At 44.5% G+C, this 72,089-nt stretch overlaps 2 long non-coding RNA genes across 3 annotated transcripts in view; both read right to left on the reverse strand.

The window, feature by feature from the left end:
- Positions 1–25,006: 25,006 nt before the first annotated feature.
- On the reverse strand, positions 25,007–51,562 carry LOC115086142. Of its 2 annotated transcripts, none has more exons than XR_003855105.1 (4): positions 51,425–51,562; positions 42,518–42,621; positions 25,313–25,403; positions 25,007–25,214 (listed from the first exon to the last, which is right to left on the reverse strand). It is a non-coding gene; the product is annotated as an uncharacterized LOC115086142 (long non-coding RNA). The 2 variants fall into 2 exon arrangements; XR_003855104.1 differs by lacking the exon at positions 51,425–51,562 and adding an exon at positions 48,322–48,381.
- A 1,681-nt stretch (positions 51,563–53,243) lies between these two features.
- Positions 53,244–72,089, reverse strand: part of LOC115086143 — a 22,507-nt gene continuing 3,661 nt past the window's right edge. The window contains exons 2-3 of the long non-coding RNA XR_003855106.1: positions 63,188–63,247; positions 53,244–53,293 (exon numbers count right to left, since the gene is read on the reverse strand). This is a non-coding gene — a long non-coding RNA (uncharacterized LOC115086143). The remainder of the gene's footprint in view (positions 53,294–63,187; positions 63,248–72,089) is intronic.

The raw sequence follows: 72,089 nt of genomic DNA on the forward strand, positions 1-72,089 counted from the left end.
CATTAATGGTATTTCTTTGGTGGTGCTGAGCCCCTGTGTCTATGTCCTGTTTTTTGGAAAAATAAAAAGTTTAAAAAAAATTCAAATGCTTAAATCAATTATAGAAGTAACACCTTTCTTTAGCCAAGTTCAAATCAGTGTCTGAGAAAAGAATCAGTGTGTGATTGGCTTTACTAGCTGGTTGAGTAGGGATGGATTATTGGAAGCCTATTTGATTCAGTTATCCTAGTGATGATCATGCAAGATTTGCGTTAAAGTCCTGCTGATTGATTTCCTGGGTTACATCCCAATACCTAAAAATATGCATATCTGCAAAATTAGAAGGCCCATAGTGGCCCGTAACCCTGGGTCTGGTCGGCTCTGCACTATATTTCAAAATGGCACCAACCAGAAAGTGGGGTATGGGGTGGGGTGGGTTTGGATAACTAAGGAGCTAGGTGGCCTGGGGTGGGAATCATTGAACAGCAATTTTATCATTTATTTTGGGGGGATTTTGGTGGGACTGCCTCGATTGGTGGCCCTGGAGTTACTGGGGGTTGGGGGTGTCTAACAAGACAGCTGGTGAACGTTTCCTTAATTCTAGGGGATGCCATATTGGACTGTAGGGCCCTTTAAGACTATGGAAGTCCTGGGCATTGGGGGCTGCCATCACGCTTTGTAGAAGCCTCTGCTGCATTTTTTTTGCTCACAGCCTTTTTCTGCAAGACAAAAGAATGTGGTGATACAGCCAAGATGTTTTGCCGAAGGGAGGGGGGGGGGATATCATGGTACTCCACCCCCCACCCCCCGATATTGGACCCCTCCTGTGATAAAATATCACTGTTTAATGAATCTAGGCTTATAAAAGAAATGGATATCTCTTGTTTTATCTGCAGAAAAAAAACTCGAGAAAGTATGATATGGCCATACAACTAAATAAAAATATATTTTTCAAAGTGGAAAAAGCATAATAGATTCTGCTGGCAGATACATTGTTAGGAAAATTATTTGGTAAAGATACAATTTTATCATCAGCTCAATCACTTCTTTTTCACATTAGTGATATCTCACATTACATCTTTAGGTTCAGTTCCAGTTAGGTGACTTTAATTGTACTGTGGATTCCCAAATAGATATACAGTCCCTGCATTCAGCGAAAGTGATGGGGATGGGTATTAATTTTATCTGTGAAAATTTAAAGCTTATAGATACCTGGAAAACATTAAACCTGATGTTCAGGGATCTTACTCTCTATGCAAAGGCTCGTGACACATAAACTAGAAGAGATTTTCTGTTAATCTTGGAGCATTTATTAGCTAAACTGCATAAAATCACAACAGAAGTAGAGGTAATTTCTATACCATGCGTCAGTCTCCTTTTGTGTTGATTGCAGCAAAGACAGGAAACACTTTTAATAATTGGAAACTGCCTATCTGGCTGTATCAAGACACAAATTTTAAAGAGCTTTTAGAAAACCAGTGGAAGATATACAAATCAAGCAACGATCAGCAAAAAACGAATCCAATCCTTTTTTGGGGAAACTGCTGAAACAGTTCTAAGAGAAGACATCAATGCGTGGGCTTGCACCTCATGCACAGAGCCCTGCTACTAACCTGGTGCCTGGCAGGATCTCACCGGGCCCCCCTCCCCACAGATGCTGTCCCGCAATGTCTCCGGCCTCCCCACCACCCTTTTCTCCTCCTGGTGCGTCAAGGAATTGCTGGCATGCCAGTGACATCAGTGGGAGTGCCAACTGCCCCTGTTGACGTAGGCGGTGGGGGACACCATGTGCAGGCTGTTGACGACACAGACCCTTTAAATTCGGGGTCTGGCACACCATCTTTTAGAGATGTGAATCGTGTCCTCGATCGTCTTAACGATCGATTTCGGCTGGGAGGGGGAGGGAATCGTATTGTTGCCGTTTGGGTGTGTAAACTATCGTGAAAAATCATTAAAATCGTGAGCCGGCACACTAAACCCCCCTAAAACCCACCCCGACCCTTTAAATTAAATCCCCCACCCTCCCGAATCCCCCCCCAAATGCTTTAAATTACCTGGGGATCCGGCGGTGGTCCAGAACGGCGGCGGTCCGGAACGGCCCCCTCAATAGAATCGTGTTGTCTTCAGCCGGCGCCATTTTTCAAAATGGCCGCCGCCATTTTGCGGCGGCCATTTTGAAAAATGGCGCCAGCTGAAGACAACACGATTCTATTGAGGGGGCCGTTCCGGACCGCCGCCGTTCTGGACCACCGCCGGATCCCCAGGTAATTTAAAGCATTGGGGGGGGGGGGGGTTCGGGAGGGTGGGGGATTTAATTTAAAGGGTCGGGGGTGGGTTTTAGGGGGTTTTAGTGTGCCGGTTTTCCTGCCCTCCCCCTTCCCCCGATTTACGATTTTTTAACGATAAATCAGGGGAATTGGTATTGTATCGTGGCCCTAACGATTTTTTGACGATTTAAAATATATCGGACGATATTTTAAATCATCAAAAAACGATTCACATCCCTACCATCTTTCCTCTTGTCTGTCTCTTCATTTCAGCTCACATCAACTGGTCCTGTGGTAGACTTTTTCATTCATGATCAGCACACTGGTGGCATAGTTGGCTGAAACACTGGTAGAGCCATGGGCTCAAATCCTCCTCTTTTAATGGGATTTCAGACGTGAGCCCATCGGCGCCTTTTTATCAGTGTAAGTCCCATTGTCTCATTCCGTACATGCGCTCACCTCCATCCACTCCCCTCCCCCCCCCCACCCCTTCACCAAGAAAGCAGGCCTCCATCCTCATGTTGCAAACAACTCGGGCCCATTCGGCAAGCCCCAAGCATGTGGATACAGTGATGATCAGCCTGATAGCGTGAGGGAGCACGTGGCAGCTCACACAGTTTGTCTCAATTTCAACCTGCACAGCATGGAGGAGGGTGCACAAGCCAGAGCTCCAATCTTACGATCTGGGACCAGGTATCAGTCATTCCAATCAGGAAGCACTGAAGGTGGGCAGAGACGGAGGCAGAGGCAGTTGGGGGAGGAAAGAAGTACCGGGTCAGCTGTGGCAGCCCTATCTCATGGGAGATAGAGGTGCCAACGCGGTAGCCATGAAAGGTAACAGTCTACCACAACTGACAAACCAACCCAAGTCCCACTCGATGGATCACTCCTTCCCCTTCAGGGCTCAGAGACACAGTATATTGCCAATATTAGAACCTCCCCGGGGGGGGGGGGGGGGGGGGGGGGGGCGGCACTGGCAACCTCAATTTCACAGCAGAGCCTCCCCAGCAATGCACAGCCTACAGCATTGGCACTCCATTACAATGCCCGAGTCAGCCTGGATTTTTCATAGACGGCAGGCTAGCCTCAGAGACACCAGACCTTCCTCCCACTCACAACATGTTTTAGATGAGTGGCCACATTAGGGACACTGCATGGGCCGGACAAAATAGTTCATCATTCCTCAATGCCCACAGAGCTCTGAGACATTGGTCGGGTTATCTAGCCAGTGGATCTTCAAAACCAGTGACACAGCAACAGGAAGGTGGATGGGCACAAGGCTACCCACACCCCAATCCAGTTGGGGACCCAGCCCTCAGTGGGGCTTTCTGCTTCACCCCAGTTTCTTAAGAGTCCTGTTTCCCCATACCTAAGGGGTACTGGCCCATGCAACATCAGGGACCACAACTCCGACCGGATGTAATATCCACACACACCGATAGCCGCATTGGCGAGAACCTGACCCATTGCACCACCATAGCACTACCTCAATTGCACAACACCATCGGGGAGACAGTGAGGGTGTCAGCTCTTCACCCTTACCTTCTTCAGCACATGCAGGATAGGAGGCTGCTGTGTCTTGGGAAATACAAATCGAGTGACAGCTGAATTCACCTGTCAGGTTCGCTACTAGCATTCAAGGGACAAGCACAACCATGACAAGCACCCTCACAGCAGCAGGTGAGTTAATGGTGGGAACAGGTGGTGATGCACCCTGCAGGGGAAATAGTGTCTGTATCATCAATCAAATAGAAAGGAAAGGCAAAGCACAAGTACAGGGCCAGTCACACACAAAACACCACCAATACGTCAGATTCAGATAATTCTGCAGCAGAGAGTGAGCAGGCATCTAGGGGAGCCCCTGGCACTCACTACCTTATCACAGCTCTAGGAGAGTATGTCACAATATCTTCGTAAGAAGATATGAAAACATACCTACAATGATATTTTCTGGGTTTTGGAAGAAGGAGGAAGGCCACATGGAAGAAGGAAAAGGACATAGATGTTGCATCTGCCATGGACAAGAATGTCCCAAGAAACATAATTGACTGGACATGGGCATTCCTAAGGATTATGAGCATTATAGGTAAGATGACCCATCTCAGTATGGGCCCAGGCTGAGCTACGTGGACTCCATCCTCGAAGCTTACAAGGAGTATGATGCTTGGGCGTGGCTAAACTATGACGAGCGATTTTGCAACAAGATGGAAGAGAACTGATTCATGTCCTGGGGGACCCAAGACGTCAGCTTGTGGCTGAAACAAATGACTAATAAAGCAAGTGAAGCAGGTGCTCATGCTCGGTCCTTTTGGAAATCATTCGCAGTGCCAGCTCTGTTCCCCACACTTCCTCAATTGCCAAGTAATCAGGCCAATACAGTAAAGTGCGCTCTGGCGGAGCGCACTGTTAGCCCGTGTTTGGCCGCATGTTTTCAACGTGCTATTTTTACCCCTTATATAGTAAGGGGTAATAGTGCGTCGAAAACGTGCGGCCAACCCCCCTGAAACTAATTGCGCCTGCAACATGCAAATGCATGTTGATGGGCCTATTAGTTATTCCCGCGCGATACAGAAAGTAAAATGTGCAGCCAAGCCGCACATTTTACTTTTGGAAATTAACGCCTGCCAAAGGCTGGCGTTAATGTTGGCCTGCACTAGGAAAGTGTACAGAAAAGCAGAAAAAACTGCTTTTCTGTACACCCTCCGACTTAATATCATAACGATATTAAGTCAGAGGCCCCAAAATTAAAAAAAAAAAAAAATTAAAAATCTGCCCATGGCCCACGGGTTGGAAGACATGCTCAATGTAGCTGGCATCCATTTTCCGACCCCGTGGCTGTCAGCAAGTTCAAGAACCGACGCCGATAAAATTGAGCGTCGGCTGTCAAACCCGCTGACAGCCGCCGTTTCTGTCAAAAAGGAGGTGCTAGGGACGTGCTAGTGTCCTTAGTGCCTCCTTTTACCGCGGGCCCTAATTTACATACCTGGGCTTTCTGAATTGCGCACCCAGAAGAGTGACCTGTGCGGCTCTCCCGCGCATTTTTCTGTATTGGCCTGAATGTGTGTTGGCAGTACAACAAATCCTCATGCAACTTTCAGGATTGCAGATTGGGAAATTTGGCTCATTCAGAACCTATCATATCCCAGGAAGCATCTGTAAATGATTATTTACCCCCAGAAGAATGCATGGTACAATATGCATCTTTTGACAGTGCCATAGCCTTGCTGAACAGGTGCGGACAAGGTGCCTTACTGGTTAAGGCAGACAACGAGTCCGCATTCAGATTGCTGCCAGTTCACCCAGATCATTGGGTTTTCAGTTCTGGGATCAATTTTATTTTGACAAATGTATGCTAATGGGGTGTTAGGGTTTTACACCTACTTCAAACTCTTCAGTACTTTCCTGCACTGGGCAACTGCACAACAATCCAGTCTGGACAACATCGTACATTACTTGGACGACTTTTTATTCATTGGGCCAAGGGAGTCCAATTCCTGTTCATGCCTTCATGATTTCCAGTCTATGGCCACCAACTTTGACATCTTCTTTGGCACACGAAAAGACCAAGGGTCCCTCCACCAGCATTCATTTTTTGGGCATCAAGCTTGACCCAGAAAAGATGATATCCAGACTGCCAGAGGATAAAGTGTCTTAAGTTGCGAGATATGTTGAACCAAGCCAGGAGCGCTAAGAAGCTTACACTCCACATATTACAATCCATTGTGGGCAGCTTGAATTTCACCCATAGAGTGATTCTAATGGGGAGGATCTTCCTGAGGAAACTTATGCAGCAACTCTGGATGATTACAGGCCTCATCACTTATTAGAATATTGAGGCCTATATGTGATGGGTATCCTTCCTGGCCGACTTCAATGGTGTATCAGTATGGCAGGAACATCCACTTTCCAGTCGGGACCTGGACATACACTCTGACGCCTCGGGAGGATGGGGTTTCAGAGCTTTTTGCCAGGGTGAATGGTCTGCCACACCTTGGCCAGACACATGGGTGGAGGTAGGATTATATTTATATTTATGTTTATTATTACTTGATTAATCACAATTAATTACAAATATAAAACAAAGTGATGTACAAATAAAATTAGCAAAACTTACAATTTAAAACTAGCAAAAATATAGCATAGAACATAAAAAAAATTAAAAAGGCAAAACATAATATAACAGAATGATAAAATAAAAACAAGTCAGGTCAATATACATAAATAAGATAAAAAATAAAATGAGTAAAATAATACAAAAGAATAAAATGTAACCAGAAAAGCAGGAAATCAGGCCAGGTGTAAACAAAATGTGGGAAGGCATGTACAAGCAAGTTCAGGTATTACTCAGATGTGGAAAAGCTTGTACAAACAAATAAGATTTAAGTGTTTTTCTAAATTTTAAGAACTCTTTCTCCAGATGAATGTTGTGAGGTAAGGAATTCCAAAGATGAGGGGATAAATAAGAAAAGCAAATAGCTCTACAACTTTCAAAATGAATGTTTCGAATGGAAGGCAGCACTAGATGTTCTTGTTGTGAAGACCATACCAGATGAGAAGGAAGATTGGGAGAAATCACAGAGGCAAGATAAGATGGAGTGTTCCAATGCAGAGCCTTAAAAGTAAGGCATCCAATTTTGAATTGTATATGAAGGGACACTGGAAACCAGTGTAAATCAATCAAAAGGGAAGTAACATGATCATATTTAGATTTACAAAAAATGACCTTTGCAGCAGTGTTCTGTGCCAGTTTAGGTTGTCTAAGTTGGGTTGTTGATAGACCATGTAATAAAGCATTACAATGGTCCAGTCTAGACAAAACAAGGGAATGAGTGAAAATTTTAAGATCAGAACTGTCCAAAAAAGGCCGACGGCAATGTGTCGATCTGAGGAAAAAATAAAGTCTTAAGAATGTTGGAAACTGAGCTGGCTATCAAAAGCAATATCTAATGTAGTGACTGTCTTCTTGATTGGAATGGCACAGTCTGCCATGATAGGAACTGGGAGAGCAGCAGAGAGAAAGAAGTACGAGTAAACCAAACGGCTTCAGATTTTAAAGGATTGACCGTAAGCTTAGAAGAATGTAACCAGTCAGAAACTTTTGAAAGACAGTTATTAAAATCAGACAGAGTGTTAGTGGATGCTGGTTTAAAACTAGCAAGAATCTGAACATCAGCAAAGTAATACCCAGAGAAGCCTAAACTCCGAATTAAAATGGCAAGAAAGGAAAGATATAGATTGAAAAGTACAGGAGAAAGAATAGAATCTTGGGGCACTCCACTAAGAAGTGGGAGAGAGGCAGAAAGCTCTGAATTCCAACTAATCCTATAAGTGCATTGTTCTAAGAAAGATTTGAACCAGTGTAGAGAGTTTTCACTAATATCAAAATCAGTTGATTGAGTAGAAGCTGATGATAAACTGTATCAAAGGCAGTGCTGAGATCAAGACAAACTATCCAGACAGAGACCAATCTCATTAAGTAATGAGGTAAAAGCTATTTCGGTGCTATGTCAATTCCTATAACCAGACTTTTTGGGTTGAAGGGCCATAGTTTTTAAAAGAAAAGCTGATAATTGAGATTCCACTACTTTTCAATGACTTTAGCAAGAGTAGGAAGGTTAGAAATAGGACAATAGTTCTCAGGGACCTCAGGATCAAGATGATTTTTCTTTAAAACAGGAAGGATGAGTGCAGATTTGAGAGTAGCTAGAAGATTGAAAGTGTTAAAACTGGTGTTGACAGTCAGCCATAAAAGGCATAAGTCCTAAATCATGACTTTTGACTATGTGAAATGGCAGAGGATCTGAAGGTAATGAGACAGGATTAAGTTGTTTAAGTAGCAATGAAAGGGCACCGGATGAAATTTTATTGAAAGCAGCAAGTCTACTAGTAGGTACAACATCTCTTCCTGAGAACTAGGAAGGATTAACCCAGAATGTTACATTCCCCCTATTGCTCCCCATACTGGTGGAAAGAGTGCTCTGGAAGGGTAACCTGCAGAATAAGCAAATCATATTTTGGTGAGAAAATCAGGCAGTGGTGCATGTGCTGAATTGTCAATTCGCTAAGTGCCTGCGTGTACCTGAACTGCTAATAGAGGTGGTGCTGGTGTAAATAGGTATAGAAGGATGGAAATAAAGAAATTAAAGAAATTACCTATAGCTGAGGGGCCTTTTGAGAAGCAGAGACAGGATGAAGGCCAGATGCTAGGCGGTATCCAAGATAGCAGAGAGCAGGCGCTACCTGAAGGCAGAGTAGAGCTGAAGCAGTCATGTCTTTATTTTAATTAAATGTTTCTAGCAATCGCGGTAAAAGGGAGACCTTAATTATTACAAAGGATGAGTCTCAGAGAAAGAGAGGCTGATGATTATGAGAGAGTCGAATTAAGATAAACCCATTGCAGTGCCCTTTGAAGACACTGCCACTGCTGAAGAAAGCCGTCGTGATGCCCTGGTGTTTTTGTGTTGCTGTGAAGGAGGGAGGGACTCACATTGAGTAGACAAGTGCTGGATCACTGCTGTCACCGTAGGACCCATCCCAATGCCGAGGCCAGGCTCAACACCGTGACCTATTCTGGTTCAGTTCCCAACACTAGCGCCTCAGCCCAGACGCAAGCCCGAAGCCGTGACCCAACCTGAAGGCTCGGTCCTGATACTAGGGCATAGGCACAGATCCAGGCCTAATGCTGGGGCCTCAAAGCTGCTTCTTTCTCCTCTTCCTTCTTTCTACATTTGCAAGCCAAATGATGCCATCCACTGGGGTCATGCCAAAGTGCATTCAACCCAGCGGATAGTGCCATTTTGAATTAACTCTGGCATGACCCCAGTGGACGGCATCATTTGGCTTGCAAGTGCCAAAGAAAGAAGAGAATGGAGAAGAGGCTCTGAGGCCTGGGCTCCGAGACCTGGCCTGACCCTGGCTGAAGCCCAGGCATCAGGATCTGGCCTCCAGGCCAGGTCACAGTATATGACCTGGGTTCTGGCTGAGGCCCCAGTGTTGGGACCTGGCCACCACACAGGTTCATGGCATTGGGCCTGGGTCTGGGCCCCAGTCAAGGCTGAGACTCCGGTGTCAGGACGCATCCTCTGGGCCAGGTCATGGCATCGGGTCTGGGTGCAGGTCCTGACCTAGGCCTAGACCATGGTGTTGGGACCTGGCCTTCGGGTCGGGTCTCAGCGTTGGGCATGGGTCTGGGCATAAGCTCTGGCGTTGGGACCTGGCCTACAGATTGTGTCATGGCATTAGGCCTGAGTCCGGGCCCTGACCTAGGCCTAAGCCCTAGCATCGGGACCTGGCCTTCAAGTCAGGTTTCGGCATTGGGCCAAGATCTAGCCTTAGGCCCCAGCATTGGGATTCGGTCTTCATCAGATACCCAATGGATAAGGTAAGGTTTTTTGTTGTTTAATTTTTGGGGGTCTCGGCTGAACTCCCTGGTGTCAGCCCTTTCTTCCACTGAGACCATGGCATCACGCTTGAGCCTAGGCAATGGCCCCTTCTGCACTGTTAATGGTGTCCATTACCATTCTCTGGTGTATTTGGACTAAATCCTGTTGGTGGCCTTTTTCTTCAAGGCTTTCTGCAGTGTTAGTTCATATTAAGAACTTGAGATGCTCTGCTGTGATGAGCTGATAGGTCTGGAAATGAAGCTTTAGCTGCTCTCTATGGTGCTTAAGATTGACAGGGTTTTTTGAGACCTTCTCCTTTTCCTGTTCAACACTGTGCCATTCCCTTTCTACCCTGTGCCTATGCTCTTGTCTGCTTGCCTCATATCTCTCCATAGCTTTCTCTGTGGGTTTGCATAATCTCTTCAATTTACTGCTCTTATCCTTTCTTTCAACATCCTCCCCCTTTTGCTCTGGTTCATCTCTTAGTTCAATGGTTTCAGTTAGCTGTTTTAAGGTGTCTTTCTGTGCTGCTGCATCAGCCATGTCTCTCTCTTAACAGCAAATCAGGTCTGCTGAGACTAGAACGTCTTGCAGTGACTGAGTTAAGAGGGATGAACTGTTGAATTGATACAGAAGTAAGAGGACAAGAGCTAGCTGACACCTCAGAAAAGTTTGTCTCTGGGTGATTAATTGCTTTCTGCTTCCTATCCGTTAGAGTCAGCAGAGATCTCGTATCTATGGCAACATTCAGTAGCAAAATATGGCAACATTCAGTAGCAAGGGGAGGGGGGTGGGGCACACCGGAGAATCACAGTTACTGTCCTTCCAATCTTCATCCCCAATGCTGCAAGTGTTCAGCTTAAATGCAGCCTTTTCTACTCAATTCAAAGTCCACACATTCATCAACTTCTTATTCAGAACCTTCTATTTCTTAATGAAGTCTTCATAATTATTCAGTTCTTTATTTGTTTTCACTATTTTCCTGTTTGTCATGGGTTTCACTGTTCTAGCTCACATAAAACATCCATGTTTTATTACCCAAGCAGCTAAACTTCCTCCCCAATCAGTCCTCGTGACAAAGATTCTGTAAGTCTGAAATTGTTTATTGCACAAGTAAACTTTACTTACAATTGTTGCACTTCAGACGCAAGCCCCAGGTAAGAATCTTTGGTAACTGGAACTATAGCAGGAGAAGGGAGAAAGGAGTTTTCTTGTGTTGCAGGAGTTAGTTTAATGTAGAGGTGGGAAGGATGAGAGGAATATGAGGCTGATTTAGCACATAGAAGAAGGCAATAAGAGGGAAGGTGAAACCCAATCTGTTTCAGGGGGTAACACAGAGCACAAAGCTACTCAGAGGCAAGCATGGAGCAACTGCCTCATGGCAGAGAGCTGCCAAAAGAAAATGCCTCCACACAGCTAGAGGCAGAGGACAGGGTCCAATGGCAGTGAGCCTAAGAACCATGAAACACAGGGGGGATCATGAAGGGCAGTCCTTTGAACCTATAAGGCACCCTGGAAAACTTAAGTTAGGTTGAATAGGATTCAAGCTCTCCCGATGGTGAGAGAAAGTGGAGGGGGGCCTCTTAAAGACAAAGGCTCACAGATTTTATCATAGGTTACAAACAGTGCTTCATTATTAAGAATCCTCAGAAGTGAGGACTGCACTAAACACAGTTAAACTACAATACAGACAGATACAAACATGTACCCACTGCTGGGGACAGAACAGTGCACTTTCAGGTCACTTCTAGGTCACAGCCCAGCCTCACAACATCAGGGACCTTTCTCAGGTCCCTAGCACTTAAAAATCACTCCTTTAGCATGAGCAGCCTAGCATATGCTGTTGCTGCTGCACTGATAACTTTGGGGCTGTTTTTGTCTCTTTTTTTTCTTTAGCTGAGTGAAGTCACACCCCAATGACTTCACTCAGCTGGCAGCTTCAGCATCAGGAGGTACCCATTTGGAGGAAGCAAGATATGGAGCTGATCGCCAGTTTGGTGTAGGAACTGAATTCCTGCCTTCTATTTCCTCTGTTTCTTCAGAGACTGGGACGGATAGATCTGTTTCTACTGAGATAATATTTATTCCTCTGGTAACAATATCATGCTGTATATAATCTGGGAAGCTATTGCCAATTTGTCTAACCAGGTGACACAGTTTGTTTCACAGCAGCATGATCTTTCTAATTCATTTCATGATTCTTAGTCTCAGTTCACTAAGATTAAATCTCAAGAGGACAATTTAGAGACTAAGGGGATCACCTTGCAAAAATCAGTTGATACTATTTCTGCTGGACATTTGTTTTTGCAAAATAAGATGGAAAATTTAGAAAACATCATGCATCGTCGCAATTTAGAATTATAAATTTTCCTAAAAAAACAATTTGTTACTCCAGTTGAGATGCTGTGCAGATACTTTATGGAAATTCTATCCTTTAAAGAAAGTCTGCTTCCACCTATTTCTAAAGCTTACTACCTTCCAGATTCGAAAGCTTCAAGATCAAATGATCCCTCTCCAGAGGGTTGCCCCATTGACTCTTTTCCTCTTTCCTCCTTTCTTGAAAATTCAACGGAAGAAGCTGTAGTGCCTTCTGCTTTACTTGTTACCCTTGCCCTGGACTCTAAAGTAATTCAGTCTAAAAGGAAGCAATTTTTGCTTATGTGCCCTGCTGTAATTAGTTTGGGAGCTTTCTTTAGGTTGTATTTTCCTTGTAAATTTGAGGTTAAATTTCAGGGGGTTAAATATGGTTTTTTTTTATTCTTCCCAGCTAAATGTTTTTATTAATGATAAAATTAGACAGCATTCAGCTGAACCTACATCCAACCCATAGTTTCTGTTCAGTGCATTCATATTCCTGGATTCTTGCCCTCAGCATAATCGGCCTTCTTCCTTTGTATTGTTTGTGTATTTCTTCTCTTAATTACCATTGGTGTTCCCCTTATTAGTGGTCTGACAGTGTATTATAGAGATCATATATTTCTTACTATGTTAGTTTCCTATTTTGTTTTATTGGATCCCTTATGTACCATTCCTTGTCAAGTTGTATTAACTTGTTCACCAATTTAAAATGATTAAAAAAAAAGTGTAAAAAAAAAATGAGCCCAGGGCAGATCCTGTGGCACACCACTAAACACCCTTCGGTTTTCAGAGTGATTTTCCTTTGTTGTCTATCAACCAGTTTCTAATTTTTTGTCCACTACCTTGGAGCTCAGCCACAGGTTGCTCGGTTTATGGGTCTGTTGTGCAGGACTGTTTCAAAAGCTTTGCTGAAACCCAAATACAACATAATCAGAACATTCGCCTGATCTAATTTGAGGGGCACCAAATCAAAGAAATTGATCAGATTTAATCTCTTTTTTGGAAGAACCATGCAGCTTCGAATCCTGCATCCTACCTGATTCAAGATACTTTCTATTCTTTCCTTTAATAGTTTCCATTAATTTACATACCACTGAGATGGTAACCTCTAACATAGGGCTTCCCAAACTTTTAGACAATATGACCCCATTTTAGCACTTGAAAATTCACCCGATCCCAGAGGACAACCAAACCTAATTTAGCCGGGGTGTAGTTCACCTCCAACAATCTCTCCACTCACCATTCCTGCACTCCAACTGATCCCCTCTCTCGACCTCCATCCCCTCCAGAGGGCCTCTCAACCTCTGCCCCTCCAGCTGATCCCCTCTTACATCCCCCAGTTCCTCTCCCCTTCCCAGCCTAGCCTCTCGCTCACCCACTCCAGCTTTTTACATCCTCCCCACTGAACCTCTCTCACCTCCAAGCCATTTTTGTAACTCCAATTGATCATCTGTCATCCCCTTCCTCTCTCTTTCCTTATATACCACCCTCCCCCAGTTGATACTCTCACCCCTAGCTCCTCTCTTGCATCCCCCCTCTCACCTTCCACAGCCAATCCCTTTCCCACTGATCCAACCCTCAAACCCTTCCTGTATCTGATCCCTCCCTTCAAACAGCCCCCACCCAAACATCCCCTTGACTAGGATCAGCAGCAACATTTTCCTTTGGGTCTCAGGTGATAAGGGAATGAAAACTAGTGGGAAGAGAGAGCAGGTTGATGATAGGGGTAATATTTTTCTCTTATTTATTTATTATTTATTTATAGATTTTTCTATACCGGGGTACGTAAATAACATCACCTCGGTTTACATACAAACAGTAATTCAGCATTGCGCTTTACAATATAACATGGTAACTTGAATACAATACCGTATATAACTTTGTATTCATAACATATAAACAATATATGATAGATTGTGGATGTTAGGAAGAGTAGATGAGGATTCAGATTATTGATAGTAGGCTTTTTTAAATAGCCAGGTTTTAAGGTTTTGTTTAAATTTTTTGTGACAGAGTTCCTGGCGTAATTCAGAGGGCATGGTGTTCCATATTGTTGATCCAGCAATGATGAAAGATCGATCTTTTGTACTAGAGAGTTTAGTCAGATTGGGTGCAGGAATGTTTAATTTGGCTAAATTCTGGAATCTCGTTGGGCGGGAGGAAATTTTGAATTGTAGTTGATCTGTGAACCAAAGCATTTCTCTGTTTTGAATGGCTTTGTGTATCAGAGACATAGATTTATAAATTATCCTGTAAGCCACGGGTAGCCAGTGCAAAGACTGAAGAGCTGGAGTGATGTGATCATGGCGGCTTGTGTCAGTGATAATACGGGCAGCTGCATTTTGCAGCATTTGTAAAGGTTGAATGGTGGTTTTAGGTAGACCCAGTAACAGAGCATTGCAGTAGTCAATCCTTGATAAAATAGTAGCCTGTAATACTGTGCGGAAATCATATTGGTGTAATAGAGATTTAATACGTTTAAGCGTGAGTAGTTTAAAGAAACCGCTTTTTACCGTATCCGCGATGAATTTTTTAAACGTGAGATTACTGTCAATGATGATACCAAGGCTGCGTACTTGTTGTGAAATAGGGTAGTTGTTTTGAGAAATCTCAGAGTTAATCAATATTGTGTTTTTTGGAGGTGAAATTATGATAAGTTCAGTTTTGTTGGTATTTATAGCCAATTGGTTGTCAGTGAGGATAGTTTTAATTTCTAATAAGGCTATCTTCCAGGTACTCAGTGCATTTGTGATTGTGCTGGTTATGGGTATGAGTATTTGAACATCATCTGCGTAGATGAAGTGTTGAAGACCCAATTTAGAGAGAAATCGGCACAGCGGTGTAAGGTAAACATTGAACAATGTGGAGGAGAGGGAAGATCCCTGGGGGACTCCTTGAGAGAGATTTCTTGGTTTGGATTCACTTCGTCCACATCTAACGCTGTATGCTCTATTGCTCAGGAATGACTGAAACCATTGTAAAGCTGATCCCGAAATACCTATTTCAGAAAGACGGGTAATAAGGGTGTTGTGGTTTACCGTGTCGAAAGCAGCTGATATATCAAGAAGGGCGATGAGGTATGATTTGCCAGCATCTAAAGCTTTTAGCAGCACCTCAGAAAGTGATATCAAAAGCGTTTCCATGCTGTGGTACTTTCTGAACCCATATTGGGATGGGAAGAGTATTTGATGATCATCTAAGTAATCAGTTAGTTGTTTGTTGATGACTCTTTCCATGATCTTTGAAAGGAAGGGTAGGTTCGATACAGGTCGAAAGTTTGCTGGATCAGATGAATCTAGGTTAGATTTTTTTATCATTGGAGTAATGATAGCATGTTTAAGTATAGAAGGAACTATGCCTGTGGTGATGGATTTGTTAAGAATCTTAGCAATAGGTTTTGCTATTGTAGAACGTATTGAAAGAAGAATTTTAGTAGGTAAGATGTCTGTGGGGTGGAAAGCTGGTTTCATTTTCTTTAGAATTGACTCAATTTCAATACCAGTAGTAATCTCAAGATTAGATAGCTTTATTTCAAATTTATCTTGAGTGGCAGATGTAGCTTGGTTGGTGTGTAAAGGAGCAGGAAGAGACATAAATCGCGTTAAAATAGAATGTATTTTGTTATAAAAGAACGTAGCTAGTTCCTCACATTTTGAATCATCATTGTTGTTTGGATTGTTATGAGCTGGAGCAGTAACAAGGCTTTTGACATATTGGAAAAGTGCTTGAGGGTTGAATTGATATTGATGAATTCTGGAAGCATAGAAATCTTTTTTTGTTTTATCGGTGGCTTGGCGATATTTGTGTAGTAATGATTTGAATTTTAGTAAAGACATAGAATTTTGGTTTCTGCGCCATTCTTTTTCTGTCTTACGTAGCTCCATTTTCATAGCTTTAAGCTCGGGAGTATACCAAGGTTTTTTCTTCATTATTTTTTCAGAATTGATTTCCTTGGATTGAATAGGACAGAGTTTCTCTGCTATGTTACTAGTGATTTTAAACCAAGACGAAGTAGCTGATTCAGCGTCTGTGAGATCTAAGTTTTTGAGATCTTCTGATATCACATTATTAATTTCATCTGTTTGACCTTGTTTTCGGAAGTAGATGGTTTTTTTGCTTTGAACATTAGATGGTAATTGTTTTATTGTACAGCAGGTGTCAATCCGAAAGTGGTCTGACCAAGGAATAGGAGTGCAGAGGGGAGGTTTTGTATCTATATGGGAGTTAGTAAAAATGACATCAAGGGTATGACCAGCTTTATGAGTCGGGTTAGTCACAGTTTGTTGAAAGCCTAGAGCATTAAGAGAGATCAGTAAGGATTCACAGGCTGGGGATAGAGGGATGCGATCAAAGTGTAGGTTCAGATCCCCCAAAATAATTGTTGGGAGGTGAATATCAAGGTTTTTGATGATAAATTCTGTAAGAAGAGATGGGTTGTTCTCAAGTGTGCTGGGGGGGGGAGTAAATTAGGCAAATTTGAAGATCCTTAGATTTGAAAAGGCCAGTCTCCATTTTGGAGGAAGAGGAAGTAGTTTGAACTTTAAAGTTAAATTTCTTTTTGGCAGCCAGGAGAATACCTCCACCTTTCTTTTTGATCCTTGGAATGGAGAAAACATTGTAAGTATCAGTGGGAAGTTGATTTATAATGGCTGTGTCAGTGTCTTTTAGCCATGATTCGGTGATCGCACATATGTCTGGTTTTTCATCTGTGAGGATATCATTTAGTAGGGTGATCTTTTTTAAAAGAGATTGTGTATTTAAAAGAAGGATGGAGAAAGTTACTAGACCTAACATTTGAGTGATAGGTGTTACCATAATAGGTGTTAAAGTTCTGGTTAATGAAGAGTGATGGAGAAATCTAGCCGGTTTATAATTCACGTTGAAGTGTTTGATAGTGGGAATGTGGTGAGAGAACATTTCTAATTGGTGTATTATTTAATGGTACTTAGAGAATGGGCAAAAAGCAGGGGTAAGTTCTTTTATTGCTGTATGGCCCAGAAATTGAAGGACTTTGGACGAGCAGGAAGTCTTTGAACACAGCGTGGTCAGATAAGGAAAGCCACAGAATAAAGGAGGAGAAGAAGAAATAGTAGTTTTGAAATTAGTCAGTAGGAGAGGGATTTGGGTCAAAGTGAAGTTTGCTGGAATATATCTGTGGTTATTGGAAGTCCGAATGAAACTTGCTGGAGTGTGTCTGTGGTTGAGAGAGGTCCAATAGAGGCGTGCTGGAGTGTGACTTATAAATTTAATTATAAGGTGTGAAAAGGGTCAGGAGCCAGTGGAGTTATAAGTGGAAGTTGTTTTAGATATGTCATGCACACGAAGGTCGAACGAAGGGGCGAACAAAGGGGCAGGCCCCTTTGTAGCGCTCCTTCGGCGCGCGACGCCGGCACGCGGCGCCTGAGGGGAAAGAAATTTAAAAGTCCCTCTGCGATCCCCTATAGGCTGCTGCAGTTGAGGGGCGTGTTTTTCGGCCGTGCGAATGAGGCTGGTAAGCGTCGCTGTCTGGGTGATCGCGCTCAGGCTCGCCGGGGGGAAGGGAATAAAAAGGCCTTACCCCGACGGGTCTGGGCGCCGATCGCGCAGGCCTCCTTCCTGTGAGCGGCAGCAGATGTAGTAGCAGCGACGGTGGTGGCTCGGAGATCACAGGCGCGGCGCCGGAGGGGAAAGAAATTTAAAAGTCCCTCTGCGATCCCCTATAGGCTGCTGCAGTTGAGGGGCGTGTTTTTCGGCCGTGCGAATGAGGCTGGTAAGCGTCGCTGTCTGGGTGATCGCGCTCAGGCTCGCCGGGGGGAAGGGAATAAAAAGGCCTTAGATAAGTTCAGTGATGGGAGAAGATAGAGAAGAAATGACAACCTGCACAGACCTGTGCACACTATGCCCACTCTTCTCCAATGGCTTTTTGGAGGTGTGTTGGGGGCGTGCACATGACTTACATGCATATGATCTATTTTTTAAGGGACGCACGCAATTCCCCCAGCGCATTCAGTGTATCTCACGTGAATGTATTTATTACTGCCTACCTTGGGCGCAAGGGACTTCTAAAGTGTCCATGATTACTTGGCCTCATCGCTCAGGGACCCTCGATTATGAACAAAGGACGAAGGTGGAAGGAAGAGCTCATGGGACTTACTGGTGGTAACTGGGAAATGTGCATGCGATGCAAAGAGCTCCTGGCTCTCAGAGAACGAGTCCGATCTCTGGAGGCTAGAGTGGCAGACCTGGAGGAGCTGAGGCAGACAGAGAGGTATATAGATGAGACCTTCAGGGACATAGTAGTCAAGTCCCAACTTCAGACTGGCAGCCCTGGTGCTGCCTTGGAGGAAGAAGGTCTCATAATGGGAGAGCACCAACCAGGTGTAGCAGGAAAGGATCCTGTAGCAAGGACCTGCTCTCTAGGTGATGCATTGTCCTTTTGCACTGAGGATATCTCCCCAAGGCCTACTGCCCAGGAGGGAAGGGTTAGGTCGGCCGTCATAGTTGGTGATTCGATTATTAGGAATGTAGATAGCTGGGTGGCTGGTGGGCGTGAGGATCACCTGGTAACATGCCTACCTGGTGCGAAGGTGGCGGACCTCACGCGTCACCTAGATAGGATTTTAGACAGTGCTGGGGAGGAGCCGGCTGTCGTGGTACATGTGGGCACCAACGACATAGGAAAATGTGGGAGGGAGGTTCTGGAAGCCAAATTTAGGCTCTTAGGTAGAAAGATTAAATCCAGAACCTCCAGGGTAGCATTCTCTGAAATGCTCCCTGTTCCACGCGCAGGTCACCAGAGGCAGGCAGAGCTCCGGAGTCTCAATGCGTGGATGAGACGATGGGGCAAAGAAGAGGGATTCAGTTTTGTTAGGAACTGGGGAACCTTTTGGGGAAGGGGGAGTCTCTTCCGAAGGGATGGGCTCCACCTTAACCAGGGTGGAACCAGACTGCTGGCGCTAACCTTTAAAAAGGAGATAGAGCAGCTTTTAAACTAGAACAAAGGGGAAAGCCGACAGTCGCTCAGCAGCACATGGTTCGGAGAGAGGTATCTTTAAAGGATACTAATGATGCATTAGAATTAGGGCATCCCAACAGTGAGGTTCCAATAATTAGAAAAGTAGTCCAAGTGCCTGTAACTAAAAACTCACCTGACCTAAAAAATTCTAACTTATCCCTTTCAATTAAAAAGCAGAATAAAAATACAAACAAAAAACAAACTTTGAAATGTTTGTATGCTAATGCCAGAAGTCTAAGAAGTAAGATGGGAGAATTAGAATGTATAGCAGTAAATGATGACATAGACTTAATTGGCATCTCAGAGACATGGTGGAAAGAGGATAACCAATGGGACAGTGCTATACCGGGGTACAAATTATATCGCAATGACAGAGAGGAGTAGTCGGGAGGAGGTGTGGCGCTTTATGTCCGGGATGGCATAGAGTCCAACAGGATAAACATCCTGCATGAGACTAAATACAAAATTGAATCTTTATGGGTAGAAATCCCTTGTGTGTCAGGGAAGACTACAGTGATAGGGGTATACTACCGTCCACCTGGTCAAGATGGTGAGATGGACAGTGAAATGCTAAGAGAAATTAGGGAAGCTAACCAAATTGGTAGTGCAGTAATAATGGGAGACTTCAATTACCCCAATATAGACTGGGTAAATGTATCATCGGGTCACGCTAGAGAGATAATGTTCCTGGATGGAATAAATGATAGCTTTATGGAGCAATTGGTTCAGGAACCGACGAGAGAGGGAGCAATTTTAGATCTAATTCTCAGTGGAGCACAGGACTTGGTGAGAGAGGTAACGGTGGTGGGGCCGCTTGGCAATAGTGATCATATCACCCCAATCCTTCATCATCTCCACTGGCTTCCGATTAAATACAGGATCCAATTCAAGTCCTTAATGATGATACATAAGGCCTTACATAACATCGCTCCTCTCAACTTAACGTTTCAAATTCAGCTACACACATCCGTGAAACCGACTAGAAGCGCGTATCAGAACAGACTAATCACCCAACCGGCGAAATCCTCTCTGAGGAAACGCGCACTATCCACAGCGGGCCCTTCACTCTGGAACTCGCTTCCTCCAGACCTTCGCCTTGAACCATGCCACGCTACATTTAAAAAGAAACTTAAGACTTGGTTGTTCAAACAAGCATTCCCTTAGAGCTAAGAGCAGGAAGAAAGGCATTTTCACTTTATTCGCTCTTTCCCCAGCCCCCAGCATATAACTTCCTGAAGAGATAAATAAATATTGAATTGTACTTAATCATATAATCGTTATGGACTCATTATATAATCATATATACATATATTCATGTTGACAAACATATTACCATGTTATTTATTTATTAAATCGTATGTTTTAACTGTTTAGCAATATACACTAATTTGTTACTTGGCATTTGAGAGAATTCTTGCCGAGGCAATCAGGACCATCTGGAGTGGTTTGGTGGTGCATGCTGGTAGGCCTAGGAGGAGAGAGTTACAGTAGTCCAGTTTTGGGAGTATGATGGCTTGTAGTACCATGCGGAAGTCTCTGTATAGAAGGAGTGGTTTTAGTTTCTTTAAGGTTTGTAGTTTAAAGAAACATTCTTTTGTTGTGTTATTAACGAATTTGTTGAGGCTGAATCCGCTGTCTATGATGACTCCCAGGTCTTTTACTTGTTGCGAGGTGGCGTGCACGGAGGTATCCGGACGTTGGCTAGTGTTAGGAGGTGTGGGTGGGGCATAGTTTTCCGGTGCTATAATGAGGATTTCGGTTTTGTTTGTGTTTAAGACCAGGTTGAGGCTGGTGAGTAGGTCGTTGATAGCTGAAAGACATTTATTCCAGTATGACATGGCTTTGTGTAGTGAGTCTTCTATAGGGATGAGGATTTGTATGTCATCCGCATACAGGAAATGTATTAGCTTGAGGTTGGTGAGTAGTTGACAGAGCGGGAGAAGATAAATATTGAAGAGAGTCGGAGAGAGGGGTGATCCCTGCGGTACCCCCCTCTTGGATTCGATGGTGTGAGACTCTTTGTTATTTATCTTGACCTTGTATGATCTGTTCTCCAAAAACGATTTGAACCAGTTGAATGCTGCTCCTGTAATGCCAATGTCCGTTAGGCGTTGCAGGAGGCACGGGTGGTTTACGGTATCAAATGCTGATGAGAGATCTAGGAGAGCGAGGAGGCAAGGTTGGCCTTTTTCTAGATTAAAGATAATAGTGTCTGATAATGAGGCTAATAGCGATTCGGTATTCATAGACTTACGAAAACCAAATTGGTTTGAGGTGAGGATGTTGTTTTCGTCAAGAAATTCTGTAAGTTGTTTGTTAACAACTTTCTCCATAATTTTGGCTATCATAGGGAGGTTTGCTATGGGTCTGAAGTTAGCTGGGTCTGAGGTGGGAAGGTTGGGTTTTTTGAGGAGCGGTTTGAGCATGGCTAACTTGAGTAGTTAGGGACTTGGCCTTGGGTGAGAGAGCAGTTAATGATGTCTGCAACATAGAAACTTAGAAACATAGAAACATAGAAATGACGGCAGAAGAAGACCAAATGGCCCATCCAGTCTGCCCAGCAAGCTTCACACATTTTTTCTCTCATACTTATCTGTTTCTCTTAGCTCTTGGTTCTATTTCCCTTCCACCCCCACCTTTAATGTAGAGAGCAGTGATGGAGCTGCATCCAAGTGAAATATCTAGCTTGATTAGTTAGGGGTAGTAGCCGCCGCAATAAGCAAGCTACACCCATGCTTATTTGTTTTACCCAGACTTTGTTATACAGCCCTTATCGGTTGTTTTTCTTCTCCCCTGCAAATAAGCAAGCTTCTCCCCTGCCAATAAGCAAGCTACACCCATGCTTATTTGTTTTACACAGACTATGTTATACAGCCCTTATTGGTTGTTTTTCTTCTCCCCTGCCATTGAAGCAGGGAGCTATGCTGGATATGCGTGAAGTATCAGTTTTCTTTTTTTCTCCCCTGCCGTTGAAGCAGAGAGCTTTGCTGGATATGCGTGAAGTATCAGTCTTCTCCCATGCTGTTGAAGCAGAGAGCCATGCTGGATATGCATCGAAAGTGAAGTATCAGGCTACTCCCCGCTTTGTGAGTGCGAACCTTCTTTTCTTCTCCCCTGCCGTTGAAGCTGAGAGCTCTGCTGGATGTGTGAAGTATCAGTTTTTCTTCTCCCCTGCCGTTGAAGCAGAGAACTATGCTGTATATGCATTGAAAGTGAAGTATCAGGCTTATTTGATTTGGGGTATTAAACACCGTAACAAGCCAGCTACTCCCCTCTTTGTGAGTGTGAATCCTTTTTTTCCACATTTCCTCTTGCTGTTGAAGCTTAGAGCGATGTTGGAGTCACAGTAAGCATGTGTATGTTTATTTAATAAGGGTATTGTCTCCAGGCAGTAGCCATCATTCTGGCGAGTCACCCACGGCTATGGTGTTGGTGATCAGACTCAGTAAGTTTGAAGGAATATGGTCTGATGGATGAGAGGATGGTTTTATCTTCTTGAGGATATTCTCTATTTCTAATGTGGATGTGGGCTCAAAAGTGTCGAGCACTGTTGGGGAAGTGTTGGGCTGTTGAGTGGTTGAGTGCGATGATTGTTGGGTGGTTGAAAGTGATGTTTTTTGGACGGTTGAAAGCGATGATTGTTGTACGGTTGCGTGCGATGATTGTTGATCTGTTGAGTGCGATGGTTGTTGAACGGTTGAGTGTGATGATTGTTGAACGGTAGAGTGCGATGATTGGGAGCTGAAGTTGATTACGTGGTTTGGATGTGTAGATGATCCCTTGAGGGGGGCTAGGAGTGAGGTGATTTTATTGTCAAAGAAGTCTGCTAGTTTGTTCGCTTTGTTGAGAGCTTGATCGTCTGGAATGGTAGGTGCCGGGGGTTTAGTGAGGGTTGAAACATAGGAGAAAAGAGCTCTTGAATCAAAAATGAGGTGGTGGATTTTTTTGGAGAAGAATTCTCTCTTGGTTTTGTTGATGTCATTTCTGTATGAGTTAAGGCACGATTTGTAGATGAGGAGGGTGGTTGAAGATGGGTTTTTTCGCCAATTTTGTTCCTTGCATCTCAGTTCATGTTTATGTTTTTTCAGCTCTGGGGTGAACCAAGGTTTCCTGTTGTCTTTGTTTGGATTGATATATTTAGTCGTCATGGGGCACATTTGATCTGCAACCTTTTTAGTGATGTTGGTCCATGATGAAGTTGCAGAGTTGGTGTCGGAGAGGTCCAGGTGCACTAGTTCCTTGGCCAGGTGTTCACTGAGTTGGTCTCCTGAGCACTGTTTCCTGACAGATATAGTTATTGATTGTGTGGATTGCGGAGGAAGCTCTTTTATTTTTAACACCGATGATATGATTCGGTGGTCTGTCCACGGTACCGGAAGGCAAGTTGGGATAGCGTGGGTTGCGATTCCCTTGTTTAAGAAGATAAGGTCCAGCGTATGACCTGCTTTGTGGGTTGGTTCTGTCACAATTTGTCTGAAGCCCATATTGCTGAGAGAGGAGAGAAGAGTTTTACAGTTGGTAGAGTGAGGTTGGACATCTACGTGAAGGTTAAAATCTCCCATGAGGATGGCAGGTTTTCTGGAGTTTAGGTGTTTTGCTGTGAGTTCTATGATTGAGGATGGGTCTGCTTCCAGTAATCTGGGAGGGGCGTAAATTAGACCGATCGTCAGATGTTTCGAGTTGAAAAGCGCAAATTCGATATTTGATAGGTTATTAGAAGTCTGCAATGCCAGACCTAGCATTTTTTTGGCTGCGAGGAGGAGTCCACCTCCTCTTTTTTTGGGTCTGGGTATAGAGAGAAGATCGTATGCCTGGATGGGAAGCTGATTTATTAGAGCAGTGTCGGTGGGTTTTAACCAGGTTTCTGTGATGGCACAGATGTCAGGTTTTGCATCAGATAGGAAGTCATTGAGTATATGACTTTTCTTAGAGATGGATTGTGCGTTCACAAGAGTGAGAGAGAAAAGAGCCAGTCCAAGAAATTGGGTGACCGGTGTCAGCAGGATGGGCCTGAGCCTCTGTTGACGATTGTGATGGGGGGGAGTGGGGGGCTTGGGTGCTCTCCACTTGTAGTTGTGGATGATGGGAATTGTGAGGGGGTACATGTTAGAGGATGGAGGTGGCTGAAGTCAGATGACTGTAGGAAACATGTTGAAACCTTATGAGAGTTAGAGGGAACATGTATTACATATCAAGGATAACTTATTTTTGTGTCCAGGCTGGGAGCAACCTGAAGCTGTATAACATGGATGAGGTTACCCAAAAACTTTTTTTATAGGTCCTAAATAAATATGACCATGTGTTTGAGGTTTACAAATTGACAATATGAATATGAAAGAATTGTCAAATATTAGGTAGCACTGAGTACTCTGTTTCTCGAATTGAGTATGTATGTGCTGAGATATATAAAGAGGGTGTTGTTTACAGACATTTTTGGCACTATGGCTGCACCCTATACATGGCTTCATGGTGTGTTTAGTAATGCAGAGTCAAAGCAGGTTTAGGGGCAAACGTGTTTGGGCCCTCAGCTGTTCCTCCTTCACCATATTAGGACCCATATCTGCAGTACACCTCCCCACATGACTGTTTGTTTTTTGCTCTGTCAGCTATATTGCTGTAATATTGTGTTAACTTTCTAAGCAAAGAAACCTAAATGTCAGCAATTACCTTTTTGCCTACACTGGCCTGAGTACCCTCCCTGCGTCCCACAGCTTTCAAAAAATGTAAACGTCCAGGTCAGTGAAATGTAGAGATGTCCAGGTCAGTGAACATCCCAGCTGTATGTCTTGCAGGAGATGGTGCTGGCGATCTTCATAGATGATGCGGACTCTGATACCACTCCTTGCCTTCCAAGATGGATCTTCCTTCTTGACCACTGGACGATTAGTTGAACTGTTACTGTACCTATACTCCCCTTCCTTTCCCCCCCCCCTTCCTTTTTTCTCCCTTCCTTTCTCCCCCTTCCTTTCTTACTCCTTCCTCCACCCTCCTTCCATGACCCACCCAGCCAATACATGAGCCCCTTCTCCCTTCCACCCATCACCAAGCAGCATGCCCTTACTTGAAATGAACACACCAGTTTAAAACTATATACAATATAAGCATTATTGAAATAAAAAAGGATGGGAAGGGGAGAACTAGGGAGCAAAACTATTTGCATTAAAAAAAATGGTCTCCTCATGGCTGCTGCTGATTCGTGTTCTGGAGCTGGGCCTGGCCTGGCCTCCTCAGGATCTGTAGCATTGTAAAACAAAAGGATAGGTCAGAATAAACTGTACATTCAGGTTCAAAAAGAAGATAGAAAATTCCAGTAGCATGGAAGGATCACTTACCACCAGGCCCAGCCCGTTCCGCCCGCAGCCGCTCCAGCCACCTCCTCCTCTTTAGGCGCAGCCACCGGGCTTTCTTCTTCAAATCCTCTATCTGTTAGAAGAAAAGGAAGAGAGAACCATGAGTGTACTGTAATAGTGATAATAGGACCTGCATACTTGAATGTGACACTGAGTGGTATAACAACATTTATGAACCCTGAAGAACCATGACACTAAGCTTAAATATTCATGTAAGTAATAAGCTTTGCCAATAATCTTTTAACATTACACTCTCCATCCAATATCCTAAACTGTAACACTCTGTCTGGTTTCTCCTCTCAGGCCTAACCTGACATTCACACTCCCACAGTACCCCCATCTGCTGTAGTAAAGACTGTCTATTTACTCCATGGAGGTGTGAGGCACATTGATTAAAGCGGGCCTGAACCTTCCGCCAGGTTCTCCGTAGGCGGGGAAAGTTTGTCCTATGGCCACGTACTGGAAACAGACTTCTTTCTCTCTCTACAACCAGGGACGCCAGCAGTTCGATGTCCCTAGTGGTGAAATTTGGCTGCCTGCCTCTGCCAGCCATCTTGGGGTGCGGACAAAGCGGTAAGCCCCGCCCTCATGTTCGCATGCGCACGGGCTCGCGCGCTCACATGCAGGAGGTGCACAAGTGTACTTGCGAAGCGAAATATACTTGCGCACGTGGCAGCGCACACTGCAGCATGAGCAACGTGCACATATCACGGCCAATACATGCACAGATTTTGTATAGTGCGCACAAGTGCGCAAGCTATGCAAAATCTATGTCTTCCGCTATGCGCACAGCAGCGCGCGCCATTATATAGGCGTGCGCGCATCTTTGAAAATGTACCCCTTTATGAGTAATAATCTTTGCCATGCTGGTGGCTGAGAGGGATTCAAGATCGCTTAGCTAGAATGCCTTAATATTCTTGGGATTCCCAAATAATTTGGTTAAAAAAAACCCATCAATTTATGGAGGCAGGGATTCAGCAAAATGCTGTATCCCCCCTGAAGTAACTGTGAGAAAGAACAATAAGCTGAAATAGCTTTACTCTTAAAGCATGTTTTTGCAAAGTACTGATTTGTTGCTTTTATTATTGTCTCAAAGCATGGGGTACTTCTTATATTTACTGTGATGTTTCCTGTGGATTGGCCCATGTGAATATTTTCTCTTTTGTAAATAAGTCAGACCACAAAGCAGCATTGCTTGAAATTAGTCCAGATCTGCACGGCAGAATTGTGAGCCACCCCATAGAGGTCCTAGTCACCCTTCCACAGTAAATGTTTCAGTCTCTGGTCCACTATAAAATCTGATTGGCCACTAAATAATTAAAACCCTTAACCTGATCAGGAAGTTGAAGAAACTGGTTACATTTGCATAGCTGTCTTCCAAAAGAGAATATCCGTTATAGGAAATACTGTATATAGATATCATTTCCTTGGTGGTTGGGAGCTTGATGAGAGTAGTCAAAGACATGACCAAGCGAAAAAGATAGTGAAATGGATTAAAAAAAAAGCCAAGGTATCCTGAAATATAAGTGATTGGGCATTAGTTTTTCATATCTTGGCAAGCATAGTTGAGGGAAATATTCCATGCAATGCTTTGCATTGGCAATGATCATAGGAGCCCAAAAGACCTATAGGGAATGGGCTTTGTTAAATTACAACAAAACATTTTGAAAGAGCATGGCTGGTGATGAATATACCACAGGGGGAAGTAATAAGAGCAGAGCAGTCATTGGAGAGATGAAAGAATGGGAGTGTATTAGGGATGTGAATCGTTTTTCAACGATTAAAATTATCGTCCGATAATGTTTATATCGTCTTAAATCGTTATAGAACACGATACAATAGAAATTCTAACGATTTATCGTTAAAAATCGTTAAATCGTGTTAGTGCGCACTAACTCGAGTTAGTGCGCACTAACTCCCCGTTAGTGCGCACTAACTCGATTTAGTGCGCACTAACTGAAAATGATACAAATAAACACTTTCCAGGTCACTGAAGGTCAGTTAGGAATGAATATGTGTTCCTATTGGCTGGCTGCCCTCTTATCTATTGATATTACCAAGGTTACCACTGAGGTGATGGTTGGGGGGATGGGAAATGGAACTGGAAACTAACGAACACCAACAGAAAATGAAACAAAGTGTTCACACTTCCCAGGTCAGTAAAGGTCACTTAGGAATGAATATGTATGTATGTATTCCTATTGGCTGGCTGTGCTCTTATCTATTGATGTTACCAATTTGGTTGGGGGGATGTGAAATGGAAACAGTTGGAAGCTTGACAAAAAAAGTAATGTAATGATCAGCACTTACGTGACTAGAACTTGTTTGTTTATTATTTTTGTTAGCAGGCACCTGAAATGCTAGTGCATGTTGAATTTGCCAATCACTGTGCATTTTAGAAAGGTGGTCCTGGCTGGAACTGTACACAGTTCAAATATATGTAATTGATTGTTGGTAAGTGTATTTTTTAAGTAGCCACACTGGCACCAGTATGTTTACTTTTCCTCCTACTTAACTCACTAGCTCAGCTTTGTAAGAAGGGCTTCTCTGCTTGTGTGTTGTTTTTGTTTGGTGTGAGGAGAGCAGAAACATCAGATCTTTATTCAATCTACTACAGTCATCTCTTACAGTGCCCTATCCCTATTAATACCAGGAGTGTTGTGATCTTCCTGCACACAGTGCCCTAACCCTGATACCAGTCTGAGACAGCTCCCTCCCTGCATTACTAGTGAGAGGCTGGCTTCACAGACAGGGGGGAGCTGCCTGACCCTCACTCCTGACTTCCCCCATGTCCCAGCTAGTGAATGGTGTGTGGGTGAGGGGGGGGGGGAGGATGGTGAAGTCTGAGACAGCTCCCTCCCTGCATTACTAGTGAGAGGCTGGCTTCGCAGACAGGGGGGAGCTGCCTGACCCTCACTCCTGACTTCCCCCATGTCCCAGCTAGTGAATGGTGTGTGGGTGAGGGGGGGGGGGGAGGATGGTGAAGTCTGAGACAGCTCCCTCCCTGCATTACTAGTGAGAGGCTGGCTTCACAGACAGGGGGGAGCTGCCTGACCCTCACTCCTGACTTCCCCCATGTCCCAGCTAGTGAATGGTGTGTGGGTGAGGGGGGGGGGAGGATGGTGAAGTCTGAGACAGCTCCCTCCCTGCATTACTAGTGAGAGGCTGGCTTCACAGACAGGGGGGAGCTGCCTGACCCTCACTCCTGACTTCCCCCATGTCCCAGCTAGTGAATGGTGTGTGGGTGAGGGGGGGGGGGGAGGATGGTGAAGTCTGAGACAGCTCCCTCCCTGCATTACTAGTGAGAGGCTGGCTTCACAGACAGGGGGGAGCTGCCTGACCCTCACTCCTGACTTCCCCCATGTCCCAGCTAGTGAATGGTGTGTGGGTGAGGGGGGGGGGGAGGATGGTGAAGTCTGAGACAGCTCCCTCCCTGCATTACTAGTGAGAGGCTGGCTTCACAGACAGGGGGGAGCTGCCTGACCCTCACTCCTGACTTCCCCCATGTCCCAGCTAGTGAATGGTGTGTGGGTGAGGGGGGGGGGGAGGATGGTGAAGTCTGAGACAGCTCCCTCCCTGCATTACTAGTGAGAGGCTGGCTTCACAGACAGGGGGGAGCTGCCTGACCCTCACTCCTGACTTCCCCCATGTCCCAGCTAGTGAATGGTGTGTGGGTGAGGGGGGGGGGGGGGGATGGTGAAGTCTGAGACAGCTCCCTCCCTGCATTACTAGTGAGAGGCTGGCTTCGCAGACAGGGGGGAGCTGCCTGACCCTCACTCCTGACTTCCCCCATGTCCCAGCTAGTGAATGGTGTGTGGGTGAGGGGGGGGGAGGATGGTGAAGTCTGAGACAGCTCGCTCCCTGCATTACTAGTGAGAGGCTGGCTTCACAGACAGGGGGGAGCTGCCTGACCCTCACTCCTGACTTCCCCCATGTCCCAGCTAGTGAATGGTGTGTGGGTGAGGGGGGGGGGGGGGAGGATGGTGAAGTCTGAGACAGCTCCCTCCCTGCATTACTAGTGAGAGGCTGGCTTCACAGACAGGGGGGAGCTGCCTGTCCCTCACTCCTGACTTCCCCCATGTCCCAGCTAGTGAATGGTGTGTGGGTGAGGGGGGGGGTGGATGGTGAAGTCTGAGACAGCTCCCTCCCTGCATTACTAGTGAGAGGCTGGCTTCACAGACAGGGGGGAGCTGCCTGACCCTCACTCCTGACTTCCCCCATGTCCCAGCTAGTGAATGGTGTGTGGGTGAGGGGGGGGGGGAGGATGGTGAAGTCTGAGACAGCTCCCTCCCTGCATTACTAGTGAGAGGCTGGCTTCACAGACAGGGGGGAGCTGCCTGACCCTCACTCCTCCGGGGTATTGTGATCTTCCTGCACACAGTGCCCTATCCCTGATACCAGGGGTGTTGTGATCTTCCTGCATGCAGTGCCCTATCCCTATTAATACCAGGAGTGTTGTGATCTTCCTGCATGCAGTGCCCTATCCCTATTAATACCAGGAGTGTTGTGATCTTCCTGCATGCAGTGCCCTATCCCTGATAACGGGATGTGTGCAAGAAGATCACAACACCCCCGGTATCAGGAATAGGGCACTGTGTGCAGGAAGATCACAACACCCCCAGTATCAGGAATAGGGCACTGTGTGCAGGAAGATCACAACACCCCTGGTATTAGGGATAGGGCACTGTGTGCAGGAAGATCACAACACTCCTGGTATTAATAGGGATAGGGCACTGTGTGCAGGAAGATCACAATACCCCTGGTATCAGGGTTAGGGCACAAGTTCTAGTCACATTGACTGATCACATTACTTGTTTTGTCAAGCTACCAACTGTTTCCATTTCCCATCCCCCATATACTGTCAGTAGGAAACTTGGTAACATGAATAAATAAGAGGGCAGCTAATAGGAATACATATTCATTCCTAAACTGACCTTAACTGACCTGAAAAGTGTCAAATTGTATCATTTTCAGTTAGTGCGCACTAACTCCCAGTTAGTGCGCACTAACTCCCGTTAGTGCGCACTAACTCGAGTTAGTGCGCACTAATCGGAAAAAACGATTTTTAACGATTTTTTAACTAAAAAATCGTGCCTAAGACGATTTTCTTGCCCTGCCACACGATTTCTATCGTTAAGACGATATGGAAAACGATTCACATCCCTAGAGTGTATATGGTGAAAATGGAGGAAGAGGAGGGACAACGGGTATGAGAAAGGAGCCAGAGGGGCAGTGGGGAGAGGAGAGCCAGAAACAGAGGGGACCCACCGAGGATGTGGTTGGAGAGGAGAACCCAGCAGTAAAGGCAAAGTATGAATGTGAATGTTTGAAGAGCTGGGATAGGGTGAGATAAAGGAGAGGGGAGGGGTTTGTTAGTCATCTTCCTCTACGCAGAATATAAATGTAGGTAATGCAGCTGCTGGAAACAGAAAGAAAGCAAGCACTTGGTACATAAACTGAATTTAAGGATACATTTTCCTAAATTCTTTTTCATTTAAGCATTTTAAAAAATAACAAACATTAAAAATGTGTCCACTGAGCCAAACACAAATCGTAGCATACACATATATGTATTGTATATTTACATTTGTCATTACAGATACTCAAAACTAAAGCAATCTTAGATGAGTAGATATCACATACCTATGTGCTGTCAAAATAATCAGTCTCTCCTGGAGGTACACCTATCAAGTTGAGGTTTCAGGATTGCCACAATAAATACACGAGTTAGATCTGCATACGTTGGAGATCCAGTGTATGCAAATTTCTCATGCATATTTATTAGAAATATCCTGAAACGTGACTGGTTAGGTTTGCTTCCAAGAGAGTGTTGGGAAACACAAATCCAAAGAAATGGGGAAAAAAGCACTGTTTATGTAAATTAGATCATGAAAAACAATCAATCTGCTTTGAACGACTTTTAAAAAAAAGTATGTGTAACTGGGTTGCATCATAAATGGAGATTGGGAAATCAATTTTAGGATCATCCCAATGTAACTTCCACTGTATCTAACCTAGGGGTGGGCAACTCCGATCCTCAGAAGCCACAAACAGACTTGATTTTCAGGATATCCACGATGAATATGCATGAGATAAATTTGCATATTATGGAGGCAGTGCAGGTAAATCTATCTCTTGCATATTCATTGTGGATGTCCTGCAAAGCAGATTTTCTTGTCGCTCTTGAGGACTGGAGTTGTCCAGCCCTGATTTAATCAATTGCCAAACACAGTTCTAATCTCTTTGTGAATCGGAGAACTTTCTCATTGATAAAAGCTCCTGTCATGACAGCTGTCTCTTTTACTCCTTTTCGTGGTGTTTGATAAAACATTAGACGGTCATTACATTAGATTAGCTAGTTAGCAAGTTTGAGTACGATGTTGCATTATAAAGCTTTGCTTATAAAGCCAATATTTTCATACTGACAGTCTTCAGCACCATGCATCACCATAATAAAATTATTCTCTCAAGCTGTAAATCAATTCCTGTACATTCAGGGAATTAACTAATTCCCAGAATGTACCCCTCCCTCAAATACTTCATAATATCTGTTCTTATGTTGACAGATGGCATAGATTTGTTTTATAAAATTGTAAAAGATTTCTGCTCTCCCAAGCATTGTGCTTCTCTAAGTGGGTTTGTGTTGTCCCAATATGACACAATTGTGTTTTGTGCCATAAACAACACACTACAGAGATAAACTTTGTTATATATTGAGTCCATCTGAAAGGATCCATCTTGGCTGCAAGACACAAAAACATAAAAATAATTAAGTCCTTTCTCAGCTAACTGATCCCAAGACCCATAATGAAAGGATTTTAGCAGTTTTATTTTTAGCCAACTTAACAGAATGAAGAAAAGTCAGCTTAGGAGAGCACCACATGCGTGTGTTTGTGTACCTAATAACTTTTGTGTTTAATATCCAATTCACACCAAATTTTCTGCATACATCATGATATCCTGACAGAGAATACTTTTTGGATCTACATATACACTTGCATGTGTTCCAGAAATTACTAGTGCATGGAACTTCCTGTTTGAGCTACCTGTTTATTGTGATTCACCTTGGGATGACCTTGTGAATCGGAATATGAAGCTGGATGTTAAAATAAAGTGAAGTAAACGGATCCCTTTAAAGTGAAATAAATGCCAAGTGGTTTCTTTCTTTGGGGCCAATGCAATAAGACGCACTTTAAAAAGGGTGTTTGAAGATGTGCCCTTTTTCCTAAGATGCATGCAGAGCCATGTCTCCGGGGTGCCCGATGCTATATTTTAATGAGCTACTGTGTTAAAAAGGATGTGCTAGGGAAGAATTAAAATCCATTGTGTGCCCAGGAGATGTGGCTGTGCCCCCACAATTGCAATGGGCACTCAATATAAACGAGTTTTATCCTGCTTCAGGTCGGTTTCTCCCAATATACACGCACAATAGCAAGGGGCAAAATCGGCCTGGAGTGTTTCTGTTGAGCATGTATATTATGTGTCCAGAATTTTTTTTTCATGGACGCCCGAGTGGGCCCCGTACCGCTTGGGCCAGATAATGTGGGCCCAGGCCCACTCGAGAGCCGCACAGTCGGGGGGAAGGGAAGAGGGGCGATGGAGCGCGGAGGGGGGGGAAAGGGGGAAGAGGAAGGCCGAAAGGCAGGCAGGCAGGTCACGGGGAGGCCAGTGCAGGCGGGGGGGGGGGGGGGGGAGGAGTTAAGGGGAAGCGCGAGGGAAGGCAGGGATTGGCGAACATGGCGTGTTGCCATGGTCGCGGCGGCTCCGATTGGCCGGCTGGCCGTCGGGGTCGAGGGAGGATGAGAGTAGTGCGAGGGCACGGGGGCGTGCACGGGAGAGCTCGGGGCGGCAGCGAGAAGGCAGCAGCGGAGCGAATCCCCGCCCACCCTCCCTTATGTTTAGGTTGTTGGGGTTATGCTTGTTGTCGCAGCGGTGTGGGGGGGGCTTGCGGAGGGCCCGAGCCTGAATAGTATATTTGGTTGATTGTTAAAGCAGGGTTTCAGCGGAAGACTGTGGTGACAACTGAGGGGGGGCTGTTGTCAAGGTGGATCTCCTTGCTAAAGTGGCGGGAGATGGCCGGCGGGACTCCTTGCAGGATGGCGGCGGGAGTCCGAACCCGGTGGGGGGGGGTGAGAGCCGGTTTGTCGAGCGGAAGGCTGGTGGTGACTATTCCTGCCGGGGGAGCGGCGGATGGTCAGAGGAGGGGAGAAGCTGAAACCGCTATTGTGAATATATTGTTAATATATTATTAATATGGTTAAATTGTTATGATGGGCTCGGGTCTCCAGGTTAATAAAGCTGCGGCCTTTATTTACCCAAAGAAGGTGTAATGTGATTCTTGGTATGTGAATGGGAATGGTGAGCGAGTGAGGTCCTGGATGTCCATATTATCAATTACATTATACCTTTATTCTTAACACTTCAAGCAGTAGGTGTTTAAGGTAGGAACCACTTAGGACACTATTTTTTTAAATTTCACCCAAGCCCTTAATTCGCGGATTGATTTAATGTCAGCTCCGGGGCTGGAGTTAAATTTGCTGTGTTACAAAGTGTGTGCTGGGTGCCTAGCGATTTTCTGTATCGAGGGATAAAAGCTAATAGCCTCATCTACATGGAATTTACATGTGATGAGCGTTATCGACTATGCGTTTGATTGGGTACGCGTTTTGGACGGGCTAATCTCCTTATTGCATGGGATGCTAGTCTAGAGCGTCTGAAACATGCGACTAACCACGCTAGGCTGTGCACACTTTATTGCATCAGCCTGTTTGTTTCCCCTCACTTGGAAGCGATGCATCTCTGTGCTTGCCTGAAGTATTTTCTGGTGTGGAGTGACGGGCACTTTGGATACTTCAAGCGTGGCGACTGTTTTTAGAACCATGTGCCGTGGCATTTTCTTTTCTTCTAACTGGTGTGGCCACAGGTGAGGGGAGGCAGGAGTTGGAGAGGAGAGTTTCCAGCATATACTTTGCTAAAATTGTTACAGTGTTACTGTGGCTAATCTTAACTTACAAAAAACGACAAGAAGCATGAGCAATAGAGGCGAGGCATCAGCCATAGCAGTTTGCCAGAAAATGTTAATGTGTACTCACTTGAGGGAGAACCTGTACATATCACAGGAGAGTGGCAAAAGGCAAGGAAACATGACTAATGAAAGCTGCTTGAAAGTCTTATTTTAACAGAATACAGGATTCTGTGAAAATGTTAATGTGGTAGTTTGTCTATGGCATGAAAGAACCTGTGAAAGCAGAAATGAAGGAATCACACAGAGATATAGTAATCACATAATTTTTTCTTTATGTACAGTATAAATCAGAAGCAAAAGAGAGAAATCCTGCAGAAAAACAAAACCCCAGGTACATCTTGGCTTAAACACGAGCCAGAACCCAAGAGAATAAGGATATCAAGAGAATCTGTGAAAAATAAAATAGAGTTCAGTGCTTAGCATTTGTTTTACAGAAACCCAACTGAGAAAGTGTTTGCTAAACGTAGCTCTGAGTATTCTGTTCCACTATAGTATAAAATGAAAGGATATAGAATAAAAATAATCTAAGAAATCATTTTTGAGTAAGAAAATAATAATAATTTCCCAAGGAAATGACAAAAAATGAGATGCTACATATGAAAAGCACAATTTTCTAATAGTCCATCTAAATACCATGTCTGCCCATGGACCTAGTTTCCCTATGAAAATTACCCACAGATACAAAGGACCAGCAGACTTTGCATCTGTTTTTCCTGCAGGCAGATGTTTGCTGGTACATAATACACGTAGATTTAAAAATCCAAACTATGTGCATTGTTTTCAAATTCAGCCAAAACACGTTGTCGGGAAGAAAAGTGTGCATGCTATGGAATCCCATGCCTGCTTCTAGCTGGCTTGATTAAAGGACATTTTCAGACAGATCATTTATCATCTGACCGCGCTCTAGCCTGAACTCACTCCCTGTGTGCTCCAGGACTGCATTGGCTCATCAAGAGCAATTGTTCCACTTGCTACCATTTTGCTCCTGTGAGGTATGTCAGCCTGCTTGAGATGTGATCAGACTGATCCCCGCCCCCTTGGTGATGTCACTGAGGTGAGGGTGAAGAGCTGGCGTATGATGCCAGAGGTGCTGTGAGCTGGTACAGGCACATGATCTGTTGCCTGCACAAAAGATTGTGACAAAGGAGCAGCTTCTCTGTGCACTCCTTCAGGCACAACACTGAAGTGAAATTTAAAAGAGATGGGCGTGCCAAAATCAGGAGATGGGTGCGCATCTCGCATACGTGAGTGTTCACCCTATTTTATAAAGTGGACTGATGCGTGTGCATGTGCAGATGTGCGCACAACTTGCATTGGAGAAAAAATGGGCGTGGTGTAGGCAGGGCATGGGTATTCCAGTGCAGAACCAAGAGATATGCATGCAAGTACTTTTCAGCCCCCACCCAGTATAAATATTACACTGAGTCCCAGAATACCAATACACCACCTACTGGGGAAACAAAACAAACCTAATTGATATAGATCTGTACATAGACACTACTAGCTAGCACAGGGGTGGGCAATTCCAGTCCTAGAGGGCCACAAACCTGTCGAGGTTTTAGGGTATCCTAATGAATATGCATGACATAGATTTGCATACAACTGAGGCAGAGTGCATGCAAATCTCTCTCATGCATATTCATTAGGGATATCCTGAAAACCAGACTGGTTTGTGGCCCTCGAGGACCGGAACTGCCCACCCCTGAGCTAGCAGAATCTCTAATCTAGATCACACACACAGAGTAGAGACAGACACTCACCAAATACAGAATAAAGGATCACAAATTAGACAAAAACTGAAATGGAAACCCCAAGAAGCCAGACTCTGTGTATAACAATGGAAAAACAGAACCACCATTCCTCATAAAACAAATAAAATCAAGAAATATAAAGCATCAATTATAATAGTAAAACCATACTAATAAAATAATATTTTAAAACTACTTATAAATAGAATAACTTATAATAATTAAAATCATATACATGTCTTCTGTTTTTAAATATTGTATTTATTTGGTTTATATTCTGCTTTTAAGGATATTTGGGACTAATTAAATAAATAATTATTGGATATTCTTTTTATCAGCTGTTTTGAAAATGTATTCTTTTTATGATTATGGTTTTCTATTATGATTGATGGTTTATATATTTTCAGGAACAATGTCAGGAAATAGTTCTTCATAGAAAGGATGGTGGATGCATAGAATTCCCTACCAGAAGAGGTGGTGAAGACAAAAATGGTAATGGAATTCAGAAGGGCATGAGATAAATAGAAAAGGATCCCTAATGGCTAGAGGATGGAAATGAAGAAATGGGGTAACCTGTGGCAACTTTAGATGTAACAGTTCTCCTTGGGATAACCTGCATGGAGCTGCAGTTATAAACCTAAACAACTTGCTGGGCAGAATTGATGAACCATTTGAGTTTTTAGCTGCCATCATTTACTGTGTTACTATATTACAGCACAGGATGCCAAACCAGTAAGAGATAAAGGCCTCTCTCTCTGCCAACTGGCCTAGGAGGAGGGATGGGGGCCTCAGACTGAGTAGGAGAGGTTGGGGAGAGATTCCTTTGTTAGAGGTGTTCTGGAAAGCGGTGGGATGCTGGAATCCAGACAGGATTGTTTGGGAGGTCTTTCATTGAGAGCTGGCAAACTATTTAACTACAGCCCCTAACCTTTTATTAAATTTACCAGGGTAATGCATCCTTGATAAATTTAGTGCAGGCTGGTAAATAGTATGATAATGACTAAACAACTCATTACACCCCGATTTACATACTTTAAATATGCAGTTGTGCTAAATTTGAGGTACCCATGTTATTTTTAGCACACATGTGTGAGCATTATACTGCTACTATTTATCATTTCTAAAGTGGTACTTTTCACAGTAAGTAAGACACAGGCTCTGCTCCAAGGAGCTTACAATCCAATTAAACAACATACATAAAAACAAGAGCGGGAAGTGTATTTATTATAGAGAAGTGGTTAAGATTTAAAAGCAGCTTCAAAAAGGTGAGTTTTTAGACTGTATTTGAATGTGGCCAGGGAAGGAGCATGACACAACTCAGGAAATCTATTCCAGGCATAAAGGAGCAGCAAGGTTGAAAAGTACAAAGTCAGGAGTTGGCGATGGAGGAGAAAGGCATGGGCAAGAGTAACTCATCTGATGAACAGAGTTTATGAGGAAGGGTCAAGGGTGTAAGAACAGAGAAGAACAAATAGGTAATGAGGAGCTGTAGAGTGAATGCATTTGTAGGCAAGGAAGAAAAGAATATTTTCTGGCCTGTGCTGGGCTTTAATTTATCTTACTATGTTTAGTGTGTGCATAAAAAAAAAGTAAATAGGCTATGGTGTCCTTCCATGGTCTCTAGCAAATAAATGAATGGCAATAGGATATAGAGATTGTGCAGCACAGTAACACAAAGGAATGCCAGTCACAATGTTTTACTGGATCTTGCTAATGTACATAGAAATTATAACTGTGGTATCATGCAATATAGGGCAGTACACAGCATGGAGGGAGATAATCATTGTTCTTCAGGCTCTTGTCACATCCCAGCTAGATTATTGTAATGCTGTCCTCACTGACTTGCCTGACTCCTCGTTTTGTGTCCTTTAAGATTTTTCAAAATTCAGCTGCTCACCTGATCCACCAAGGTTTTAGACATACCCATGCATGCCCTCTATTTGCTTCCTTGCTTTGGCTACCAGTCAAATTTCAGTGTTGATTGCAGATCCTTATTCTTACATTCAAATGCCTGCATGGCTTATCTCTTCTCTAATTAACAGATACATTACCCCTTGCTGTCGCTGCTCCTCTAGCCATAATCCTACTTGCTATCCCATGTTCCCTTCAATCATCATCTCTTTTCACGCTTTCTCCCTTTTGCCACCTCACCTCCAGCAAATCTTCCTGAATGCATCCAAGAGACAACACAGTTGATAAATTTCAAAGCAAGCATCAGGCTGGCTTGCATATGGTTACATTTCATTCTTTGCAATAGCTGTGTATGGATATTTTTTGTCATTTATGGTAAGAAGCTCTGAACTAGGATACCATATATATATATATATACATATGCAGAGTAAATAAATTAAATATGAAATAAATAAATAACTAAATAAATGATCTTGAAAAAAATATTTTAGGACCCCTGAACAAAGCTATTCAGGGGGTATGGGAGATCTGTGAACAGACCTGCCTGTAAAGATTAGTTCAACAAAATATATATGCAGCTGTAACAGGGAAGATTGAATCCTTTTATTCTGGTCGGTAGTTCAGACAAGGTTTTCTAGTCTGCAGGTTAAAACCTGCCTGAGACTAGAGTTTAACATTTTTCCCTATAGCCTGTATCCAGGTGAAGAATTCTTTCTGATTAAGGAGAAGTTCTGATTTATAAGGTGATAGGAAAGGCCATGGAACTGAATCTGTTCTATGAACCATCCACTAGCACACTGATCAGGGTGGTGATTCCCTCCTCGCCTTGTTAGATCTCTCTGCCGCCTTTGACCCCGTTGATCACAAACTTCTGATCCAGCGCTTACGAAACATTGGCATTGAAGGTACTGCCCTAAACTGGTTTGAATCTTTTCTAACAGAACCCAGTTTGTCACTTGGGCCAATAAACCTTCAAAACCTTGAGCTTTCATGTGTGGAGTCCCCCAAGCCTCAATCCTCAACCCAATTCTTTTTAACATTTAAATCTGTCCTTTATGCAACCTCATTCAGGCGTTCAACATTGAGTGCCATCTTTTTGCAGCTGATATTCAATTCTGCATCAAAATCAGAGCTGACCAATCATCCTCAATTTCAAATCTCACTACGGGCCTGATTTTAAAAAATATTTACACACTTAAAACTGGGTTTTACATGTGTAAGTGCACATTATTCAAATAAGTGGGCTTTTGAAAATAGCTACAATAGTAGCTACATTTACACATGTAACTCCTTTTGAACATTACTCCCTGTCTTACGTCACTTGCACAATGGCTCATCAACCAGGAACTCAAATTGAACCCCTCTAAATCAGAACTTCTCTGGATTATCCCAAAATACTAAACTTAGGGATCCTACTTGATCAAAACTTCAATGTGGAAACACAAAGTAATAAAACTCCAAGGTAATAAAAATCTCATTCGCCAACTACGAAACTATCCAGACAAACACAGTCTGGCTACAGTAATCCACACACTAATATCAGCAGAATAGACTACCGCAACTCTTTATTCAGTGGCATCTCCCTATACAATTCAAAATGCCTCCAGTTCCTACATAACACAACAGCAAGAATCCTAGTAAAAGCAAAAGCATCTGACCACATAAAACCTATTCTATCTTGTCTACACTGGCTACCAGTAAAGAGGAGGATCAAGTTCAAAACACTCTGATTCATCTTCAAATGCATGAACAAACAGGCCCCAGAATATCACTGGCAACTCTTTCTCTCTTCTGCCTCCAAGAGAGATCCCTGAAACTGGCTCTACTTTCCATCCCACCTCTGGTCTCTGCTAGACTGTCTTGCACCAGGCTTTGGGCCTTTAGCTGTTAAGTACCAAAGATCTGGAATTTGCTTCCATTATCCCTTTGCTTAGATCCCAGCTACCTCACCTTCAGGAATAAAACTAAACCATGGCTTTTTAGCCAAGCATTCCCAACAGAGACTTCCTGTCCATAACCTAGTGACCACAGGAGTATTCCTATTTCTACAGCAACAACAAAATAATCTAACTATGAATCTGTCTTTAAATATATAGATGCTCAACCAATATTGTCCTTTGGTCTAGTACTGTTGTAACCTACTTTAAATATATTGTAAAAAAAACAGAGTATCAAATGTCAATAATGAAAAACCAATAAAATAATTTTAAATGTTTGCTGCATTTTAATTAGGAATTTGCTGCAGTGTAACTAGGAATAGACAAGAGGGCCTGCTGCCCAGGATACAAAGTCGTTTGTGGACAGGAAAAATAACTGAAATGCAAGTATGGGCTGGAGCAGATGAAAAGCCAAGAAGAAAGCTGCTATTCTCTTGCCATCCAAGTCAGAAGGGAAAATGTGAAAGCGCAAAAAAGGATGGGGATCAGATTGTGAGTGGAAACAGTGGGAAGAAAATATGCTTGCCTGTCCTAGGAGCTAAAATTCCTATTTACAAATCCCAGGGCCGGCTGTTCCATTAGGAAACTAAGTGGTTGCCTACAGTGCCACAATTTGAAGGGGGGGATGGGTATTGTTGCAAAATTCTGGAAACCTCCAGGTGCCACTTCCCTACTTTTAAGAAATCAATGACATCAACTACAAGCATTCTTAAGACTTGCAGCCAGCAATTCCTGACTGCTGATCTCCTGCACTAAGAGATCAGCAGTCAGGGTGTCCAGAAGTGCTAGCCTGCGAGTTTTAAAAATGGTTGACGTGCCGGTGTAGGGCTGCTGTTGGAACCCATCTTACCACTGACCGAAGAGAAGGAGAGGGGCCACGGCTGCTGGGGGAACTCATCTTGCCAACAGCCTGAGCAATTGGTGGTCTAAGGGCTGAGCAGGTGAAGAGAAAAAGAGTGAGAGAAAAAGAGAGTGCTGAGCGGGTGAAGGTGGGGAGAGAGAGAGTATACCGAGCAGGAACTGAATGGGGATGGGAGAGAGAAGGAGATGCTGGGAGCAGGTGGCAGGGTTGAGAAAACAGTCTGCTAAAGCCCCTGCAAAGCAACTGCTAGAGAAGAAAGGACTATGCACATAAAGACACAGCCATACCAGTCTTCTTTTCAGCTAAAATTCTGGATTGTCTGCATTTAGAGAATTGGACTAAAGGACTGCCAGATGGCTGCAACTTCCTGAACGAGCCCTGTATCCAGAACAGACTAAGAACGGCTAACTGAAAGCAAACTCCTGGTAGAGCCCTTTCCCTAAAAAACAGCCTGCCGTCTCTCTGCACAGCTCCAGATAACTATGCCCATGAGGACTAATTCTGCCAAATCCATATGTACCACTTATTCACCTCCTGGAGCTCTCAGAAGCAAAGCATACAATGACAGCTAAAAACTGAAAGACCCACTCAGTCTGTCCAATTTTCTTCCTGGTGCAGTACCAAAGTCCAGATCTGATCCTTGGCAGTCCTTCTCTTGTTTACAACACAGGATCCTCATTGCTTATTCCAGCCTTTCTTGCATTTGTTCCTGTCTGTGCTCTCGACCACCTCCCTTTGGAGACTGTTCCATGCAACCACAACTCTATCTGTCAGGAAATACTTTTTAATATTACTCTGTTTCTCTACCCTCTCAATGCCACCTATAAGGATCTTTTGTTATACAATATCCTTTCTACTGAAAAAAAATGTTGTTTTCTGTACATTTATAACCTGAGGTATTTGAATGCCTCAGTTATATTCTCCATAAGGCTTTTAAAGCATAAGATGCGCCATTCAAACATGATTATATTTACTTCTGCCTGAGGCTCCAGCAGCGGAAGCTGTTACACTGCACCGTTCATTTCAGTAGGAACCTTTTTTAATGCTTTTAAACTTCTTTGATATTTTCATAATTTTATTTGGTTGCTGTACTCACACTTTCATCTTCCTCTTATCAAAAAATTATGTAAAACATTTCACATGTACTGTAACATAAGCAGTTAGTTTCAATCAGGTAAAACAGCAGCTTGTTCTTTATTTCTGAAATCTTTCTTTCAGCTTTCTGTATTGCATCCATCTTAGGAGACACACACAACTCCATAACAAGCCCCACCCAGCAGAGAAAGAACAACTCGAGCATGTCTAAAGGAACAGTTATATCTCATTGTCATTAGGTGGCAATAACATCAACATATATTACATTGCTCTCCATTTAGCTGTTGATTATCAAACTATACATAGACAATACAAAAATATAAGGTAAGGTTATCATCAATAACTACTATACCACTTATAGCAATCCACCGTAACCACTGGTTTATAATTCGGTCTCTTTCTAGGCCTGGGAGACCTTTTTGAACAGCGTAAGATGACTGGATTCATTCCTGGTTCCATCAGTATATGTCAAGGGATGACATATCTCTGCTATTGTCTCAGCAGGAGGCATTCTTAAATCATACTATCATGAGATCACGTGATGCTGTGAAGGAAGCAGACATGATAACTCAGCTCCTTTTGGGCCTCCCTGCCATCTGCCCCAAATACCTTTAATCTGAATCTGAGAGCAGCCAATTGCAGGATATTGTTCCTAAGAGTTGGGTGCTGAACGGATCCATATATGTTTGAGCCAGATCATGCGACTAGACTCACTAAAAAAGACAAAGAAAAAGAGAGAGTCAAAACGGCGGATCCTTAAATGGCCGATAGCCCTACGAAGGCAGTGACGGTCACATCCAACCTGAACGTGTTGATAGTAGCAGTGATGAGAACAGTAGAGAAGGTCATTGATACAAAATTAAATGGTAAATTTGCAGAGATTTTTGCAAAATTTGACGCTCTTTTGGGAGCTTTGGATTCAACCGCCAAATGAATCTCTGAGATTCAGCAGTGTGTGTCAGATCTCAAAGATGGTGCATTGGATACAATGTACAATTGAGGAACAACTTGTAGCCATGGAAAATAACTCAAAGACTTTGAGAATCACTTGCGACATAGTAACTTGCAGTTCATGGGGCTGCTTGAGTCTCTCCTAGACGCTGAGCATTGGGGGGTTTTAGAATCATGGCTGCCTAACTCCCTGCAGTTACCAGATGTATTAGGCTCCATCCAAATTGAGAGAGTTCTCCGAGTCAGGCCAAAACAGGAGGGCCGCAATCATCCACGAGTGGTTATTGCTCGTTTCTTAAATTTTACGCATAAGGTGGCAATACTACAGGCGGTTCGCAAAGGAATACAACCTACCATGGGGGAACAAAAAGTTTTTATATTCCAAGATTAATCGGCGAACTTAGCTGGGCTTTTCAGAGCCTTTTCCCTATCTACAGTTCACTCTTTCAAAAGAAGATTCAATTTACTTTACAATACCTTGCTACATTGCGCATAACACATGCTGGGAGCACTGCAGTATATAACACTCCTGATGAAGCACAGAGTTTCCTGCGGTCGCTAGAGGGTGACTGAATTTTTTAGAGTGGGTCTCCATAGAGGTTTGATTTGAGCTCCGTATTCACTTTATTGCTGGGGCAACTGACTTTGCACACTGTAAAGGTTCGCACGGGGAGATGATCCTGTTTAGACATTCCCTTTGGACTTACATTCTTCGTTGGTCTTCAGTTTATCAAGCAGTATTAGTTCTGGCTAGGGCCTTATGAGCCCGACTGTTAGACTGCCAGATGGTTTTGACACATCAGATGAATACTGTGTTTCCAATTGGCTCGGCAATACAGTGTTTTGGACTGTATTTCGCACCTGATTTTTTTTTTCTTTGTTGATTTGGACTGTAACTAGCCTCATAGAAGATTTCACAAGCCATAGGAGTTATGTACTGCAATGAGAGGCCATATTTACTGTGGCTGGGATCCCACTGTTTACAATTTATCCTCACTGGATAGTTCTACAGCCAATATTCTTTAGATTTAGGAGTATGAATGTATATTTACTTTTTTGCATGGTTTGCTTTTTACTATACTATAGTGGCTATAACTTTGCCTGTTCAATATTTTTTATTTTTTATTTATTTATTGTTTTTGTTATACCGAGTTTCATGATAGGCATCACATCAACCCGGTTTACAAATAACAAGGAGTGTAAAGCATAACGTAACGTAAAAAACAATATTTTCAATAAGAACCTTGAACTTTAAATACAGTGAATCAGAAAAAGGGAGAGGGAAAGTTACAAAAAACAAGGAAAATAAACTTGGGATGGAAGGGGAGAAATTGAACAGCACAATATTTACATTTCAGCCTATTGATACATTAGAATAGCAAGTGAAAAAATAAGACTATGAAACGGTACATAGGTAATCAAATGAATAAATATGACAGTTGTGAATGGTAATAGTATGATAAATATTCAGCAGGAATTAGTGAGAGAGGGTTTGAGGTTGGTTGATTCATGTTTACATTCCATTATTGCATACGAGTTAGTGCTAGTGAGAGGAGGTTTTATTCAAGGCTTGGAAATGCTTTTTTGAAAAGCCAAGTTTTTAGTCTTTTCCTAAATGTTAAAGAGCATGGCTCTTGTCTCAAATCAGGTGGGATCGAGTTCCAGAGAGCTGGACCTGCTGATGAGAAGGCTCTGAGACTCAAGGATTTATGTTGGTAGGTTTTGGCCTTTGGAATTTGGAGTGACTCTTTGTAGTGTTCCCTGATAGGCCTGGCGGAGGTGAATTTTTTAAGTGGTATTTGTAGGTCAAGTTGCGTGTGTTGGTTGATAGTTTTGTATATGATGTTAATGGTTTTGTACATGATTCTATAGTGGATCGGAAGCCAATGGAGGTTTTTGAGAATAGGTGAAATGTGGTCAATTTTCCTGGAATTTGTAAGGACTCTGGCTGCAGAGTTCTGAACCATTTGTAAAGGTTTGGTGTAAGAAGCTGGGAGGCCTAATAGTAATGAGTTGCAATAATCTAGTTTGGAAAAGATTATTGCTTGCAAGATTGTTCTGAAGTCCTGAGTGTGAAACAGCGGTTTTATTCTTTTCAGGATATGTAATTTGTAGAAGCAATCTTTGGTGGTTTGGTTAATGAATGTTTTGAGGTTGAGACGATTGTCTAGGATGGCTCCTGTCTCTTACGTGGGTTGTTTGAAGGAGTGTGGGTGGTTTAGGAAGTGTGTTATTGTTTTCCGGTGATATGAGCAGGAATTCTGTTTTCGAAGCATTGAGTACAAGGTTTAGACTGTTGAGGAGAAGTTTAATTTCTAATAGGCAACTGTCCCAGTATTCCATTGTTTTTGAGATTGATTCTTTTATAGGGATTACGATCTGTACGTCGTCTGCAAAAAGGAAATGTTTCAGGCTTAATTTTGTTAGTAGTTGGCAGAGTGGTAGCAGGTAGACATTGAAAAGGGTGGGTGAAAGTGATGATCCTTGCGGCACTCCTCTATTAGAAGGGTGGTATTGGGATTCTTTATTATGAATTTTGACTCTGTATCCTCTGTTTTCTAGAAATGTTTTGAACCAGTTTAGTGTGGCACCTGTTAAACCAATGTTTGCCAGCTGTTTTAGAAGAAGGGCATGGTTGACGGTGTCAAAGGCCGCCGAGAAGTCAAGGAGGATTAGAAAATATGCTTGGCCTTTATCAATACCAGAGAGTAGGTAGTCCATGAGTGAAATTAGTAGCGTTTCGGTGCTTGCGGCTTTGCGAAAACCATATTGGTTTGGGGACAGAATACTGTGGTCCTCTAGGTAGTTGGATAGTTGAGTGTTTACCAGTTTTTCCATGATTTTAGCTATAAATGGTAGGTTGGAAATAGGGCGGAAGTTGTTGGGATCACATGCATTTAGATTTGGTTTTTTTAGCAGTGGCTTGATTGAGGCAGTTTTTAGGTCATCTGGGTAGATGCCATGTGATAAGGAGCAGTTTATAATATCTGCTAGGGTTTTTGCTATTGTGTCCGGGATAAGAAGAAGCATTTTGGTAGGGATTTGATCAAATGGGTGTGATGACGGTTTCATTCTTTTTAATACATTTTGTATCTCTGTGATTGTGATGGGTTCAAAGGCATTAAGCTGGATGTCTTTATTTTGGGGAAGATATGTGTTATCTGGAGACGTAGTGTTTGGAATCAGCTGATTAAGGAGATCCGATATTTTTTTGTTAAAATGAAGAGCCAATTCGTCTGCTTTAGTCTGGGCTTGTTCGGGTGGTATATCTGGAGTGATAGGTTTAGTGAGGCTGGAAACGAAGGCGAATAGAGCTTTTGAGTCAAAGCTGAGATGATGAACCTTTCGGGCATAGTAGTCTCTTTTGATTTTCAACGTGGTACTTTTGTAAAGATGGAGTGATCGTTTGTAATCAGAGAGTGAGGCTGGTGAAGGGGCTTTGCGCCATTTTCTTTCTTTTTGCCGAAGTAATTGTTTGAGTTTTCGTAGTTCATCATTATACCAGGGTTGACGTTTGGATGTATTAGCAGACCTTGTTTTGGTTGTCAGTGGGCAGAGAGTGTTTGCTATAGATTTTGTTATTTTGGACCAGGATTGGAGGGCAGCGTTAGGGGTAGATACTTCAATGAGTGGTAGATCCGAGGTTAGAGCTTTACTTAGATGTTCCGAGTTGCAAGGTTTTCTGTATAGGAAAGAGGGTCTTGAGTTGAGTTTGGAGTCTGATCGAGGTAAGGAAAAACTGGTGGAGATTAGAGAATGATCTGACCATGGGACTTTTTTGCAATTTGGTTGTTTTGTAAGAGAAATACCAGTGTTTGTAAAGAGTAGATCGAGCGTGTGGCCTGCTTTGTGGGTGGGTTTATTGATTTGTTGTCTGAATCCCATCGCTGACAGTGCGGTGAGGAGGGCTTCACAGTTTGTAGAGAGGGGAACTTTGTCAACATGTAAATTGAAGTCACCCAGGATTATAGCAGGGGAGTCAAGATTGAGATGCAGAGTTATGGTTTCGATGATAGGAGAGGAGTCTGACTCTAGTAAGCCTGGCGGGGCGTAGACTAGCAGGATTTGGAGTTGTTCTGATTTGAACAATCCTAGTTCTAGTTTAGTTACTGTACTGATGGGGTGGTGTGAGAACCTTAAGGATTTTTTTGCAGCTAGGAAGATACCCCCTCCTCTTTTTTTTTGTCTTGGGATGGAGAAGAAATCGTAAGTCTGCGTTGGTAATTGGTTAATGAGTGTGATGTCCGTGGATTTGAGCCATGTTTCTGTTATGGCGCAAACGTCTGGGGTTGTGTCCTGCAGTATGTCGTTGAGTATAAGAGTTTTGTTGGTGAGAGATTGGGCGTTGAATAGGATTATGGTGAATAGGGTGAGGCCTAGTAACTGTGTAGTGGGGGAAATCATGATTGGGATGAGTGATTTGTAGGTGCGTGGTCGGTAGTACATTATTGTTCAGGTTGGATCGGTGCTGGATGAGTGCTACCGGAGCTTGGATGTGCTGCTAGAGACTGGATGTGTGCTTCTGTAGCCTGGATGAGTGCTGCTAGAGATTGGATGCGTGCCTCTGGAGATTGGATGCGTGCCTCTGGAGACTGGATGCGTGCCGCAGGAGACTGGATGCGTGCTGCTGGATGAGTGCCTCTGGAGACTGGATGAGTGCTGCAGGAGACTGGATGAGTGCCTCTGGAGACTGGATGAGTGCTGCAGGAGACTGGATGAGTGCTGCTGGATGAGTGCCTCTGGGGACTGGATGAGTGCCTCTGGAGACTGGATGAGTGCTGCAGGAGACTGGATGAGTGCTGCTGGATGAGTGCCTCTGGGGACTGGATGAGTGCTGCAGGAGACTGGATGAGTGCTGCTGGATGAGTGCTGCAGGAGACTGGATGAGTGCTGCTGGATGAGTGCCTCTGGGGACTGGATGAGTGCTGCTGGAGACTGGATGAGTGCCGCTGGAGACTGGATGGGTGGATGTGTGATCGCTGGATGGATGGATAAGGGTGGGTAATGGCTCTTACTCTGGGACGCTCCAAGGAGCGCACTAAGGGGCAAGCCCCTTAGGTTGCGCTCCTTCGGGTGCGCGACGCCTGGTGCGCGACGCCCCAGGGAGTGTCTGCAATTTAAGGGCCTGAAAACAGTGCTGGGCTAGACGGCTGGGTTGGGGGTGGGAGCAGTATTACTCACCACGTGGTCCTGCTGCTTCTCTTTATTTTGCAGGTTTCTGAGCCCTCTTGTCTCTTTTTTTCTCTTAATTTCCCGGTTCACTGTTCACTGCTGGCTCACAGAAGGGAGGGGTGAGCGGGCTCTTGCCCCGACTGAGCTGTGCCGACCGCACGAGCCCCTGCAGTGGAGGAGGACAGAGACTGAGAAAGGATCCTGGCAGAAAGAGGGACGCCCAGGGAAGCGTCTGTAATTTAAACGCCTGAAAACAGTGCTGGGCTGGGGGTGGGAGCAGTATCACTCACCACGTGGTCCTGCTGCTTCTCTTTATTTTGCAGGTTTCTGAGCCCTCTTGTCTCTTTTTTTCTCTTAATTTCCCGGTTCACTGTTCACTGCTGGCTCACAGAAGGGAGGGGTGAGCGGGCTCTTGCCCCGACTGAGCTGTGCCGACCGCACGAGCCCCTGCAGTGGAGGAGGACAGAGACTGAGAAAGGATCCTGGCAGAAAGCTGGCAGAAAGCTGGCAGAAAGGATCCTGGCAGAAGCTCTGATAGTGTTAGCTGGGATGGGGGCGGGGGTCCTATAGCATCATATACATGTTCATCCTAGTGAGAGGGTGGCCCTTGGGGGGAAGGTGAAGAGTCTGGGTCATGGTTTGGGACTAGGTGGGAGTCAGTGTGGGTGTGGGTTGAGAGGGAGGGATAAGGGTTGGTAGGAGGGTTGGTTGGTTCTACTATGGGCACTAGAGGTATATGGTTCAATTTTTTTAAATTGAATGTCTGAGTGGATGCTTGCAGTGTGTTGGTATGTTTGTCCAGAGTTGGAGATTGAATAGTATGGATATGGGGTTACCCTAAGCTGGGGGAGTACCCTTTATTTAATTATAAAAAATCTACATGATTTTTTCATGAGATGGCCATGTTGCCATGAGTATCAGGGACCTTAGAATTGTTTCAAGGAATGTCTATGGATTCGGGTCTCCCATCAAAAGGCAAAAAATTCTGAAGAACTTGAAGAACCAGTATACAGATATTACCAAGCTGCAAGAAACTCACTTGAATGATGTGGAACATGATAAACTGAGAAGATGGTAGGTAGAGAATGTTTTTTGGGCTTTTTTCCAGTACTGACAAAGCGGGTATGGCAATCCTAGTAGGCAAAGCCGTATCTTTCCAGTGCATGGATACGGTTATAGATACAGGGGGTTGATATCTGATTATTCAGGTCTCCTTGATGGGGAAATCCCAACTCTATGTAATGTGTACTCCCCTAATCTATATGATCATGGGTTCCTTAAGTTGGTTATGCAAACGCTCCAGGGCTTTTCTCAGGGGCCTTTAATCTTTGGAGGGGATCTTAATATGGTACATGACCCTGTGTTGGATAAATCTCATCCTGGCCCTATGAAGAGGTTGTTGTCTCATAAGGGGGTTCCATATATTTGTATAGAATTGGATTCGGTAGATGCCTGGCATATCTTGCATCCCACAGAACATGATTACATGTATGTATCATGTGCGCATGCATCTTAGTTTTGTATTGATTATCTTCTGGTGTCTACCCCTCTTTTTTCCAAGATGGCTGAAGTTGTAATTGGGCCCCTGGAGGTCTCAGATCATGCATTAATTTGGATAAATCTATGTTGGATGGATGCTGGGCAGGCCTTTTGTCCTTGGCATTAAATAGTAATCTTGAGCTCCCATATTTCATGTATATTTATATAATGTACAGAGTTACATAATTTTTCTGATCAGAATATTAGTAGAGAAACAATTATCCTTTGGTCTTCCAGCAAGGCCTTTCTAAGTTGCCTGTACTGTCTAAAATTAGGTTGGAGAATACGTGGCATTCATCATTCTCCTACCATATCACATTATTATGGAACTCACTGTCAATATGCATCCACTTTGAGAAGAATTACATTAATTGTAGGAAAAGTATTAAAACTTGGTTGCTTAAACAGGCTTTTATTATTTGTTGATTTTATCATTTCAGTATTTATCTACTTGAATGTATAAGTTTTCTTAATTTATTTATATACCAAATTGTTTACTGATGTTTTAATTTCTACTAGTATTGTCATTAATTGTTATGTTATTGCTCTCTTTGTCTTAAGTGTTTCATTTTAAACTGTATATATTCATATATTCAACTATTATAATCAATTACTTTATTTACAAACCACTTTGATTTACTTTTTGAAAGGTGGTATAGCAAAGTTAAGAATTAAGCAGAGCTGTTAAAATTTCAGTTATAAGACTCCAGATAAGCTTGGGAAACACATTGAAACCTACTTGCCTTGTCTGGCTGGGGGAATCAGCGGACTTGGAAAACAAAGTGAAAGAGCTTTCTGGAAAGAAGTGTGGACAATAGAGATGTGAATCGTGTCCTCGATCGTCTTAACGATCGATTTCGGCTGGGAGGAGGAGGGAATCGTATTGTTGCCGTTTGGGTGTGTAAACTATCGTGAAAATCGTTAAAATCGTGAGCCGACACACTAAAACCCCCTAAAACCCACCCCCGACCCTTTAAATTAAATCCCCCACCCTCCCGAACCCCCCCCCCAAATGCTTTAAATTACCTGGGGATCCAGCGGTGGTCCAGAACGGCGGCGGTCCGGAACGGCCCCCTCAATTGAATCCTGTTGTCTTCAGCCGGCGCCATTTTGCAAAATGGTCGCCGCAAAATGGCGGCGGCCATAGACAAAAACGATTCGACGCAGGAGGTCGTTCCGGACCCCTGGAGGTCATTCCGGAACGACCCCCGGAGGTCGTTCCGGACCCCCGGAATGGCGGCGGCCATTTTGCAAAATGGCGCCGGCTGAAGACAACAGGATTCAATTGAGGGGGCCGTTCCGGACCGCCGCCGTTCTGGACCACCGCTGGATCCCCAGGTAATTTAAAGCATTTGGGGGGGGGGGTTCGGGAGGGTGGGGGATTTAATTTAAAGGGTCGGGGGTGGGTTTTAGGGGGTTTTAGGGGGTTTTAGTGTGCCGGTTTTCCTGCCCTCCCCCTTCCCCCGATTTACGATTTTTTAACGATAAATCGGGGGAATTGGTATTGTATCGTGGCCCTAACGATTTTTGACGATTTAAAATATATCGGACGATATTTTAAATCGTCAAAAAACGATTCACATCCCTAGTGGACAACAACCACTCAACCCAATTTGTATGAAAAGCACTATGTGTCTTAATTGCTTATCTGATGTTGATGCTTGCTTCTGGCAAATGTTCAATACAAGAACAGGAGTTTATTTCCAAAAGTGTGATAAAGTACCAAACAAATGTATTCAGTTTGTTTTCTTTATCTGTAACAGTGTTTAAGAAGAGAAATACAAGGAGTGAGAGCCCAGAGCTAACATAGACTTAAATAGAAAAAAGGTGAAAGGAATATAGAGATAAACTTACCTGAGAAGAAACATTTTCTCTGCTAAACAAGATGACCCTGTGAATCTATATTAAAAGAAGGCAAAAGGAGAAAAGAAATAAGATACAGAACGTTTTATATAATTGTTGGATTATATTATGGAGTAATTTATCTTTTATCTGTTTCCTGAATGAGAGTCCATTTGATGCACTGAACATCATTTAGCAGTAGAATTAAATTAAATTTGCTTTATTAAAATGTTCTGGTCTTTCAGACAGATATCTAGTCCCATCACATATCTTCCAACCTCCCTGAAACAGAATAACATGTTTTAAACATTTCTTGCAGCTCAGCCTCTCCTCTCAACCTCTGGGAGTAAGGTTGGTTCTTCTATTAGGTGAACTAAGCAGTCACTCAGGACACCACAGTTTTTGAGAGGGGAGGAGGGCGGGAAAAACCTGGAAATCTCCAGGCATTACCTATCCACTGTAAAGAATAGCTCCACAAGAGAGACAGGAATGGATGCTAGGTAGATGTGGGGAATGGAGAGAGATTGGAGAGATACTGGACAGGAAGACAGAGAAAAGAGATGATGGGCACTGTGGACAGGGGGGAAAGGGAGGCCAATGCAGAATTTCGCAGAGGTTGAGAGGAGAGGGAAGGGTAGATGACGACTGAGGAGAGAGAGCAGGATGCTGAACCAGAGCCGTCCCAGTAGGGGCATTAATCCAGGAAGAATTTAGCCAGGTACGTCATTATCCGACTACAATCTAACCAGATAGAAAAGAAGCATTCTAGGCGCATTTCATGGTGGAGGAAAGTTATCCAGCTCACTTTGCTGATTTTCAGTTCTATCCATCTAATTTAGTCAGAAAACTTTTGGCCTGCCTCAGAGCAGGTTTAAAGTTATTCAGCTTCATGCAGCCATATAACTTGCCACTTAGCCAGATATATTCAAAAGATATCCAGTTAAGTGGCACTGTTTTGATATTTTAAAAAAAATAAAATTGTGGGCCTGCCGCTGAATTCTTTTACCCTAATATTTAACAAATGGTCGTACTGGGTCAAGCACCTCCCATCCTATCCATAACTCTCCATAAGGATATAATAAAATGCTCCTTTATTCCCTTCACCCTCTCCCACCCTACCCTTCCCATCCTCTTGATATCTTGAAAAACAGAGGCCTTGTGCTGCAATTGCCATGCCCAAGAGTGATCCCAGCTGCTTTCAACATTGCTAAGAGAGCAATACTGGAAGTTGGAAGGGCATGGAGGGGCACCTAGAGCCATATTATCTGGAACCAGCAAGAGGACAATGGGAAGGCTAACCTGTAATTCAGAAGTTATCCAGCTAAATGAACATTTGGGAGCATTCCGGGGGTGTAACTGGAAGAAGTATATGACTAAATCTGGTATTCAGAGTTAGACAGATAACTTATCTGGCTAACTCTGGTCGGCCTGTAGACCTAAAAACATAAGAAATTACCATGCTGGGTCAGACCAAGGGCCCAGCAAGCCCAGCATCCTGTTTCCAACAGAGGCTAAACCAGGCCACAAGTACCTGGCAAGTACCCAAACACTAAGAAGATCCCATGCTACTGATGCCAGTAATAGCAGAGGCCAGCTAATATTAAGATCCTTCTTATTTAACTGTTCATCTTGTTCTTTATATATACATAGAAATGATGGCAGAAAAAGACCAATCGTCCCAACAAGCTCCCACACATATTTTCCCATACTTATCTGTTTCGCTGACCACCAAGTTCAGGGCCCTTGTTGTTAACTGTTTGATTCAAATTTCCTGCTACCCCCTGCCATTGATGCAGAGAGTAATGTTGGAGTTGCATCAAAGGTGAAGCATAAGGCTTAGGGTAGTAACTGCCGCATCAAGCAAGTTACCCTGATGCTTGTCTGAAAATGAAAGATGAGCATGTCAGAAGTGGGGTTTGAACCTACAACTCCATCAGGAGACCAGAACAAAGAAGAAGGAACATGTAAATTCAGCATCTTACACCACTCGGCCATTATGACAACAAACCTATTTGTGTTCTTTGGTCAATGAATAGAAGTCATTGCATGCTCCTACCTACAAATATATTTGACCAGTTGCAACTCAGAAGTGGGCATTTCCTATAATGGCCCTGTTGCTTGTAATGAATTGCCAGTACAGCTTTGCCTTATTTTTTATATTAAATTGATTCAGAAACAATTGAAGGTTTTACTATTTCAGGAAACGTTTGGCAATTTGGCAATGTGAATGTAAGGGTTGAACTTTTAATTTTTTAGCTGTTTATGTTTGTTTGTATAGAGTGATTTTATTTTGGTGTTTATGTATATTATACGCAGCTTAGACCAGAGCCTGTAATCAGAAGTTAATAAATGTTTTATTAAATAAATAAATGAGATGGCCGCTAGACTGCTAAATATATAGGCTAAATTAGCCAGATAATTAATCTGGACAACTAGCTGAGCCAGATTATGTAATTTCAGAAGGGCTTAGGGAGGGTGGGGGTTGCTTAGCCACAGGGCCACTTGTTAAATATTTGGGAGAAAGGAGTCCCACAATTTACTTTTAAAAAAAAATCAAAACACTGACAGTTAACCAGATATCTTTTGAATATATCCAGTGAAGTGGCTAGTTATCCTACCACATAAGGCCGGATAACTTTCAGATCTAACTGTTTATATTCAGATAGAGCTGCTTAGATTTTAAAGTTATCCATCTACATGTAGCTGAATAAATTTAGGAGAATATATTGAGCAGGATGTTTATCCCACTGATTATTTAGGGAAAGTTACCTTGCTAACTTTAGCCACATAACTTGACCATTCGCTGGCTTACTGAATATTGGCCTCATAAATATGGACAACTTGGCCTCTCTTATACATATTGTTTGTCATTTCTTGATGTCAGGTTATTGGGGTCACCTGCCAGTAAAACACTCCACTCCAAACTTCCACAACTAAGCTTTATTTTAGTATATTCTTTAGGGATGTGAATCGTGTCCTCGATCGTCTTAACGATCGATTTCGGCTGGGAGGGGGAGGGAATCGTATTGTTGCCGTTTGGGGGGGTAAAATATCGTGAAAAATCGTGAAAAATCGAAAAATCGAAAAATCGCAAAACCGGCACATTAAAACCCCCTAAAACCCACCCCCGACCCTTTAAATTAAATCCCCCACCCTCCCGAACCCCCCCAAATGACTTAAATAACCTGCGGGTCCAGCGGCGGTCCGGAACGGCAGCGGTCCGGAACGGGCTCCTGCTCCTGAATCTTGTTGTCTTCAGCCGGCGCCATTTTCCAAAATGGCGCCGAAAAATGGCGGCGGCCATAGACGAACACGATTGGACGGCAGGAGGTCCTTCCGGACCCCCGCTGGACTTTTGGCAAGTCTCGTGGGGGTCAGGAGGCCCCCCACAAGCTGGCCAAAAGTTCCTGGAGGTCCAGCGGGGGTCAGGGAGCGATTTCCCGCCGTGAATCGTTTTCGTACGGAAAATGGCGCCGGCAGGAGATCGACTGCAGGAGGTCGTTCAGCGAGGGTTCCGGCGCCTCGCTGAACAACCTCCTGCAGTCGATCTCCTGCCGGCGCCATTTTCCGTACGAAAACGATTCGCGGCGGGAAATCGCTCCCTGACCCCCGCTGGACCTCCAGGAACTTTTGGCCAGCTTGTGGGGGGCCTCCTGACCCCCACGAGACTTGCCAAAAGTCCAGCGAGGGTCCGGAAGGACCTCCTGCTGTCCAATCGTGTTCGTCTATGGCCGCCGCCATTTTTCGGTGCCATTTTGGAAAATGGCGCCGGCTGAAGACAACAAGATTCAGGCGCAGGAGCCCGTTCCGGACCGCTGCCGTTCCGGACCGCCGCTGGACCCGCAGGTTATTTAAGTCATTTGGGGGGGTTCGGGAGGGTGGGGGATTTAATTTAAAGGGTCGGGGGTGGGTTTTAGGGGGTTTTAGTGTGCCGGCTCACGATTCTAACGATTTATAACGATAAATCGTTAGAATCTCTATTGTATTGTGTTCCATAACGGTTTAAGACGATATTAAAATTATCGGACGATAATTTTAATCGTCCTAAAACGATTCACATCCCTAATATTCTTTCACAAAAAAGCAAGTACTCCTGGCTTATATTTTCAGGATTAGGTGTAAGATTTCTAGTTCTTTCTCTTCAGAGACAAAGGAATTCAGGTTCAATAGAAACTCAGAAAGCCTACTCACAGTTCAGGCCAGATTAGGCCAAATTCCACAGTTTACCCAATAGTTAAGTATTTTATTTTACAAGTACAGCTACCTCTGTTTATAGAAATATGGGTCTCACAGATCTCCTTTGGAACCTCACAGCTTGTCCCTCAGCTCTTGAGTTGCTTGAAATACTATCTTCTTCCCAGCAACCCGTTATAAACCCTGAGGACCAATCTGAATCCTCAGGGGTGTGTTTGCAGGTCTGGGTTTGAGAGAATATGCAAGCCTTTTCTGGGTGGTTCAGCCTCTGTTTAAAGAACTCATATCATGGCTCAGAGACAAGGCTCAAGCCCCAATTTAAACCTGGACAGAGCTTTTTTAACCTTACAACACCCTCTTCCCAGGGTGACCTCTGGTCACCCCTTTAGACCTTCCACGGTCCAACACTGGCCACCATGCGGTGCTTGCAGATCCTTCCTAAAGTGAAACAGATTAATAGAGAAATTGGTACCACAGTGCTCCCTGTGGCCACATTCTCTCCTGTAGCCTCTAGAGTTGGCACTTGTAACTGCCAGAAATAAAAACATTCACGCGATTAAAAGGGCTTACTCATCCACATATTTATTAACACCTTCAAAAAACATCTAGTAAACTAGTAAGACAAGATTTCCCTTGCTAACTCCTTGTCAGATCTTCCCCATTAGGCTACATCTTTGTCCATATCACCAATAATTTTCTTTTTAAGAATTGCTTCTATCATTTTGCCCAGCACCAACGTCAGGCTCACTGGTCTATAGTTTCTTGGATCACCCTATGGAGCCCTTTTTAAAGATTGGTGTTACATTGGCTACTTTCCAGTCTTTAGGTATTATGGCTGTTTTAAATGATAAGACTACAGTTACAGTAAGTGTAAATGGATTTCCGAATTGATGGTGTTAGCTTAAGAGCAGTGTAAGCATATCCTTTTAGAAGGCTAGTAAATGCAAAGACTTACTCCTGAGCAGCTGTAAAATGCACTAATATACTTTACACATTACTTGACATAAAAATGCATTAGTAGAACAATAAGATCTACTTTAAACCCACAAACCATGAAATTATGTCATAAGCAGCAAACTGTGAATGTTAATAGTATACTAATAACATGTAGCATTGTCCAGTTTATTCAGTGCTTACCATTTTCAAGTAAAGGGGGTAGATGTGATGACATTTCTGGAGATCGTATTCCATGAGAACTAAATCTGTTAGATGTCAATAATATAGTGGATGTGAATAACACTGTGCACTGTAATCAAGGAAACAGCTGGATATTTTATTCTGATCTAGGATCTCTCTTGTCTGAATTTGACAGGGGTAGGAAATTTCCAAAGTTCCAAAGCATGATGGTCTCAGATAGAGAATGGAGAAGAGGGAGAGCAGATGAAAGGTAGAATACAAGTCAAATAAATAAATAAGCCAGCCAACCAGTAACTGTTGTATTTTGCCCATTATGGAACCAGCAGAAATGGGTCTAAGTAAGAAACGTTTTGTCAAGGGAGGGTGAAGAGTTGTTTTAAATAGGGATGTGAATCGTTTTCCATATCGTCTTAACGATAGAAATCGTGTGGCAGGGCAAGAAAATCGTCTTAGGCACGATTTTTTAGTTAAAAAATCGTTAAAAATCGTTTTTTCCGATTAGTGCGCACTAACTCGAGTTAGTGCGCACTAACGGGAGTTAGTGCGCACTAACTGAAAATGATACAATTTGACACTTTTCAGGTCAGTTAAGGTCAGTTTAGGAATGAATATGTATTCCTATTGGCTGCCCTCTTATTTATTCATGTTACCAAGTTTCCTACTGACAGTATATGGGGGATGGGAAATGGAAACAGTTGGTAGCTTGACAAAACAAGTAATGTGATCAGTCAATGTGACTAGAACTTGTGTCCTAACCCTGATACCAGGGGTATTGTGATCTTCCTGCACACAGTGCCCTATCCCTATTAATACCAGGAGTGTTGTGATCTTCCTGCACACAGTGCCCTATCCCTAATACCAGGGGTGTTGTGATCTTCCTGCACACAGTGCCCTATTCCTGATACTGGGGGTGTTGTGATCTTCCTGCACACAGTGCCCTATTCCTGATACCGGGGGTGTTGTGATCTTCTTGCACACATCCCGATATCAGGGATAGGGCACTGCATGCAGGAAGATCACAACACTCCTGGTATTAATAGGGATAGGGCACTGCATGCAGGAAGATCACAACACTCCTGGTATTAATAGGGATAGGGCACTGCATGCAGGAAGATCACAACACCCCTGGTATCAGGGATAGGGCACTGTGTGCAGGAAGATCACAATACCCCGGAGGAGTGAGGGTCAGGCAGCTCCCCCCTGTCTGTGAAGCCAGCCTCTCACTAGTAATGCAGGGAGGGAGCTGTCTCAGACTTCACCATCCTCCCCCCCCCCCTTACCCACACACCATTCACTAGCTGGGACATGGGGGAAGTCAGGAGTGAGGGTCAGGCAGCTCCCCCCTGTCTGTGAAGCCAGCCTCTCACTAGTAATGCAGGGAGGGAGCTGTCTCAGACTTCACCATCCACCCCCCCCCTCACCCACACACCATTCACTAGCTGGGACATGGGGGAAGTCAGGAGTGAGGGACAGGCAGCTCCCCCCTGTCTGTGAAGCCAGCCTCTCACTAGTAATGCAGGGAGGGAGCTGTCTCAGACTTCACCATCCTCCCCCCCCCCCTCACCCACACACCATTCACTAGCTGGTACATGGGGGAAGTCAGGAGTGAGGGTCAGGCAGCTCCCCCCTGTCTGTGAAGCCAGCCTCTCACTAGTAATGCAGGGAGGGAGCTGTCTCAGACTTCACCATCCACCCCCCCCCCCTCACCCACACACCATTCACTAGCTGGGACATGGGGGAAGTCAGGAGTGAGGGTCAGGCAGCTCCCCCCTGTCTGTGAAGCCAGCCTCTCACTAGTAATGCAGGGAGGGAGCTGTCTCAGACTTCACCATCCTCCCCCCCCCCCCTCACCCACACACCATTCACTAGCTGGGACATGGGGGAAGTCAGGAGTGAGGGTCAGGCAGCTCCCCCCTGTCTGTGAAGCCAGCCTCTCACTAGTAATGCAGGGAGGGAGCTGTCTCAGACGTCACCATCCTCCCCCCCCCCCTCACCCACACACCATTCACTAGCTGGGACATGGGGGAAGTCAGGAGTGAGGGTCAGGCAGCTCCCCCCTGTCTGCGAAGCCAGCCTCTCACTAGTAATGCAGGGAGGGAGCTGTCTCAGACTTCACCATCCTCCCCCCCCTCACCCACACACCATTCACTAGCTGGGACATGGGGGAAGTCAGGAGTGAGGGTCAGGCAGCCCCCCCCTGTCTGTGAAGCCAGCCTCTCACTAGTAATGCAGGGAGGGAGCTGTCTCAGACTTCACCATCCTCCCCCCCCCCCCCCTCACCCACACACCATTCACTAGCTGGGACATGGGGGAAGTCAGGAGTGAGGGTCAGGCAGCTCCCCCCTGTCTGTGAAGCCAGCCTCTCACTAGTAATGCAGGGAGGGAGCTGTCTCAGACTTCACCATCCTCCCCCCCCCCCCCTCACCCACACACCATTCACTAGCTGGGACATGGGGGAAGTCAGGAGTGAGGGTCAGGCAGCTCCCCCCTGTCTGTGAAGTCAGCCTCTCACTAGTAATGCAGGGAGGGAGCTGTCTCAGACTTCACCATCCTCCCCCCCCCCCTCACCCACACACCATTCACTAGCTGGGACATGGGGGAAGTCAGGAGTGAGGGTCAGGCAGCTCCCCCCTGTCTGTGAAGCCAGCCTCTCACTAGTAATGCAGGGAGGGAGCTGTCTCAGACGTCACCATCCTCCCCCCCCCCCCCCTCACCCACACACCATTCACTAGCTGGGACATGGGGGAAGTCAGGAGTGAGGGTCAGGCAGCTCCCCCCTGTCTGCGAAGCCAGCCTCTCACTAGTAATGCAGGGAGGGAGCTGTCTCAGACTTCACCATCCTCCCCCCCCCTCACCCACACACCATTCACTAGCTGGGACATGGGGGAAGTCAGGAGTGAGGGTCAGGCAGCTCCCCCCTGTCTGTGAAGCCAGCCTCTCACTAGTAATGCAGGGGGGGGGCTGTCTCAGACTTCACCATCCTCCCCCCCCCCCCCTCACCCACACACCATTCACTAGCTGGGACATGGGGGAAGTCAGGAGTGAGGGTCAGGCAGCTCCCCCCTGTCTGTGAAGCCAGCCTCTCACTAGTAATGCAGGGAGGGAGCTGTCTCAGACTTCACCATCCTCCCCCCCCCCCTCACCCACACACCATTCACTAGCTGGGACATGGGGGAAGTCAGGAGTGAGGGTCAGGCAGCTCCCCCCTGTCTGTGAAGCCAGCCTCTCACTAGTAATGCAGGGAGGGAGCTGTCTCAGACTTCACCATCCTCCCCCCCCCCCTCACCCACACACCATTCACTAGCTGGGACATGGGGGAAGTCAGGAGTGAGGGTCAGGCAGCTCCCCCCTGTCTGTGAAGCCAGCCTCTCACTAGTAATGCAGGGAGGGAGCTGTCTCAGACTGGTATCAGGGTTAGGGCACTGTGTGCAGGAAGATCACAACACTCCTGGTATTAATAGGGATAGGGCACTGTAAGAGATGACTGTAGTAGATTGAATAAAGATCTGATGTTTCTGCTCTCCTCACACCAAACAAAAACAACACACAAGCAGAGAAGCCCTTCTTACAAAGCTGAGCTAGTGAGTTAAGTAGGAGGAAAAGTAAACATACTGGTGCCAGTGTGGCTACTTAAAAAATACACTTACCAACAATCAATTACATATATTTGAACTGTGTACAGTTCCAGCCAGGACCACCTTTCTAAAATGCACAGTGATTGGCAAATTCAACATGCACTAGCATTTCAGGTGCCTGCTAACAAAAATAATAAACAAACAAGTTCTAGTCACGTGAGTGCTGATCATTACATTACTTTTTTTGTCAAGCTTCCAACTGTTTCCATTTCACATCCCCCCAACTATATTGGTAACATCAATAGATAAGAGCACAGCCAGCCAATAGGAATACATACATACATATTCATTCCTAAGTGACCTTTACTGACCTGGGAAGTGTGAACACTTTGTTTCATTTTCTGTTGGTGTTCGTTAGTTTCCAGTTCCATTTCCCATCCCCCCAACCATCACCTCAGCGGTAACCTTGGTAACATCAATAGATAAGAGGGCAGCCAGCCAATAGGAACACATATTCATTCCTAACTGACCTTCAGTGACCTGGAAAGTGTTTATTTGTATCATTTTCAGTGCGCACTAACTCGAGTTAGTGCGCACTAACACGATTTAACGATTTTTAACGATAAATCGTTAGAATTTCTATTGTATCGTGTTCTATAACGATTTAAGACGATATAAACATTATCGGACGATAATTTTAATCGTTGAAAAACGATTCACATCCCTAGTTTTAAAGAACTTTTATCAGAATCTGCTGCAGGGGAAATCTTAGATGGGAACATATTCATTAGAACCATATCAGATGATGTTGTGGGCTGCTCGATATCAGCCTGTTAACATACATTGCTTAGCTCATGTTAACAGCCCATATAAATGACATGCAAATGAGTTTTGAGTTTATTTACTATGATCAAAGTTAGCATGTTAACTCAGATTGTTATGGTGACCGGCTGTGGCGCTCCGTGGCCGGAACCAACTGTCATGGCCGCTGGTCGCGGCAGACCTCGACCGGGGCAAGTACCTACCCGTGGGGTCCAACGATCCCCCAGGCTCCGGCAGATGCGGGCAGCCCTTCCCCATTTGATCTTCGTGGCCGTTGCCGCTAAAGGCGTCCGGCCGCATGGCTCCTCCTCGGCCGGGTTGGCTCCGCCCCCCTCGGGGGATGACTAGGGCCGCGCGCGTGGCTGGCTGCAAAATTTAAAGGAACCACGATAGGAAGCTTCCGTGGTTACCCCCTTGGATTTCCTCCTGTTTCTGGGTATTTAAGGCAAGGTCTGCTCCTCGACCTTGCCTTGGTATTGAGGCTTCTGGTTCAGGATTCTGTGCTGGTGTTCCTGGTCTCCGTTCCTGGTCTCCATTCCGCTTCTGTTCTCCTTCCTCGTTGGACTGATTCTTGGCTTCTGACCCCTGGATTGGCTGTCATTCTTCGCTTGGCTTGACCTTGGACTGGCTGCAGACCCTTCTCCTGGCTGCGGACCCTCGGAACTGCTTTCGACCACTCTTCGGCTTCTACTCCTGGACTGACTTGACCTGCTGGAGGCGCCAGCCTCTGGAATCAATGACCTGCAGGAGGCGCCTGCATCCAGACCAATCTTCAGTCTTGAAGGAGTCTCCTAAGTCCCAGCAGCCGGGTTCTTACGGGCTCCTCCTGGGGGAACCGCGAGCTTCCAGGGCGAAGTCTTTACTCAACTGGCGAACCTTCAAGCCTTGCCTTCCGACGGTAGGGACTAGAGAGGGTTGACTCCCTCTTTGGCAGTGCTAACCTTACCTTGGAACAGGGGTCCACTTCTGGATTCGTAACACAGATGTTATTGAAAGTCTAAACTTCACCTCTAGTTATGCTTATTGTGTTAATGGGTCTGTGTTCATTTTGTTCATATTAACAAGCATAATGTTTCTATGTGCTGATAGTTAATGAGCTGTGTTTCATAGTTTTGCATCTCCTTAATTCATTAGCAGAGATTATTGCATTAAAGGCCTTGCGAGCTAATTAACATTTGTTAAAAAATCTGTTAACACACTTAGATTAGATTGCATATCTTAACGGTACTTTTACTGTTCATTAATACTTGAAAAAGTGGTACACTTTAATACATTAGCCTCCAATTGTGCAATATTAGCTTCAGAGGAATAGAAATAGAGGTGTTTTTTTACAAATGAAAAAACCCTCTTTCTTTTAGCCCAGAAATTGACATTTGATGCATTTAAGTTGTAGAAATGGGCAATTGTTAGTTATTATACATAGAGGAGTATATATTCAGCTGCTAAGCAGTTAGTTAAGTTAATCGGATATCAATTTGCCCTATTTCATCTTCCAGAAACATGATAATAGAAAAAAACCCATATATCTGCCCATCCACACTAACTATTCAGCTTTATAATCCATACCGCACTGTCAGAAATCTTAAGTTTATCCCAAGCTTTCTTGAATTCAGATACTTTCTTCATCTCCGCCACCTCCACGGGAAGGCTGTTCCATGCATCCACTACTTTCTTTGTAAAACATATTTCCTTAGATTACTCCCGAGTCTACCTTCTATCACCCTCATTCCATGACCCCTTATTGAAAAATGCCTACCTCCTCCTCTGCATGAAAAACTTGGAGATATTTAAATGTCTCTATCATATCTTCCCTATCCTGCCTTTAGGGTATACATGTTTAATCTTTAAGTCTGTCCCCATGTGCTTCAGAACAAAGACCACTGATCATTTTAGTAGCCATCCTCTGAACTGACTCCAATCAAGTTATATCCTTTTGAGATCTCATCAGAGACTAAAACAGGCAATTTTCCACCACAGCACATGTAATATAACAAATGATGTAAGCATTGGCATGTTTTGACACTATACCGGATGCTTAAGGAATTACCTTGCATAGCGTAGTCACGAGTCAGAAACTTGAGAGATTTGTTGGTGAATTCAGCTATACCTATTAAGCAAGAATTGAAACAATTGCAACATATTGATCACTATGCATGTGGCATGCACATGGTTTGTACCCAAACTATATAAGAGACTCAATGGCAACTTCAGCAACAGGAGAACAGTTTAATTTATGTCATTCAACTACATATATGTCTAAGAATATAGGGGCGGATTTTCAGAGCCCTGCTCGCCGGTAAGCCTATTTTACATAGGCCTACCGGCGCGCGCAGAGCCCCGGGACTCGCGTAAGTCCCGGGGTTTTCGGAGGGGGCGTGTCGGGGGCGTGTCGGGGGCGGGCCCGAACCGCGCGGCGTTTTCAGGGTGTGTCGGGAGCGTTCCGGGGGCGGGCCCGGGGCGTGGCTACGGCCCGGGGGCGTGGCCACGCCCTCCGGACCCGCCCCCAGGTCGCGTCCCGGCGCGCAGGAGGCCCGCTGACGCGCGGGGATTTACGCCTCCCTCTGGGAGGCGTAAATCCCCCGACAAAGGTAAGGGGGGGGGCTTAGACAGGGCCGGGTGGGTGGGTTAGGTAGGGGAAGGGAGGGGAAGGTGAGGGGAGGCCAAAAGGAAGTTCCCTCCGAGGCCGCTCCGATTTTGGAACGGCCTCGGAGGGAACGGGGGTAGGCTGCGCGGCTCGGCGCGCGCCGGCTATACAAAATCGATAGCCTTGCGCGCGCCGATCCAGGTTTTTAGCAGATACGTGCGGCTCCGCGCGTATCTACTAAAATCCAGCGTACTTTTGTTTGCGCCTGGAGCGCAAACAAAAGTAGGCCTATTCGCGGAGTATGAAAATCCGCCCCATAGTGTATGTTATTGCGTGCTCATGTCAATTATTGTATGTGGGACGGACTAGGAGTAAAAGACTGTCTCAAGAATATGCAGCTATAAACTCTCTTGGTCTCTCATTGTATACAGCATACACATTTGCTTGAACAACTTCAATGGTTTGTTATAGAAAAAGTACATAAACACTGCAGGAGGTCGTTCAGCGGCGGTCCGGAACCCCCGCTGAACGACCTCCTGCAGTCGATCTCCTGCCGGCGCCATTTTCCGTACGGAAAACGATTCACGGCAAGAAATCACTTCCTGAACCCCGCTGGACTCCCAGGAACTTTTGGCCAGCTTGGGGGGGCCTCCTGACCCCCACAAGACTTGCCAAAAGTCCAGCGGGGGTCCGGAACGACCTCCTGCGTCGAATCGTTTTTGTCTATGGCCGCCGCCATTTTGCGGCGGCCATTTTGCAAAATGGCGCCGGCTGAAGACAACAGGATTCAATTGAGGGGGCCGTTCCGGACCGCCACTGTTCTGGACCACCGCTGGATCCCCAGGTAATTTAAAGCATTTGGGGGGGGGGGTTTGGGAGGGTGGGGGATTAAATTTAAAGGGTTGGGGGTGGATTTTAGGGGGTTTTAGTGTGTCGGCTCACGATTTTAACGATTTTCACGATAGTTTACACACCCAAATGGCAACAATACAATTCCCTCCCCCTCCCAGCCGAAATCGATCGTTAAGACGATCGAGGACACGATTCACATCTCTAGTATTGATTGGCTATTTTGTAATGAGAAGTTTTTGGAAATATTGTGACTTTCCCTTCTTCAGAAATGCACGATAAGGAGGGATGCTGAGAATGACTTTTGCATTAATTGTACTCAGATGATACACAGCATTCAGGCAGTATAAGGCAGCAGACTTGCACTCTTGAAGCGAAATTTTGAAACATGTGTGGCAGACACCTGGTCCGCACCTGAGGGCCCTAGATCCTTTGTGAAGAAACACAGCTTAGTGAGACTTCCATTCCTTTTCAGCCCCCTGTGATTGGTTGTCTCAGGGTACTTACTAAGGTAATCAGCAAGAATGGTGTATCCATTTTCAGTTAGCTTGTGGAGAGGCAAGAGCTCTTTTTGTTCCCCTTTTTAAATTAGACCTTCTGCCCAATCGAAGGTTTTCCCAGGAGATTCCCCTCAGTGTACTCAGCTGTCTGAGGGGACCTGCCTAAATTTGGAAGAGAGATAGATTTTTGCCAGATTCCTTTTGGATTTTTATTCTGGGGAAAACCTTGATCTTCTTTCAAGGGACCAGGGGCTGAAGACTAGAGATGTGAATCGTGTCCTCGATCATCTTAACGATCGATTTCGGCTGGGAGGGGGAGGGAATCGTATTGTTGCCGTTTGGGGGGGTAAAATATCGTGAAAAATCGTGAAAAATCGTAAAAAATCGAAAAAACGTAAAATCGCAAAACCGGCACATTAAAACCCCCTAAAACCCACCCCCGACCCTTTAAATTTAATCCCCCACCCTCCCGAACCCCCCCCCAAATGACTTAAATAACCTGCGGGTCCAGCGGCGGTCCGGAACGGCAGCGGTCCGGAACGGGCTCCTGCTACTGAACCTTGTTGTCTTCGGCCGGCGCCATTTTCCAAAATAGCACCGAAAAATGGCGGCGGCCATAGACGAACACGATTGGACGGCAGGAGGTCCTTCCGGACCCCCGCTGGACTTTTGGCAAGTCTTGTGGGGGTCAGGAGGCCCCCCCCAAGCTGGCCAAAAGTTCCTGGAGGTCCAGCGGGGGTCAGGGAGCGATTTCCCGCCGCAAATCGTTTTCGTACGGAAAATGGCGCCGGCAGGAGATCGACTGCAGGAGGTCGTTCAGCGCTGAACGACCTCCTGCAGTCGATCTCCTGCCGGCGCCATTTTCCGTACGAAAACGATTCGCGGCGGGAAATCGCTCCCTGACCCCCGCTGGACCTCCAGGAACTTTTGGCCAGCTTGGGGGGGGCCTCCTGACCCCCACAAGACTTGCCAAAAGTCCAGCGGGGGTCCGGAAGGACCTCCTGCCGTCCAATCGTGTTCGTCTATGGCCGCCGCCATTTTTCGGCGCCATTTTGGAAAATGGCGCCGGAACCCTCGCTGAACGACCTCCTGCAGTCGATCTCCTGCCGGCGCCATTTTCCGTACGAAAACGATTTGCGGCGGGAAATCGCTCCCTGACCCCCGCTGGACCTCCAGGAACTTTTGGCCAGCTTGGGGGGGCCTCCTGACCCCCACAAGACTTGCCAAAAGTCCAGCGGGGGTCCGGAAGGACCTCCTGCCGTCCAATCGTGTTCGTCTATGGCCGCTGCCATTTTTTCGGCGCCATTTTGGAAAATGGCGCCGGCCGAAGACAACAAGATTCAGTAGCAGGAGCCCGTTCCGGACCGCTGCCGTTCCGGACCGCCGCTGGACCCGCAGGTTATTTAAGTCATTTGGGGGGGTTCGGGAGGGTGGGGGATTTAATTTAAAGGGTCGGGGGTGGGTTTTAGGGGGTTTTAGTGTGCCGGCTCACGATTCTAACGATTTATAACGATAAATCGTTAGAATCTCTATTGTATTGTGTTCCATAACGGTTTAAGACGATATTAAAATTATCGGACGATAATATTAATCGTCCTAAAACGATTCACATCCCTACTGAAGACCCGTGAGCCATCCCTCTACTCCCTAGGGGAGGCAAGCACCAGTAACAGGACTACCCAGCATGGGATTTTTGATGGCTAGAATGTATCCTGTTTTGAGATTGGAACCTTTGTTTAAATCTTGAAATCTTTTGGAGAATGCAACCCCCTCGAACCCAAAGCTTTTTCTACTCCCTAGAAAAGGCAAGCACCAGTGACAGCATAAAAACCAGCCACAAAGAGATTTGTGAAACAAAGAAAGCATTCTAGATTTGTTTGCGTGGAGGTTTGTTGATCCATCTCTCCTCACATAGGAACTAGGCTGGTGTAGCTTGTTTCCTGTTCTACTGACTTTTCCCTCTCAGATGTTTCCTCTATTGGAATGTAGGAAAGACTGACCAAGATCATGGAGATCCCGCATAGAATCTGCATTCCCAAGGGACCAGGACACAGGCTGGGGACCAGGAATGAACATCTGCATCAAAGGTAGGATTTTTCCTTGATAGAGGGGATCCCACCTCTGCAGGATTTCCTTATAGCGTTGGGCAGTTTATATTCTTAGAGTAAAAGTGGTAAGCTAAAACCCCAGGAGTAAAGGAGAAAGGACATCTACCCAAAAAAGAGAAACATCTGTAAACATCACAGCTTTACATTCACCTATTGGATAAGTTAGACTTTGATTTAACATCAAAGAATGTTAAAAGGGGAGGTGAAAAGGGGGTTAAAAGGAGAGGTGAAAGAAGCTATTTTAGCCAAAAGATCTTCATTCAAAAATTGGAAGAAAGATCCAATAGAAGAAAATAGGATAATGCATAAGCGTTGGCAAGTTAAATGTAAGACATTGATAAGACAGGCTGAGAGAGAATTTGAAAAGAAGTTGGCCGTAGAGGCAAAAACTCAAAGTAAAAACTTTCTAAAATATATCCAAATCAAAAAGCATGTGAGGGAGTCAATTGGACCGTTAGATGATTGAGCGGTTAAAGGGGCACTTAGAGAAGATAAGCTCATCACAGAAAGATTAAATGATTTCTTTGCTTCATTGTTTACGGAAGTGGGGAGATACCCGTCTGGAGAAGATTTTCATGGGTAATGATTCAGATGGACTGAACCAAATCACAATGAACCTAGAAGATGTGGTAGGCCTGATTGACAAACTGAAGAGTAGTAAATCACCTGGACCAGATGGCATACACCCCAGGATTCTGAAGGAACTAAAAAATGAAATTTCAGAACTATTAGTAAAAATGTGTAACCTATCATTAAAATCATCCATTGTACCTGAAGACTGGAGGGTGGCTAATGTAACCCCAATATTTAAAAAAGGGCTCCAGGGGCAATCAGGAAAACTACAGACCAGTTAGCCTGACTTCGGTGCCAGGAAAAATAGTGGAAAGTGTTCTAAAGAATAAAATCACAGAACATATAGAAAGACATGGTTTAATGGAATAAAATCAGCATGGCTTTATCCAAGGCAAGTCTTGCCTCACAAATCTGCTTCACTTTTTTGAAGGAGTTAATAAACATGTAGATAAAGGTGAACTGGTAGATATAGTGTATTTGGATTTTCAGAAGGCATTTGACAAAGTTTCTTATGAGAGGCTTCTAGGAAAAGTAAAAAAGTCATGGGATAGGTGATGATGTCCTTTCGTGGATTGCAAACTGGCTAAAAGACAGGAAACAGAGAGTAGGATTAAATAGACAATTTTCTCAGTGGATGGGTGTGGGCAGTGGAGTGCCTCAGGGATCTGTATTGGGACCCATACTTTTCAATATATTTACAAATGATCTGGAAAGAAATATGACGAGTGAGGTAATCAAATTTGCAGATGGTACAAAATTGTTCAGAGTAGTTAAATCACAAGCAGATTATGATAAATTGCAGGAAGATCTTGTGAGGCTGGAAAATTGGGCATCGAAATGGTAGATGAAATTTTATGTGGATAAGTGCAAGGTGATGCATATAGGGAAAAATAACCCATGCTATAGTTACACAATGTTAGGTTCCATATTAGGAGCTACCATCCAAGAAAGAGATCTAGGTGTCATAGTGGATAACACATTGAAATCGTCGGTTCAGTGTGCTGCGGCAGTCAAAAAAGCAAACAGAATGTTGGGAATTGTTAGAAAAGGAATGGTGAATAAAACGGAAAATGTCATAATGCCTCTGTATCGCTCCATGGTGAGACCGCACCTTGAATACTGTGTACAATTCTGGTCGCCGCATCTCAAAAAAGATATAGTTGCAATGGAGAAGGTACAGAGAAGAGCGACCAAAATGATAAGGGGAATGGAACAGCTCCCCTATGAGGAAAGACTAAAGAGGTTAGGACTTTTCAGCTTGGAGACGAGACGGCTGAGGGGGGATACGATAGAGGTGTTTAAAATCATGAGAGGTCTAGAACAGGTTAATGAGAATCAGTTATTTACTCTTTTGGATAATAGAAAGACTAGGGGGCATTACCCTAGTCCATTACCTGCTATTAATTAAGTTGACTTAGAAAATAGCCACTGCCATTAGCAATGGTAACATGGAATAGACTTAGTTTTTAGGTACTTGCCAGGTTCTTATGGCCTGGATTGGCCACTGTTGGAAACAGGATGCTGGGCTTGATGGACCCTTGGTCTGACCCCGTATGGCATGTTCTTATGTTTTTATGTTCTTAATCAGTTAACTTGTATTTTAACACCCAGAACCTTATCCTGCCTGTTTGTTCCAGGTACAGCATTACAGTTACTAAGGAAGAAGGAGAAACACCACCACCTGGGCTCAAGCTTAAGCTTTCCCCCACAAAAAGGACACGCCCCCCCCCCCCCCTTGGGGATGAAGAGAGAAGGGAAAAGCACTAGCTGGAGCAGCCCCAGAAGAAAATGTGTTTCTGTGCCCTTGGGAAGTAGAACTCCCCAATAAAGGGTTACACATGGAACCGTGTCGAATGCGTCTGACAATATCACTTAAAACCAAGGAAATGATTCTAAGAGTCCATTATTGATAATTTGGATAAAGTATATATTAGAATTTTCTTTGTACACCTTAGGTGCTGTGGGATAAAATTTAAAAAAAATAAAGTATTATGATTACAAACTGTGGTGGTTTTCTCTAAAAGGTGTCCCTCCCACTCAGCTTTTCCATGTATGATGTCCCTCAAAATTTAAATTAACATTTTTATTTTTTTTTGCAGCTAGTTCTTTTTGGTTGTTCTAGTACAAACTATAACATATTTTGCTGTCTTAACTGCTGTATTGTTTGTTACCTTTATCACAATAGCAGGAATTAGAAGTGTGCCAGGACCCTCCCCAACGGACCCTTAGTCACCAGAGCGTCTGGTTTAGGGAAGCCTTTGACGTGTTGCTGAGACTATGCAAATACTGGGAAAATATGAATGTTTTGTGGCAAATTACTGCTGCTTCCAGTTACCCAGTGTGGCCCCTAGATGGTATGTTTATTGGTCAAAGAGCATTGTATATGTAGAAAATTGGAATTTTATGAAGGAAAGTTTCTAGATATACCTGCTAATGTGTGGCCCTTTTAAGAGGGTTGGGAAGAAAATCTTTGTAGGCAGAGTGTTCAAGAGAGTATGGGCCCAATATTCAGCCATATCCGGTTAAGTTGCAAGGGATATTCAGTGATATGGCTATGCCACTGAATATCCACGCACAAATTGCTACTTAGCTGTATATGTTATATCCAGCTAAGTTAGAAAAACAGCTCTATGACTGGTAGAACTTATCCGATTATCATAACCGGATAAGTAGCGCACCCTGATCCGTCCACTGCCCGCCCATTTTCTCTGTGGCTAAAATATAGCTGGATAAGTGACTTATCTGGCTATCTAACGGTCACTGAACATATCCGCCCTAAAATTTGGTGGAGCAAATTTGATGGGAGGAGACTTCGCCAAGGGCAGGATAGAATAGGTATAACCAGTTTGGCTGGTGCGGCCAGGGAGCCCTCCTTTTAGGAGAAGGCCCTGCAGAGGCTTTCCCCTTCAAAGGAAGAGGCCTGATACTAAGGAGGAATTTTTCTCACAAGGAACTACTTAGGGACCTGGTCTGGGTTAAACCATAAGAGGAGATGTCGAGAGGAGTTTATGACCATTCTCTTGGACAGGGATAAAGGATCCAAAAGGTACTTTCCAGGAGGAGTGTGCCAAGGACACTGATGAGTCCAGGAATGCTACCAGAGGACAGAGATACCAGAACCCAAGGAGCTGGAGCAGGGACGGATTGGCTTATTGGGGCTTCGGGCATGCCCCAGTGGGCCGGTCAGGTCATCATGTGACTAGCGTTGATCACAGCAGCCCCATGCTTGCGGAGTTGCTGTGATCAAAGCCAGGCCTTGCAGCAGTTCTCCTGGCTTAGTGGGAGACTCTCTGTTAACTTTTCCTATGCCTTTCATTTTTATTGCCCTGTGGCCCCATGGGCCTGCCATTTGTTTTTCTGGCTCTCATTGTGGATGCAGCCGTGGCTCCATGGGTCTGCCTTTTGCTTTCCCTTTCTTATCGCGGCATCCTCAATGCACTATGGGACTTAATCACCTCATCCCTTCCTTAAAATGGAGGGGGGAAATGCTCCCGTAGCCTCTCCTTACTCTGGCCCTGCCTCTGCCTCTGTCGCTGACATGGGAATGCAACAGACAGACTGCCCTCTGCTTCCTATCAACTAGCTGAAAGGCATTCCTTGATCTCTGCTGCTGATCAGCCCCCACCTTATTTTGAGACCACAAAAAAGTTATAATCCTTCCCACCCCATCCCACCCCACTGAGCATTGGGGCCTTCCTGACTTCCTCTTCCCACACCAGCACTTACCAATGTAAGTAAAAATATTTTTTTAATATATTCAGAAGAAGCATGGGAAAGGAGTAGGTGAGAGTGGAAATATGTCAGTTAGCGTGTATGTGTGTGTGTGCATGTGTGAGCATGAGAGCTAGGTGTGTAAGGGTGCATGTGTGTGTATATCAGCATGTGCGAGGTAGCATGGGTGTGTGTGAGCTTGTGAAAGGGTGCATGAGAGCAGGCATGTGCGTCAGCAAGTCTGCATGAGGGAACGTGTGTGTGTGTATGTGTGTGTGTGTGTGTGTGTGTGTGTGTGTGTGTCAGGGAATGAATGTGTGTCAGAGAGCATGTATGATAGAGACCAGGAGGGAGCATGGGAGTGTTTATGTCAGGGAGCATGGGAGTGTCATAGAGCAGGGGAGTGTGGTTGTGAGGATATGTAAGAGAGGAGAAAGTTTGTGCACCCCCTCCCCACTAATCAACAACAATCTCAGGATGACTGGAAATTAAAAGTTGCAAAGTATATAAATTGGAGGATTTATTAATTTTTATTAGATTTAATTAATAATTATTGGATGCTATCTGATGTGTCAACATATTTCATTGGTATTTGGGAAATATTTTTTTATGTGAGTTTAATTA

Source organism: Rhinatrema bivittatum, chromosome 2 (assembly GCF_901001135.1).
Source record: "Rhinatrema bivittatum chromosome 2, aRhiBiv1.1, whole genome shotgun sequence".
Classification (NCBI taxonomy): Eukaryota; Metazoa; Chordata; class Amphibia; order Gymnophiona; family Rhinatrematidae; genus Rhinatrema; species Rhinatrema bivittatum.